Genomic DNA, 72089 nt, shown 5'->3' on the forward strand with positions numbered 1-72089 from the left:
AAATGTGTGTAGCATTATACTTACCTTCACCCAATAGCTTCGGGAGAGGTCTACCAAACGGTTTGCCCAACCGATCATGTATGCGCCTGATGTCATGCTTCGGTCTACCAGTAGTTTCAGGGGAAGTGGTCACTTTGCAGGCTCGAACATGCACATTTTAAGATGCTTCACCCGATCGCTTTGCGCAAAGTGATGAAAATGATTTGCTCAACACACATGTTCACAAAATCTTACTTCACCACTCGCTTTTTGTCATATCACACTTTTCGCTGCATTCTTTAATAAAGTGTTCATTGTCACATAGACATGGGCATGCCATTGTCAGGTCCTCAAGACCAGCTGTACCGCAAGTCCATGGTTCCCAGGCTAGTTTGGAAAGCCAAATATTGGGAAAGTACACCTTCCAGAAAACACCTCTTTGTCAAAAAGAAGGCCTATACCAGATCTGGGAGTGCCACCTATGTATCAGAGGTGAGATGTCCTGTGCAAAACCCCCACGTGTGTCCCCAAGTTCAGGAAGGACACAATGGAGCACATCACTAACCCTTCCTACACAGCATCAGGAGGAAAAGGACTATATTTCCAATTATCCCCTTTACAACTTAAGAAAAGACTGATGAGGTAGTCACATTTGTTGTTTGAGGGCCAGGAAGACAAGAGGGACGATCCCCAGGAGTATTTTGCAGCCCCCAAGTGGGACCTTCATGGGGAAACTGTGCCCTTCCCCAATTCATATTCAGACATGCAGAGAAAAGTGCAACCCCTCTCTGCAGTGCAACCAATATGAAAAATCTCAATGAGAAGCCACACGCAGGAGAAGTGTTTTTAGCAGCACACCCACTCACATGTGGTGTGCATACATTATCCAAATTATCCGGTAAAGCCCGGTGCGTGTTAAGGGCGTTCTGCAATCTGTGGACACTGTTTCGCTGTGCTGCTTGTCACGGGTGCACCCTTTATTCTTCTGTTTGTGCTACGAATGCTGTGAGGCTGGAGTGATGCAAGGGATTGCATAAAACTGGAAATCGAGTGAAGACTCCAACTCCCATAATCACCGGCTCACAAGCCCCTTTCCTCTAAGGAAATTCGAACTGGCTGGCTCCTCCCTACCAGAAGCCGAGTACAAAACTGCAGGACCATCACCCTTGCGGCGTAAAGCCCGGTGCGTGTTAAGGCGGTCTGCAATCTGTGGATACTGTTTCGCTGTGCTGCTTGTCACAGGTGCACCCTTTATTCTTCTGTTTGTGCTACGAGTGCTGTGAGGCTGGAGTGATGCAAGGGATTGCATGAAACTGGAAATCGAGTGAAGACTCCAACTCCCATAATCACCGGCTCACAAACCCCTTTCCGCTACGGAAATTCGAACTGGCTGGCTCCTCCCTACCGGAAGCCGAGTACAAAACTGCAGAACCATCACCCTTGCGGCGTAAAGCCCGGTGCGTGTTAAGGGCGGTCTGCAATCTGTGGACACTGTTTCGATGTGCTGCTTGTCACGGGTGCACCCTTTATTCTTCTGTTTGTGCTACGAATGCTGTGAGGCTGGAGTGATGCAAGGGATTGCATAAAACTGGAAATCGAGTGAAGACTCCAACTCCCATAATCACCGGCTCACAAGCCCCTTTCCGCTACGGAAATTCGAACTGGCTGGCTCCTCCCTACCGGAAGCCGAGTACAAAACTGCAGGACCATCACCCTTGCGGCGTAAAGCCCGGTGCGTGTTAAGGGCGGTCTGCAATCTGTGGACACTGTTTCGCTGTGCTGCTTTTCACGGGTGCACCCTTTATTCTTCTGTTTGTGCTACGAATGCTGTGAGGCTGGAGTGATGCAAGGGATTGCATAAAACTGGAAATCGAGTGAAGACTCCAACTCCCATAATCACCGGCTCACAAGACCCTTTCCTCTAAGGAAATTCAAACTCGCTGGCTCCTCCCTACCGGAAGCCGAGTACAAAACTGCAGGACCATCACCCTTGCAGCGTAAAGCCTGGTGCGTGTTAAGGGCGGTCTGCAATCTGTGGACACTGTTTCGCTGTTTGCTGCTTTGCTGTGCGCCATGCCAAGGTTATATACCCATGGGCCGAACGGGACTTCAGAGCAAAGAAACGTCAGCGACTTCAAGTTAAGGTAAACATAAACACCTTACTACTAATACTCTTTCCGGCAAATATTGACTTTTAAATCTTATTTAGACAATGTCAAGGGTTGTGTTATCGCCCTCTATTGAAATTACAAATGTTACTTCATCACACAAAAACCTATTGCAACCTCATGGCGGCACTACGGACCGACAAGCCACATTCACCCCTGCCGCTAAACACAAATGAAATGTCTGACTCAATTCCTGTTACCCCGCTCGAGCCCCCGTCACTGGAACTTATAGCCGGGGTAGTGGAGCCTAAGGGGGACGATTCTTCACATGGGGAAACGGATGAGGAGGCATTAAAACCAATGGCTAGTCCACTACCAGCTACGCACATCCCCCAAAAGTAAATCCAATCACTAGACCAAGGAGGCCTGCCATCTCTGATGAATGTATCTCAAGCGACACTTTAGATGCTGCCTTGTTACCACAGAACTTATTTACCTTTGGAGCTGACTCACATCTCAAACAGAAAACATCTTGTTACAATGAAACTGCTAAAGGATGGAACCCTCCAGGCCTTACCACCAATCTAGGTCCTTACACTGACATCTTTAGCAAGGGCCATAGTTTAACAACGGTACAAGGCAATGTTGGACCATATCCAATCCAGGATTCACTATCGTTGATTCCCCAACAAAAAAGAGCTGGAGCGGGTCTCAAGGCTCGCCCTGACGTTGTAGACAAACCACCATACCAAAAGCCTGTGCCGCACTGGCCAGGGGGGCCCTCTAGTAGGCCTCCCTATGCGGAAGTACGTCAGCAGGCACCTTTTTCAAGTAAAAAACAACGCTGTCAAGCCCTTCTGTCGGACGAAGATATTTTGTTGGACTAGGCAGCGGCACAGGTCGAAGAGCAGTCTCAAGGAAATGCGCAAATTGATGCTAAAATGATTTCAGCTTTCGCCATCACAATGTCTCCATTCATGAAACTAATTGAGACTCAAATGGAGCAACTTCGTGATCAAACGACGGTTCTTGCCATGCTGCATTCGAAAATGATCTTTGTGGAAGGCTTTATTTCAGCACTCCAGACCAATCTGGACAAAAACACCAACCAAATTACGCAAATTCTCAAGAGCATACTGGATCCAATTATTCTCCAAAAAGAAAAACGGAGAGTTGACAGGTTGAGTTGCAACTCACTGTCACTAAGTGCTCGCGCAGAGTCTCCAGCCTCCTCAATTCTATCAGATTCACCGTCCAAGTGCATCACTAACCCCTTCAGGACTAAGGAAATAGCTAGTTGGAATACTAGGGGTTTTGCACATCTGTTTGGAAAAAGCGAAATAACTCTAACAAGATACGATCTTATTTGCCTCCAGGAGACCTGGTTGAGGGAGACACCTGTGCTGGAGGGCTACGAGGTATACCTAAACCCAGCCACGAAGGGGGTGAAAGGTCTCCCAATGGCAGGCCTTCTAACTGCAATAAAAAGAACGAGTGGTTTAACTGTAATCTCCTCAACAAATATTAACTCTGAAATCCAGTTCACCTTTGTACAAACAACTGTAAGCCATAGGGAAACCAAGAACCAGACGCTGCTAATTTGTAATATCTACTGGAGAAGCAGCGCGGCAAACGAGCAAAGTACCAAAAACATCTTGCTCAGGGAAATCGACGAGGCCAGAACTACTAGGATAAACCTGGCGGTTCTGCTCTGTGGTGACCTCAATATGGAGTGCTTCGACCAGACAGGGAGCAAAATAGAAGTGCTACCTAACGGGGCGTCAGAGAACATAAGAAGGGGACTGGACCTTGAAAAGGAGTTGATCGAGAGAAATATACACATGGCCAATGGCAACTTGCCGGGGGATAAAGCAGCGGCCGCCACATGGAAGAGGGAGGTTCACTCAAGTACTCTCGATTACATCTTTGCCAAAGAAAACGTACTAACAAAATTGACCTCCCTAAAAGTAATACCTACAGAGCTAAGTGATCATAATCTCTTGGAACTTGAATGCACAGATTGGGCCTCCGCAAATCCACCAAGGAGGTACCACCAAGAAGATCAGAATCTCCAGGTCTCTTCGGGAGGTAATCGATTACGGATCAACAAAAGAGACATGTCGATTGTTACATCCTCCTTGTTGGCATTGAACTCGGACCCACTGCGCCAATACGACAGTATACTGCAATACCCAGACTTCTTACAGGCCTTCAGAGAAAAGCAACCCGCCTCTATGAAGCCAACCTTTGTACCGAGGCATGTATTCAACATCCAGATCGCAGAAAGAAAGAGAGTCATCAACAGATTGGGAAGACGAGTGAAAAAATACAAAACAACTGAAAATCTAATTTTGCTCAAAAAAGCCAAAAATACCTTTAAGAACTGGTTATTTCACCACAAACAACAAATTATTCAACAAGATGGTGAAAAAATGCTGCAGCTTGCCACCCGGAAAAACACAGCAGGTGTGTGGAAGCTAATGTATGGCCCTCATTACGACCCAGGCGGTAAGTTACCGCCTGGGTCGTACCCTTACCACCATGGCGTAAACTACGTTTACGCCATGGTGGTTGGCGGATTTACCGCCCCATTCCAAGGTGAGGGCATAATGGGAATGGGGAAAGGCGCTAATTACGCCACCGTAAATTACGGTGGCGTAATCAGCACCAAGGTCCCTTTGCGGCATGGGTTTTAACGCCTGCAAAAAGCAGGCGTTAAAATCACCATCCCGCAAAGGGACCTTGGAATCAGGCGTTAAGGGTCGGCGCCGTTTACGGCGCCGTAAACCCCTTAACGCCTGGGTCCTAATGAGGGCCTATGACTTGAATACCCCTGAGGAATCTAAAATAACAAACTCAGTATCTGCACAAGTGTGGGAGGCGCACTTCAAACGCTTATATGCATCCAAAGCGCCAGAGCCTATCAAGTCATTGACAAAGTCAGAAGCCGCCTGGGACTTCAAATTCGACATTGATGAAATAATCAATCTCATAGAGAAGTCAAATGTGTCGAGAGCAGCAGGCCCAGATGGGCTGACCAACGAGATTCTGAAGAAGGATGCAGTTGGCTGGGCAACATTTATGTTGAAACTATTTACCACAGTGGTGAGAGAAAAGAGTCTGCCACTATCCTGGACCTATTCTATAGTGGTCCCCATCTTCAAGAAGGGGGACAGGTCGGACCCCTGCAACTACAGGCCTATCACCCTTCTTGACGTGGTTGGCAAAATATTTGTGGCAATTATCTTGAGGCACCTAAATGAATGGAGCCTGACGGCCCACCACCAGGACCAGTGGCAGTCCGGCTTCCGAAAGAGGATCGGCACCAGTTTAAATATTTTTATCATCAGTATACTCAAGTGCCTGGTCAATCAGAAAAAGATACGGTCGATTTACATTGCTTTGATCGACTTGGAACAGGCTTTCGACTCTGTGGACCGCAGAATCCTGTGGGACAAACTTAAGAAATGGGGTTGTCCCTTAGCCTTGAGAGAACCCTTGGAAGCCCTTCACTGCGATACCACCTTAAGAATCAGGTTGGACAGGAGGGGGTTATTGTCCAAAGAAATTCTGTCAGAGAATGGGTTAAAGCAGGGTTGTCGCTTGGCCCCAGCGGTCTTTTGCCTATTTATATCACACATGGCTGAGGCTTTCACAAATACGAGATGCTTTCCACCTAAAATCGCTGGCCATCCAGTGGGCAGACTACTATTTTCTGACGACCTGCTACTGCTCGACCAGACGGAAATTGGGCTGCAGAGGCAATTAACTGACTTGTCTCTCTATATTCACAAAAACGGCCTCTGAATAAACGCAAAAAAATCTAAAATCTTGATACTGGGCGACAGTGGCAGGGTCAGTAAGCGGAATAAATGCCGTTGGACACTGAACGGAGAACAAATACCAGTGGTGGCATCGATGATGTATCTGGGGATAACGCTAAATAACAGTTGGGGAGACGTTCCTGGCATCGACCACTTGAGAAGTAAAGTCAACAACCTGGCATCTCAAGCGCTGCTTATTGAAGGGCGCTATTGTACATTTTCCATGATTCCAATTCTGGACTTTTACAAATTTAAAGTTGCGCCTATACTTACGTATGCAGCAGAGGCCAACCTCTTTATGGACCCCAAAAACTGGAACCACTTGGAAGGCCTGTTTTGGAAGTGGGTTTTGGCACTTCCAAAGTCAATACCCATAGAACGGGTTTGTAGGGAACTGGGCCTATCCTCCCTATACTCTCTAATGGAATGGAAGTCTTTATCCTTTCTGAGGAAATGTATTCACCCTCCAGGAGTAAGTGGGTTTTCTATAATCAAGGAGGCCATGGAAGGGAACCAGGTAGAAGTCTTAAAAACCTGGCTTGAGTCCTGTTCTACTATCCTGTTGTCTCTAGCCCTTTCGGGCAAAACACTAACTGAAAACCCAACGAGGGTGAAGCATAAATTACTGGACCTCGACTGGATCCGGACTGAGCAAAAAGTGAAAGGCTACAAACTGTATGTGGATGAACCAGCGGAACACTACAGTAGAGGTACGGTCATACCTTACCTTGATATATTTCCTTCACCGTCTGAGAGCCAAAACTTCCTAAGATTTCGCTTAGACCTCTATCCAACATGGGTGGTCACAGAATGGAGAACAAAGGCCCAGGAAGAGAGAGTACTAAACTGTCGGATGTGCAACAAAAGTCCTGAGTCGCTGAAACATCTTGTGTTAGTGTGTGAGCCCTTGCACTCTACAAGAGCTAAATACCTAGGGAGGTTCCTTGAGGAATCGACCACAAAAACGCTGGACGAATGGTGGGCTCACATCAGATGGGGGGCTCGGCTCTCGCTGTCGTTAGCTGTACTTCAGTTTGTGAGGGCAATCTTCACCACTATGGAGGCTATCGAAAACACACAAGTTGGGTGAAAACAACTTCATAGATTGGGCCTTCTGAGGAGGAAAAATGTTTGCCTTTCGTTTTTATTTTGTTTCCTTTCTTCTTCTTCTTTTTTTGTTCCTTTTCTTTCTTCTCCTTTCTCCGCAAATAGTTTCTTTGCAAATAGTTCCTGTAAATAATGTTTTTTTCTGGAAACAATTTTTATGTATGTATTGATTAATTGGTTGCATCTAAGGTTTAATAAAAACCAGGTGATGTGTGAATAAAAAATAAAAAAAATGATCCAAAACATCCTCCGGGAGGGAGGCCAATATGGAGAGAGCAGCAGCTGCACCCATCCACTGGTGAGGACATTCTGGTCAGAAATCTAAGATTGTAGCTGCTCTTTTTAAATTCATTATCCAGACGGGTAGGACTAAACAGTGTCCCAAGCCACTGAGAATGCCCGTAACCATCAGATGACATCTCCAACCAATCAGAATCAAACCATTCAAGACTAGCTCTATATACAAGTCGGCTACAAGACCACCATCAAAGGGAAATTTAGGTGGTGCAGAGTGTGAGTTTGGAGATAGAGAAGACAAATTGGATGATTCTGGAAGCAAGAGCTGAATGGGCAGAGGCAGGAGGAAGGAAAGACCTTTCCAGAGGGTGTAGGACAGAAGGTTGAATGTGACGAAGAGTAAGGAGCTGGAAGTTAGCAAGGAGGGGGTATGGAGGAACACCAGAGGTTTCAGGAGAGGAAGGAGGAAGGGCTACAGATGAGATTGGCAGTTGCAGCGAGGGAGAGGTGTATTAAGAAGCAGGTTGGAAATGACATCAAGGGAAAGCAGTACAAGTGTGGTCAGGAGGAAGTTGGACGTGACAACATAGGTGAAGAGGCTAGTGTGTAAATGGGTTTCAAGGCACAGGTTGCAAAGAGACATGAGGAGGTGTATATACACGAGGTAGCTATAACAAGCTTCAGAGCAGAGACAGATGAGTGTTTTAAAGAGGGGTTTGGAAGAAGAGTGCAGTTCGGGGATACGATAAAGAGAGAGTACGTATATGGTGGAGAAAAGGTGAGCAGAGAGAATTCTACTCTGACTCAAGGAGGCATGACAGGGTGTAGTAGGGTTATGAGTAGGTTGCAGATCATAGGGGAGGTGTAAAGGAGAAAGAGAGGAGAATCGAGGAGTTGAAAAATAGGTCCTTAATTGTGCCAGGCCATTATGAATCATTGAGGAGGTAGTCAAGGATGGGCTGTTGAGGTCTTGAGCCCAAACCCTAAAACATGGAGGTGGCAAGGCAAAGCAAATTTAGCCTATAAACCAGTTTAGGTGAACAGCATTGTTGCGTCAAATGCAGATATGCTGTCTTCTACTATTGCCAAGGCCTATCATGTAAGTGCACAAAGGGCCCTGCACCCAGGCTGAGGTGGTCTCCCAAGACACAAAAACGAGGCACAGCGATGCTGAATATACAATCAAGTAGCAAGGAAGGCTGGGGAGAGTGAATTACAGAGATTGTGGACTATACAGGGAAGGATTACCTAGATTGTTTTAACCCAAGAGGCTTTTTGTTTGAGCCCCAGAGGCTTTTGGTTGGAACCAAGAGAATTTTGTTGGACCTGTTGACTTTTGATGCTTTCAATAGGCATCTATTGGAACCCAGATCCTTTTTATGAAGCCTCAGACTTTGACATTTATCCAAGGAGAAGCCATTATTTACAGTGTTGAGCAAGTCCCTTAAAATTCCATCCATCCACCTCTTTAAGGAACCTTAAACAACCTTAAACATATCTGCTATAGAAAAAAAATGCAAATAACAATAAAGATTGGAATGTCATTGTAAGCAGACATAGGGCCTCATCACGAGTTGGGCGGTAACGCTGGCGCTAATAGCACTGGCGCTATCTGCCCCACCGCCAAACCCACCAGCGCTATTAGCGCCTGATCACGGGTTTGGCGGATTTGGAAATCCCCATTCCCCATTGAGCCCATTCGGGAATGCCCCATTCCCCATTGGGCTCAATGGGGAAATTTCGCGCTCATACCGCCGGCGGATTTCCTGCTACCCTTATATCTGGGTTTCTTAGCCATTTTATATAAGATGTATGTTTAAGCAAGTGCCATGTACATTTTAACAGATAAGAATTACAGGCTTTTTTTCAAACAGTAGTTCTTTTATTCTTGATGCACCACATATTTTTTCATTATTTATTAAGAATATTTATAAAAATGTGAACCCGCCAAATGATTGTGTGGAATTTAGTAATAAAACAAAGTTTAAAAGGGAACAAATGCTTAGGCCACTGAATATTTATAAAATGTGGACCCAGCCAAATGTCAATGGAAAATCTTTGCCTGAGCCCCTTTATAGCAACCCTTTTTTCTTTGAAAACATTTCACAAAATACCAGCTTTTGTGAGACCACCATTATTGTAAAACACTATTTTACTTTAAGAATGTAAATTATTCAGGTTTAGCATGATGCAGGTTTACCCCTCAACATTCCTTTGTTCTCCATGAATTGGAAAAAGTTAAATGTAAGCTAAAATTCACTCCCCAATGTCCATAGCTGTATGTCTCCTCACAAAACTGTTTTATATACCGCAGATCCTGGGCCATGGAAAACACTTAGCAATCCGTCTCATGCATATAAGTTGTTACACCGGACTAACACAGGAATTGTTTTTGATTATTTTAAGGAGGCACTTGGCAAAAAGATGGCCTTGTTTGATCTACTGGCCGCATTTTGTATTTTTAACTAGACAGCACCATTTATAAGAGAGAGAGAGAAAGAGAGAGAGTGAGAGAGAGAGAGAGAGAGAGAGAGAGAGAGAGAGAGATAGAGAGAGAGAGAGAGTGCGTGTGTGTGTGTGTGTGTGTGTCACACTTTACATGTCCCAGATGGTAAACAGCTATTTTTGGGGGTGGAGGGGTGGTATTTTCTGAAACAGTGTGATAGCATGTAATAGCTTTTTGAAAATACAGCTAAAACTTCAGAATCGTCTTTCCCACAATATTGACAATGCTGACAATGTGAAGTTTCAGCCATCTTTGTCAATTGGCGCTGCAATTTATTTTGTACAAACTGCCGGCATGACAGATTTGTTAATGGTAATTGAAGCAAAAATATTGTGTGCTAGCAATTTAAATTAGTTTTTATCTTTCGCTATGTTTCTTAGAATATTGACAAAGCTAACAATGTGAATTTTTAGTTTGGGGGGGCCAGGCACGACAGGTTTTGAGTATGTGTCAGAAATCACATATTTGGTAAAAGTGGGATAACCGAGATTCCTTTACATAAACAGATTGAAATTTCAATTTCTTAGGGATTCTGTGCTTGTTTGCTGCCTTGGAAATAGACTGTGATAGGTGTCTTTGCAACATGTGGTGTGCTGCTACAGTTCGAATATTTTTGATGAATATTGTAACACGCTGATGCTCATTGTTTAAAAGATGTTCTATTCTGGGTTTATATTTTTCTTGTATATTTATTGAGACCATGTACTCCAACAAGTGGATGGCACTGCGGTCAGAACCTGAGAAATGGCCTGTCGAGCCCAGCACCAGGCGCTTGTTGGATCTATGGAGATTAGTGCATATGATTCAACAAATCCCAGATGATTTGAGGGCCCAAAGATGGGCTTGCATGTTTTTGCCGGATCAGTAAAGGGCAGCGAGGGGCTGTAGCCTATTGCAAGGCCCGACAGAATGGCTCAGGGTCCAATGCAGCAAGAGTTGTTCTTCAGATATGGCAGTGTGCACAGGTGTAATACAGCCCCCGCAAGGACCGATTAAATGTTTGAGTACCCCAACCAGTGACAAAGGAGTGACTGAAACCCAGCTGGGGTATTATAGTTTCTGTGCTGTCCCCACATTGGATCGTGGCAACCAATGTCTTGGAAATGGTCTGACAAATGAACACCTAACCGGGGGCCTGGTGGGGCAAACCACCCCCATATGTTTTATCAGTTCAAAGACTTGTGCAATGGGGCTAGCACATTTAACACATCACCAGCCCTGCAGGGCTATAGGGAGAGGCCTGGTTTCAAACCCTATCCATGAAGCTGATCCCTTACCACCGATGCACTTGGTGGCTCTGGCGGATATCACAGGGCAATTAAACACACAAACCTCTTTTACCAGGCAGACATGGTGGCCCTGATATTATCAGCATCTTCAGGCACACCTACCGCTAGTTTGGGGGTGCAATCATGCTTTATAAGTATACAGCTGCAGGCCAGACTGGTGCTGATGCGGGAGCAGGGATGTGGTGATGTACATTTTGGATGTACCAAGCAGCAAAAGTCACAGCAAAACGTTGAGAGGGATTCCGATGTCCTAAGACAGCCACAGTGTTGTGGGTCCCGACTTCGGCTCAGGAGAAATGGGACCAAGAACAAGACACAGGGTGTTACACCTGAGAAGGAGGGGGGATAACTACAAATAGATGTGTACAGCAAAGGGCTGGTATGAGCGGTGTGGTTGTAATTAGTGAGGACGACGAAGGCGGTGCACCAATAACAGATTTTGAGAATGTAACTGTTGATAGTTTTGAAGGCGAGAGTAGTAGCGCCAGCTCAGTCATTGTAAATATTTTAGATAACATAGCTAATGCACCAGTAAACCCTGTTGGCAACTTATATGGCCATTCTCCATTTATTCACCAGGGTGAGCTTACACAGCCTCTGCAGGAAGATAGTCGGGTGGTGGCGAATCAGGGGGTTGTGGGGTGGGTGTTATACCTGTTACCCATAGTGACACAATGAACAAGCTAGATGCGTTTATGACCGCGTTGCAGGGCAGTGGGGTACAATGTAGTACCAGGCAACCACCCCTGGAGTTTTCAGACACTACGCCTAGCTATTATATATCCCTTGAGGCGCTTCTTAAAGATGCTGGCATTGTTAAAATTGTCAGTGAAACAGGTGCATATATCTATACTGCTCACACTCAAGATTCTAGCGTCATTAATATTGTTTCTGTTGATGCTCAAGAGGGAGGTGTGAATACAATGGGAAGAGGTACAATGCTGGGTCATTAATATTGTCCCTGTTGATGCACAAGCCGGAGGTATGCACAAGTATAGGGAAGGTTGCAATGCTGGTGTTATTAATATTGCTTCTGTTGCTGCTCCAGAGGAGGGTATGCACAGGGATGGGGAGGGCTACAATGGTGGTGTTATTAATATTGCTTATGTTGCTACTCAAGAGGGGGGTGTAAATGACCTGTGCAGCCTTGTGCTGCAAATGTAACCTACCTATCATGACCTGATGGACCCTGTACACCTGATGTAGCACCTTGTACCATGAGGTGTGGCTTTGTCAGACTCTGCACCTACCTGATTGGCCCTCTATATCTGTTGTAGCCCCCGTCCCATGAGGCGTGGCTTTGCCAGTCTATGCACCTACCTGATTGACCTTGTATATCTGTTGTAGCCCCCGTTCCATGAGGCGTGGATGTGTGAATGTATTCTTCACAAGAACTACGGGTATGCTGCAACCTGTATGCTTGGGCTTTCACATTGAAGAATATTTCCCTTTGCACTTACTGTAACTAGCGCCCTGATGCCTGAGGGTTTGGTGCACTGCTAAAACATTTAAAAACAAATAAATAAATAAATAAATAAATAAATAATAATGGAGAGAGGTACAATGGTAATGTTATTAATATTGCAAATGACCAAGCTCTCTGAGCTTGCATCAACAACATGCACTAGTAGCAACACAGCTGTTGAAACACCTTCTAGCAAACCCCCACCAACGCTGGCTAGTGATACTGTTGGTACAACTGAAGAGCGGGATTATGTTACAGTGCCTGTATTTGATGTTCAAGAGCCGGGGCTAGTAATATGGAAAGTGAAAAAGGTGTATGTTTGATTGTCAATGCAAACACTTAGAATGGCTGTGGTCATGATGTGGGGACGGGTCACAATGTTGATGTCATTAACATTTCAAACGCTGTCAGTGTGAGGAATTCAACCATCCGCATGGTGTGTGCACGTTTGCCTGGATTTTTCAAATTTGAAAAGAAATTGAATGATGGTAGATGAACCTCCAGTAAAATGTGTGGGGCTAATCTGCACACATTTTCCTATGTTCACTGCACAACATAGACATACACCTGTGTACTCTGGGTGGACACAGCCTACAGGCGCCGTCCCCCCTGTCATATTTAGTTGTGATATGACAGACAAGAGTATATTACAGCATCTCAGAAGTGGGAGGGCAAAACCTTTCTCTTGCCATGGCCAGCCTAATTAGCTAACACAGGCTGCATGGATCTGCCATGTCCTTTGTTAGCTCTACTAGTGGCAGCTTTGCATACTAATCAGAGTTAATTCAAACAGGCCCACATGGGGCCTGGCTGTAGGACTAACAAAGGAGACAGGCAAACCCAAAAACCTTTGATATGCACTGTGTCAACCTGAAGCCAGATCCTGCCCTCATATCAATGGACAGTGAAAGATTAGTTGTGGGATTGCGTGTTTACAGTAGTCTTCCCCTTCAGGGGGACCTCATTCAGAAGGTACCAGTACGTGATTTGATGGAGACAGAATGTCTGTTCTTTCTGCAGCCTTAAGGGAGACCTGCCACTTTAATCAGGAACCACAGAGAGCTTCATTAACTAGAGAGACCCTTATATCCACAACAGGCAGGAAGATGGGTAGGACTTAGTATTACATGTTTTCACCCCTTTACCTTTTCTGTTGTAAGGCACTCTGGTAATGACCTCAAGCATACAGGAATTTGTTGGTGGGGCCCCAGGTTTCTTTCATTAAGGTAGGTGTAGCCTGCACCAATCACTGTGGCCCATTTGGCTTTAAAAGAGGGCTGGTACCCTCTTTTGGGAAGATCGTTGCAAGGAGTAGCAAGAAGAACTCAGCTTTGGACCCTGGCTGAAGGTACAGTCTGCCTTACATCTTCCACCAGTGAAGGGAGGACAGGACTTCCAAGAGGGACGCAAGATCCCTCCCCTAAACATCTCCCAGGAAACAGAGGGAGAAACTGAATCCAGAGGACCCTCCAGTAGCTCCAGAACCGTTACCCAGCCAGCACACTTCGTGCCCTCCTAGGCTCTGCAGCAAGCTTCCTAGGAGGGAAGAGCCACATAGTCTCTGAACCAAACCAAGGACAAGGCAGCTAGTTCAACACTCTCTTTAGCTTTGTATTTGTATTTTGTTTATTTGTATAGCGCGCCTGGCCCAAAGGCATCTGGGCGTATTTATTGAGGTTACATTGACATAGTATGCAATGGACATATATCAAACAAAACATTCAGCGATACTTACACAATATTTACAAGATATTTACAAAGGAGTTAGTCAAAATGGCAAGGCTTAGGAGGGCCAAGCATCAGACAAGCAGTGATTATTTTTTATGGTCAGTGAGACAAATGGCGGCTTTGACAGTCCTGCGCTAAGAGCCACATTTTATCTTTACTCTTGAATGAGTGAAAGGAGGATTAGGTAGCGAGTTCCACAGTTTAGTGGCGAGAACCGGGAAGCTGGCCCGTCCTGCTTTCTGAAGCTTAAACCTCAGGATTGAAAGAGAGTGAGCTTGGGCAGCTCTCTGTGGGCGTGTGGAGGTGTGTGATGTGAAGCGGTTCGCCAGATACTTTGGAGCCTGGTTGGCCAAGCATTTATGTGTGAGAGTTAGAGTTTTGAGGGAGATTCTTTGGAAGATCGAGAGCCAATGTAGGCTGTGTCTGGTGTCAGAGATATGCTGGCTCCTAGGGATATTTAGTGCAGCCCTGATGGTGTTGTTTTGGGTAACCTGTAACTTGCTTAAGTTCTGTTGACTAGTCCCTAGATAAAGCGGATTGCAGTAGTCGAGTTTCGACATAATGAGGGTTCTGGCAAGGATAGTGCAATTGGCTGTGGTAAGGAATGGGCGACATGCTGTGATAAGTTTACATGTGTAAGATAAAGATGAGATTATGGCATTTATTTGTTTTGTGAGAGAAAGGGTCAAATCAAGATAGATGCCTAATGTTTTTTTGTGTCATTAGATACCTTAATGGTATTACTGTCAATATTGAGTCTGTGGTGGGAACCAAGGATGAGTAGCTCTGTCTTATCATCATTAAGACAGAGCCTGTGTTCTTCCATCCATACCTGGATGACCAGGTAGACATTGTTCATGGCTTTTGTGTCAGCTGTGTGGTCACCAGTAATAGGGATGGGTATTTGGGTGTCATCTGCGTAGTTAGTGTAGGTCACCCAAATAGTCAAGAATATCAAAAGGCGGCTTAGTGAACACGTTATAGAGTGTAGGTGAAATGTACAATCCTTGAGGGACCCCGCATAGGTCTGGCGAGGGTTCAGCGGAAGCCAAGGGGAGAAAACCCTCATGGATCTGTTGGCCAGGAAGGATCTAATCCATGTAGTAGCTTTGTCGGAAAAATGGGCTGCAGATTTGAGGTTTCGGCCGTCCGCCTTAAAGGACATCATGAACACAGGGAAGAAGCTCGGAGGAAAGCATCTCTAATGTACGCATTAAAGGGCATTTTCAAACCAGTCAAGCCCTTCGAGCTGCAACTGACTGCACCGCTGACTGTTGTTACACTGCAATTGCTAACGCCACCTGAGACACCTCGACGAGTGCTTCAGACCCGCCGACAACAATTCCTGACCCTCAGCAGCCGGATAGACAGAGCCTGCAGCCGCCTGTCCAGCCTCGCTCGCCAAACTGCCTGACGCCTGATACCCACAGCTTTCTCCCAGCTCGAACTCTGTCACAGAATCTGCCAATCGCCCTGAAACTGACTTGACTCCGTCCAGAACCAGGAACATCTACAGTACAAGGTACATTGTGGTTCTGTCCCCCTGGTCCTTCTCCAAAGGCTCCTAGTCACATTTTACGTCTCATTGCTCCCTTTGTGTTGAAATCAAGTATCCTTGAACTATTGAGATTAATTACTTTACCGACTACCCTCCTGTCAGTATCCAGAGTGCAACCCTTTTCCTTCTTTGAACTTGTCTGTCCTCTGAATTCCCTTACAGGTTGGAGTTGTATGTTGTAGTATGCTAGAACTGTCTGATGTGACAATAATGAAGTAGATATTTTTATACAACCTTGACTGGACAGTTCCTTTTATCATTTGTTAATAATTGTATTTTCTCTGTGTTGTAACTAACCAACAATCCACAACCTTTTGGAGATAAGCCACGTTACAAAAATTGGCAAGGAGGTTTATAATTCTCTTGTGTTTCCAATCTGTTTGGATCCCTCCTGGTGTACAAGAGGTGTGGGCTGATTGATGGTTTAGAAATCAATATTCATCCCGGACCACTGGTGCCCTCGGAAGTTGAGTCATCACAGTGAGCCAAAATAGAAATTACTGCGGTTACATTGCGTGCATCGGTTATTCAAAAGACCCCACTTCAAAACAAACTTTTAAGAAAATTCTGGCCATTGTCAAAGGTGTAAAACTGTCCTGCAAGAAGAAGGAGTTTATGCATTTGGTGGTTCGAGGTGCTTTTGAAGACACAGAAGGAAGGGCTTTTACACTACTAAAGCAGTGAGTACCACCGGCTTATTGGCGGAGACTCATGAGTCAGCCATAGGGGTTCAGACCGTATTGTGATAGCCAACGAGGCAGTTGTCGAGCCTAACACGCCAGTCACAGGGGTGTCCTGTAATGCATCTTGAGAGACATTCACAGGTCGCAGCCTGACACTGCACTTATAAGTCTCCACCGGTTGAAAACAGCACACTAAACCCCGAGCCACACAAAGATAACAAAAATCACACCACAACCAACATCCAACAGAGACCTGTTGTTTCTAGTACAGCCACATCCCTGTCAATAGCCTCCCTGGGCCTGACCCTATTATCAAACATACCAGGCGAGGGCAGACCTGTGACTAGTAACTAATGACCCACCACAAACCAGTGTTATTAGAAAATGGAAAACAAATCAAGAACAAGCACACATCCCGCTGTACCCCAGGGATGCTGGTGAAATTAAAAACTGGTATTGTCACAGATGAGGTGAGTGTCCAGAGCGGGGGCCAGTGTTCGCTTCAGTGGTGCCTCTTGAAATGGAGCAGCGCATGAGCTCTGAGCCATTGGATATTTAAAATCTTTTTAAAAGCCCACTTGGTTCCAGACACACTCAGCCTAGCACACCACAGGCACCAACCCCCAGGACAACGGATGCTCTTGTTTATTTGGAAAGGGTGCAGACTTATCAAAGGAGTTTAGATTTTGAACCTGGACCACTTGCGCTCATTGGGGGACGGACTAACAGTAATAACGGATGCTTTGGAAACACTGGTCCATCAAATATTGTAAAATGTCAGCCCCAATGATTTGTTCAAATAAGAGTGGAGACTGAAGGTTTAAACAGACCCTTGTTTACAAGGCAATCCCCTTGTGATAAGTTCTGTGTTTTGCAGTTTTTGGAAAATGTACCGTGGCTTCTGCAGAGTAAGACCGAGATCCTGTGTTTTGCGCCGCCATGAATCGTGGCGCTAGTTGCCAGGCTACACTCCGGCGGTGCTTATGAACCTTTAACCAAAATTCTGTACAACCACATCATAAAATCCAAAGGCAGATTGTTGTTAAATTTCAATCACAGACCCTTAAACCTCTGCCTGGTGTCTAGTCTCATAGGTTTTATTGATCCGCAGAGCATAACAGACACCAATATATGTGCAAAAACTTTGCAGTTACACAATAAGCTACGGCTTCCGATGGACACTTTGGTAGGGTATGGACAGCTGGATCTCTTTGATAAGTATTTTGATAGACCCATTAAGATACTCTACTTTAAAAATGGAGTGTGGCAGTATTTTCTGCTAACGGCTAAAACAGCCAGAAACACTTTGTGTGTTTTACACCACGACAACCATTTCTATGGTAAAATCAATCTAAAAGGTTTTCTGGGGGCTAAGAATCTCTGTCAGCACTGCCATCCAATTGCCAATAACAAACATCAACACAGTTGTCAGTATCACTGTCGCTTGTGTTTAAGAAAAGAATGTCAAACTCTAAAGGAAAAACCTGCAAAATATCCTCTGTGTCACGCGTTCATGAGGTCTCGGTCCTGTCTTGACACGCACACTCAGCAAGTGGCATTGGGAGCTGTCATGTATGAACTGCGTATTGACCGCCCCACCTCCAAAAAATGTCTTCTCTTCTCAAGAGTCATAACTGTAACCGAATAATCTGTAAGGTGTGCAAAGTTTCCATTGTCAACACGGCTGAACACATGTGTTACATGATGTCCGGTAGACCTCAAAATGAAATGGAAGACTACATAGTGTATGACATGGATGCCCACAGAGGGAATGTAACCCACCAACCAAACTATATCTATGCCAGACATCTAACAGGTGACAACTATTGGGAACTTACAGATAACTTGTGTGTGGCTGCCTTTGTCAGCACCTTTGCAACAAGCAAATTCAAGGGCTACACCTTTCTACCACATAATTCCAAAGCCTGTGATGGATACTTTGTACTGCGACAATTGGTTCTGGAGAGAATTAAAGTGAAACTTATCACTCATGGTGCTAAGCTTATGGCGGTTTTTGCACTACCTCTACAGATACGATTTTTTGACTCCTTGAACTTTTTACTCATGAAACTCAGCAAGATCCCAAGAGCTTTTAGTTTCCCATGTTCAAAGGTCTTCTTTCTACATCTTTTTAACACAGCGGCTAACCAGAACTACATAGGGCCAATTAAAGCCTTGGACCAATACGGCATTCAGTACCTAATGCCTAGTCAGAAAGATCAGTTCATGGCATGGTACAAGGTGAATGAACATACTGTGTTTGACTTTTGCCAAGAGTTAAATGCTTACTGCCAAGAAGATTTCAATATTTTAAGACAAGCTTGTAATTTGTTCAGGAATGGACTCACTGTGAAACACCTATATAGGGTGGGCTACATGTCTCATACGTTGATCCTTTTTAAAGTATCACATTGTCTAGTTGTTGCATGCAGATCTACAGACAACTATGGGCCACATCATGAGTTGGGCAGAGCGGGAAAATGCAGTGGTAACACTATTACCGCCACATTTACCGCTCTGCCCAATCCCAAGTATGGCCCTACCACAACGCATTCACCTCCAGGTATCTGGTGGAGGTGAATGCGCTGACGGTATTGGCATTTCCGGTGCTGTTACTGCCGGTGGTAATTGCGCCACGCATCCCTGTTGGGTCTGATGGGAAATGGGGATTTACCACTTTACCATTTCTTGCGCCTTACCACTACTCGTGATGCGATGCAAATTGCGCTGGACTGAGGAGCAGTGACATGCTGCTTCCCCAAGATTCATACCATGTGCAGCAAAAACATTATTCTATGCCATCTATTCAGTGGCTCTTATACGTTTTAGAGATTGAGAACATCTCTATAAAGCATGCCCTAACCGGTGCATGTGAAAAACTCTGCAGACAGTTTTGGGTGGACAGCTTTGCAGTGGTTCAGGGAGGGAAACAGCCTACAAATTCAATGGCTGCTTTTGCCACAAATGCCCCGATTGCTACACCGCCGGGGCTTTCAAAACTTTGACCGACATTACCTACGAACCTCTGTATAAACTCCCCTTGTTAAAGCAGACATTCCTAGTCAGTCAGGGTTTCGCGTCATCAGTACATGGGAACACAAGTGGCACACGATGGTGCAGAAAAATTCTGATGTGTGCCGTTTTCTTAAAGAGAGAAATCTGCCCGATCCCCTAACCCCCTGCAATGCGCTGTACAGTGCCCACACAAATGGTTTAAAGTTACATCATCACATTTCAGAGAGTGAACAAATACACTACCTAGATTTTACCAGTCTATACCCCTCTGCAAATAATGACAAACCCTATCCTGCGGCACATCCAGAGATCATCTGTAATAATTTTGGCGATATAGTGCAGTATTTCGGTCTAATCAGGTGCAAAGACTATCCACCCAGCGGTCTTTACATACCTGTGCTACTCTAAAGATGTTACAGTAAACTAATGTTTTTGCTCTGCCGCACATGCGTCAAAATAAAACTGCAGCATTGTGGTCACACAGATGAAGAGCGACAGTTGTCAGGTACTTGGTGTACAATTGAGCTGTGGGTGGTTTTAAGACAGAGATATCGCCTGGGGCACATACATGAAATACAGCATTTTATACAGAATTACCCTCAAGCTCTTCTGTGATTATATTTGCATGTTCTTCAGGCAGAAGCAGAAAGCATTAAAGAATGTAGGATGCATGTGCTTTGCCTCATAAAAGCATTACGCTGGGCCCCAGACCAGGACACTGCAGGTAATTCCTGTACTGGTATCCCTGGGGCAACTGGTACAATCAAGAGGGCTCTGGGGGAATTCCTCCACACCCACCTTCACCTATGTTTTTTTTTTTAAATGTAGGGTTTTTGACACATGCAAGGAGCAGTTTGGAGGAGATCTGGTGGTAATAGATACGAATAGTGAGCGACAAGAGACAGAAAAGGGTTGGGATGCACAGAGCTTTCCCCCAAACTGATTTTATTTTCTCGCATCATCAACCAAAAAGATTACATTTGCATGCACAAGGAAGAGAGCAAGCACAGCTCTTTTGAGAGAAATGTGGAACGCATCAAGGCAGTATATTTAGGTACTGTTGCAGTTTATTAGACGGTCACACTCAGTTCCTTTCCCCCCTAAGCAAGGTGGCTTGCACCCAAAAGCACTTGCACAGATTCAACTGTGGTGAGGGCTCCTACCCATCTCGCACCAACCCCAACAAATACCCTATGTCACCAATGGACTAGGAACCAGGCCAGTGTATAGTAAGAATATATATATATATATATATTTATTTAAGGTTTGACAAAGAAGAATAGCAACCAACCTCAACCACCAATTCTGTGGCACTACATAATATCACAACTCCAAATTACTTTCCGTTATTAGAACAACACAGGTAAAATTTTGAAATATGCAGTCACAATTTAAATCAGATTTAATTGCAAATTAATCAATAGAAAACATTCACAATACAATGGAAAAATAGTTTTAGCTTGATTTTTAGAAAGGCAATGTTTGAGAAAGAAACTGGATGGGTAAATCGTTTTTTAGGCTTTTATTTGAAAGGAAAGTTTAGGAAAAGGGAATAAATGGGGAATTTCATTTTTGCAACACACATAAAATTGAGATGTAATGCTTGGGAATTCTGGTTTGAGATGCAAGGGAATACATGTGGAATATCGTTTTGTGTACTCTACATTCACTTGAATAGCAGCGTTTTAGGGTTACTTATTTTGGAATGATGGACACCCCCTTCATTACAGAAGACAGAGGTTTTAGAAATGTAGACTCACCCAAGTACGTTATTGTCTATACCTGCTCAAACACTGGGAATTAACTTTGTTAGTTTTGAATTCTAACAACACACATCCTGTGATTTTCTATATGGCAATTCATTGATTTAACTTCAATTCAAGCGCTAAGGATCTACACAGCTGACCCCCTTTGGACAATTTAATGGGAAGTATTAAGGCGGGATGTTCCCAACACAATTCAATTTAAATGTATAGGGTGATTTTCTATAATGGAATTTATTTTAATTGGATTCAGTAAAATGTGCCAATGGCCTACCCAGTTTCACCTCCATACCCACTAATGGAAAGGGATAAATTCAGGTAGGTCCCCACACAATTGTTGATCGCTATTGGATTAGTCTACTTACATGGGATGATTGGGTCAGGGAAAAACAGCAGGGCTCCTCTGCGGACAGAACAGAGCTGGTGAAGGGCTTCAATCAAGTATTTTCTCCTGCACCCAGAGTTCCTCAGCTCTTCTAAGGGGGTCCAAGCTAGCCTCTAGATTTCCCTGTCACTGTCTCCAATGCAAAGATTGAGGCCTCTCTGCTAGTTGTTTCTCGCAAGAGTCTGGCAGCAGGCTCCCTCCCGGAATAATGTGACAAGCCCTGTTCTGATGCAAAATTGACCTCTTATAGGGCTGATGACACTCCTACATTATCATAATTCCAAAAGTAAGGATTGGCTAGCACTCTACCTTCACCTCCCATTGAGATGCCCACTGGCTGTTGATAGGACCAGGAGTTGGGAGATGTGTATGATGTAGGCTGAGGTAGGAGAAAGATTTGTCATCTCAAAATGACAAGTGGGTTTTACCTTTTTGGTTTCTGAAAATCTAACATCATGGCAGCTATGCTAATTGTACAGATAACTACATGTATCTATATATTTTTGGATTCTACATTTTATGGCTTGTTGGAAAATAATCATTTTATTTCAGCACAGTCTTCATGGGCGTAGCCACTGTTTTTTGCAGTTTCTTGCAGCTTTCCTGAAATAACTAAAAATGGGAAACTTCCCAATTCAAACATTAATTTCACAATCTAAAACCTCACCAATTTTCCAGTTCCTCAGACTTATAAAAATGCCAGAACCATAATTTTGATCATAACTTAAGTTATGTACATCACAAATGCTCTTTTTAGGAAAATGTGTTCAATGTTAAACATATAACAATGTATTATATGAGAGGTAGTTTTGTTTCTGATCACCCCAAGCAGTTTCGTTTCTGGGGTCATAGATACCTCTCAATACATTAGGATCCTTTCTCATGATCATGCATTGTTTACACTTGTGACATCACTAGTGTCACTACGCAATGACATCACACATGCTCATAGCCACATTGCATGGTCATGTCATCATGTTCCCAGTGACGTCCTAGATATTTGGTGGCCATCTTTGACACTTCTCCAAGTGGCGTTCCAGATTGACGGAAACTATACACATATTCTCTCACAGAAGACCTTTTGAGGTAAGCCAGAAATGCTAAAACCTGAAGGTGACGTTAGAACAAATTTTAACATACTGGATGCTAGCTGATCTCAGTGTGTCCACTGTAGGTACGCATTGGGTCTATTCTTATTAGATCAGGACGCACTCACTTTCACGGACAACAGAGGCTATGTTGAGTAAGTTAGCCACTTCTTATAACAAACCTTGCAATTTTCCTACTATGAAATAGAATTAGAACTACTCATTACTCCTATCTACAGATACCAAAGGATCAATCAACCATTAGAGAAGACCATTTGTCTAGTCGACATACCTGATTCAGCTCCATACTACCCATTAATAGGGTGAGTCATTTTACCTTCAGAATCTTATCAACATAGCTTACACAATGACACTTAATGAAATGTCTATTTCACAAGAACCTAAGAAGCAGTCAACATGGGCGACATGTATACATTCACATAAGAATCATTATGGAATGCTAAGGTATGAATTGTATGTAGTAGATGCGTGGCATTTTTAGAAATAGAGAATGTTTCCACTCAATTTCAACATATCAGTTGATTTTTGTCATCCAGAATTCTATTCGAATGGTCCAGCTATGATAGATTTAGATCATCATCATTATTTGGGTTACATTATCCGTACCCTATTGTGGACAAATATGTAGCAAATGTGTAACAACTATTCAGGGACATCAAGTGATGACATTATTCCAATTTATGTGTTGAACCTACATTCAATCACTAAGGCAATATGAGTGGAACCATTAATTATCATATATTATATATTACCTTATTTGGAAAATACTTATCTTAAAGCAATGAGTCTATACTTTTTTGTGTATTAATTTATTTGTAGAAATATTATATAAATGAAGAGAGATTATTCTCGAAATGTGTTGGCACACATCAATAAAGATGTTTTGTTATATACCTAATTGCCACTGTGATACATATCTTGAATTGGAATTTGTTATAATAGATTGGCAGACTGCACAAGAATTCATCCACTAATCAACAATTGAATGTTTGGCTGAATTATCTTGGCCTTTGACAGTGTGCAGGGGACGGGAGTTCCCCTATCCTAGGGAACTTTATTTTCGTTCTCTTGACTACTCCTGCCCATGTGTCAGGGCAGGCTTTCTATCCCCTGCAACTAAAGAATATAAACCTTATCCCCGAAATTGTCACATCTACTTTACACTACATAGACTTACCAGGAGTGCATTGTATACATTCTAAGGTATCTCCTTGATAAACCCAGCCCAAATGAATGGGGGTCACAGTTCCCAGTTCAGTTACATGCACAATTCTGAGAAATAGCATTTAAATGTAAGAAATATATTTACACATGACATTTTGTATTGCATCCAGGCTTGCTGGCAAGAATAAACTCTTTCTTTACAGAATGCTTGAACAGAAATAAGTCCACTCTTGGTATTATTTACACAGATAGGTCATAGTTAATAAGAAACCGGTGTTCACTACTACAAAAACAAAATAGGCCTTTCCCTATAAATGTTGTCATTTTATGTGCTGAAATTATTCCTGAAAACACAGTCTGTCATTCAACTTTATTTCTTTAATGTAAGGCACTACTCCTCTGTTTTAGCTTCCAAATGCACAGTATTTCAAATGTATTTATATCCTTCCATCTGCACTTCTGAAGCCTTAAATCTGTCACATGTTCCTTTAAACAAAGTCAGTAACTGCAGTGCCACATGTTTTTTTTTGGAATCCATTGGATACAGTTAACAATATTCCAGTTATCGCACTTTTGTTCAGCTGAATGCCTGTACATTCTAACAAAATGGAAGGAGGCCCATTCATGCTCATTCACTAGGCTGTATGTTAAAATCACTGTTTTGTAATGGCTTTTATATTTCAATGGAATTGCACACTTAGCCAGCTTCACTCTTACGATGGGGCCTAATATGGCCTCTCCATCTCTGTTGCTCTTAGGCTGTCTTTTTAGCCCACAGTATGTGAGAATGTGAATTTAATTGAGGACTACTCATGTCTAGTATAGCGTAGTGAGGGTTGTCCGGGAAGTTGATCGGGTTGCTGCTCAGCCAAGGAGTTAATGGATTTGCGAATGTGATATTACCAGTTGAGATACCTAGTCAGAATAACTCCTCCACAATTAGTAAGCTCTTACTTGGTACAGGAACGTTGAGCTACTGGAACCGAGATGTCAAGCAATGCTATTATCCAGAGTCTATAAGCTTCTATTTCCCCACCTTTTAGGGCTTGACCCATCAAGCGAAAAAGATCGGCAGGCTCTTATTTGGCCGCATACTATGGTTTCACCCATCAAGCAAACCTGAACCAATGTATTAGTTAGGTAACAAATATTGAACTAGTGGTTGCCCTGGGCAGGATGCTGGATGAATGTAGGAGACCAGGAATGGGGAATTCACCCCAGACATGTAAAGGTCCCCTGGTGTTCCTTTAGGTGGACATTATCTTGGCAGCATATGAAAACAGGAACACTCTTCTAATGGGGGCCTTACCCCTATTAATTTTACCTTCTACGAGTAATAGTAATGGGGTTGTTGCTGTGTATTTTAAATTCTAGCCAAGTTGTAGTGTCTTTCTTGGCTTACAAGTCCAACTCATTTTGTGTTTCAATTTCTGTGTGTGCAGACTCACTGTGCGTAAATGTGCCTTGCCAACACCCTCCACAATGCCCCTGTACTGAAGAAGTGGTGAGGTCGACTTGGAGTAGACATCTGTTGGCTTTGTGGATTGATCACATCTACATTTCTAGTCATCTGTACACATTGTTAGGGATGCTTGCTATCCACAAGCTGGGCTTCAGTGACCATTCCATTTTAGAGTTCAATATGGGCTTGGTCTTGAGTGAACACACTGTTTTACCTGTCTTGGCTCCACTTTCTGCAGCCAGGGTGTTGTATACCTCCTTTATACAACTATAATCAACATGTCTCAATTAATGATGACAGGAGACGGCCTGCATGTCTGTATTTCTTTATTACCATATCTTAACTGACCCCTTCTCCCTTCCACATTCCATTCCATCCCCAAGTTCTACTCAGGCTATATTCTGCATTAAATTCAGCCACAACACAGGTGTGGGTTAACAGTGTAGAGGAATTACATCAACTGTTATTTCTGTCAATCCAGACAAAGGCAATGAGACTGCTGGATCAACAGGGTGGTAATAGTGGACCGTCTTCAAAAATGACAGGTTTAATACCACAGTATCACACCACGTAAAACTGTTAAGGGACTAGGTCAAGCTGCGAGGTCTAAAGCCCTCTTGCCATGTTTTTGACAGTCACATTGCACAGGCAAAAAAATAAGACATGACAACTGAGGGAACTACAAAAGGCCCACTTGACGATAGAGACCTACACTTTATGAAAGAGATGTATTACACAAAGTCACAAGAACACTGTGACTAATCTAAAAATGCAATTATACATTATCGACACTCAGACCATCCTGGAGATGCTGAAATAACCGAATATTGCAGAATTCTGAGCTATGATTACGTCTACGTGAGGTACAGCCAAATTCAATATGATCTGCACAATAGCAGAAAGTACCTGGCTGGACTACTACTCAACCAAGTTTGTACCACCTGTAAGGGTGGTTACAGAGGATCGGCGGCTGATGGGCCCCATTGTGTTGCCAACTTATCCTTGAGTACATGATGACATACTTATGGCTATCTTGAAGGGTAAGGCGTCCAGGGCTCCTGGGCCAGATGGCCTGATGCCAAACTTGCTGAAGACTAACCCTCATGCCTGAGTTGGTCCAGTTGGGTTTCCATTCTCATTTATCTTCTCTACTCACAACTTTCCTCCTTCTTGGCACGAGTCTCTTATCGTTCCCATCCATAAAAAGGGTGCCACCACCAACCCTAACTATAGGCCAACAATGCAGCAAACAAAGTAATTCCTACTTTGCTTCTTTGTGATCTCAATTACCCATTGCATCATCCGGGAGTGCTTAATCGTTTTCATGTGGGCTTCATATCAGGTATGGGAACGGGTTACATGGCTATTTCGGTGTCTAACTTTCTGATAGAGCCAAGTACTCTGCCAGTACACTACATCCCAGGCTATCCTATTTAAAAAGCGGATAACTCATAAGGATGTATGCTGGTGATTTCTGCCAGAGGGCCTAAAATGTTGCATTTACTTGTGATTGCATGGATTCTCATAATTGTGTACACCCCCTTAGAAAATACACATATCTGTATGTAGATGGTCACAGACTGTGACTAAATAACTACCACTCCGTAAGAGTATATGTATGAGTAGTGGCTAAACCACCTACTCAGTCTCACACTACTACAAGACCAGCAGTGGTTCCAATCATAAAAGTGAAACAAGCACAGCCCAAGAGCTATACCTCCTTCACCTTGTGTGGTAATGTGGGCCAAAGGGCAGGATCAGTATGGGTGTGAGGTGAAAACAGTAGAAACCCAAGCAGCAACAGGGCAAAGGTCATAACCAAAAGAATGTATAATCAGAGTTCTATGAAAATAAATATACATTAATTAAACAATCAAAAAAATGAAATCAACTAAATGAAATCACTAACTAAAGCCCACCCCTGTGGAAAGAACATAGAAAATGCAGAAATGATATAGAATAGCATTCTGGGTACTTAAGCAGAGGTGATCAGGTAAGCAATTGCAGCACTATCACTATTCAAAAGATGTTGTTCAAGAAAAGGATTGAAAAGTGGGCTTACAAGTCAGTATGGTACCAGAAGGTGGGTCTGGGGGACTCTTTGAACAGTACCTTATTCATGGTCTTGGGCAGTTTGATGCTGTCCAACTGGGCTTCTCTGTGCTTGCCTTGTGATCAAACGGGACTTGAGATGTTGCTCGTCCCAATGATTCTTGAGGAGAGTCGGCTTCAAGTAGGCATCAAGATAGGGCTCAGTTCGAGCCAGTGTCCGAGGCGATGCGGTTCCAATGGTCCAACAGGTATGGATCGGCAATCAAGTTGGTTTAAATTGATGCTTCAAATGGGTCAGGTCAGCGCATGACACAATGGCTTCTAATTGTTTTCAATTTGGGTCAAGATGGAGTCTGGTTGGCTCGATGGGGTGCTTGAAGATGCTGCGAGTCAAAGGCGATCAAGGTAATGAGCAAGTGTTTGATGTTGAGGAGGTGATGAATGCTACTGGTGCAATGCAGCATTGAAACAACTAAAGAGGACTGAGTTTTTTTTCGGAGTTATCCCAGAACTGGAAACCCAATGTAGGACAACACAATATACAAATTCCACAATTATGTTATAGTGAGTACTGAAATTATAACCTCACACAATACTATATAAATGATTCTTTATTTCATAAATTCATTAATAAAACACAAATAAGTTTTCTATAAGTTATTGTGTATAACAAAATGTATAGAAATACACAGCTGGTGCTCAATAACCGGATACACACAATTATCAGAAATAACTATAGTGAAAACACCAATGAAAAGGACTGAAGTCGTACACAGATGACACTCAAAAATGCTAGCACTCAATGATTTGAAACATCCATGTGTCTAGCATCAGACAATTCATATCATTAACAGATTACTTAATTGCAAATCTTTAATAGACTTCAAATGCTCTGTTCTAACTGTCTAAGCAATCAAATAGTACATCATCCTGGGCACTGCATCTCATTTTACCAGACTTGCCCTGATTACTCATCCTTTATCATTGACAGGAACTCTATTAAGGTTGCCAAAGAACTAAAAACTTTTAAGTTTTTACTTAGACTCAACTTTAACATTCACTAAACAGGTAAATACCCTAGCCTCATCTACAGCATACACATGCAAATTAATCAGAGCTGGTAAACAATTCCTCTCATCCAACAGTTGCATGATCTTAGCTAGAGCTCTTATTTTATCCAAACTCGATTACTGCAACGCCCTATACATCGGTGCTAACAAATACATTATCAATAAAATACGGATAATCCAAAACAATGCCCTTAGAGCTACTCTCAGCATTTCAAGGAAAGAACACATTTCTGAAACAAGAAGGAAATATAAATGGCTATCCACATATGAGAAAATCCGACTAAAAACAGCATCCCTTATCCATAAATGTCTAAACAATAAGGCACCTCGCTATCTGATAGAAAGAATTTCTAGAAAAACTTCAATCAGACCCATGAGACTAGCCAACTCCAACTGCCTTCAGGTGCCCCGTTTTAAATTATCCACTATTGGTGGCACTAGCATCCCAGTCATATCTTCACAACTGTGGAACTCATTCCCTACTTCACTGAGAATGGACCAAACTGTCACCAAATTTAGGCAGAATTTGATCAAATGGCTCCTAAAGAACAATAAAACTCCTCAGACTGGGGCTACAATTGTAAATAACCTCCCTGCGCCACACATTTACATGTATCCTATTGTACCATATATTGTAGGTATATTCTTTATTCTATGCTTCATTGTATTTTCTCTGTATATCCTATGCTTTGTAGATTAGATGTCATTTTATACCATTGTAACCAATGTAACGTGTAACCAAGCTGTATGACTTCTTACCCCCTGCGCCCTGATACCCTCGGGTCTGGCGTGCATAATAAATAAACAAACAATCAAACAAACATAGTCCCAACATGTTTCATTCCCATTTTAATTAATGAATGGTGTAGGGTAATTCATCAGGAGAAAAAAAGAAACAGTTTGCGTGTCATGAAACATTGATTTACGATGTCCACCATTCCAACACTGGGTTCACAATCTTGAGTAATCTTCAGGCGTGTGTTTTGTTTTGTAATTAAACAGTGACCTAGGAAAATAGAACAAAACAGCTATAAATCATGCTGTTACTTCATTAAATTATCAGCTACCCAACCATAACAAATTCATAATTATGGTGAGACATACCACAAAAAAATGTCCAATCACTTATGTATGTAGCAAGTAGAAATTTCTTACAATTACAAACCAGATCTAGGAAATAGAGAAGAACGGAGTCCACTCAGTATAAACTTGAGGAGTGACATTCATACATTTAAAGAGATACAAATAAACAAATATGTGCAGCACTGCAAACAAATGTATTTTAAAAATGGCTGTTAAAAAGGAAATTGTATCCCGTTTATTTCAACAAGTAAACAAGGGATGACGCCCACCCAGTACCTGAACATGAAATCCAATTACATGGTGCTAAAAAGCATTTAACCACTACTCTGTATTTAATTCTCTTAGCGTTGGAATTACAAGCAGTTTTCGAACTTGTGTCAACTTTCTGTCAATCTATCTTGCATCATATACTAATGCAGTCATTGGTAAGTAACTACAATAAACTCTCTAACGTATCTCAAAAGTCTTTCAACTGTACACGTTTCATGTGTGCCAAATAATGACACTAAACTCACCCGCTTCAAATTACACTCTTGTTACGGTTGATATTTACACCGCATTATTTGCGCATATATTGCCGTAATACTTCTTCTTCGTTGAAGCACTGTAAAACACATAAATCACTGTGTTACTAAGCTAACCAACGTGATTTGTACCGAAGCTTATTTAATACAATAACGTGTACAACCATCTCTTACATACTCATTTACATCTAGTCCCAAAGCTAATTTGTTAACACAATGCTATGGCTACGTGTGTCCTGAAAACGATTAAAACACGTGGAAAGCCATTACCTTTTCATAGTTGATCCCAATGTATATAACTTCCAGCTTAATTCTATTTCCGTGTATTGAAAACACTCGCGCATGCGCATTCTGCCGTTCTCTTTTTAAATGAATAAACAAGAAGACGTAGCATTGTAAAAACCAACTTGTGCTCAGCCACTAGTATGCTACCGATCGTTAACGATTTTGACATTGTGTGCTGCGCATTCATTTTGGGAAGGTAGTTACACTTGCCGGATTTAAACACGCTACACGATCTTCCATTCCCTTCTTAGAAAAACAAACAGGGAGGCACGGCATCATGAGAACCACCATGTACTCTACCACTAGTATGTTACTGATCGTTAAGGATTGAAATATTGTGTGTGCATCCATTTTAGAAAGGTATTACACTTGCAGGATTTAATCTGCTTTCTGTATCCCATAAATATTATTTCTTCATTGTGGGCAGGTTTAAGCTTGTTATACACAAAAATCCTGAAAGTTAATATCCAGTAACTCAGCATCATAACCTGGTTAGTATTATTTAGTTTCCTCTTTAACACCATCTTCCAAAACAGATTGACATTATACATTCAACCAATCAATCATCTCGTTGGGACCATCCTCAACGCTGTTGCACAAAAGGATTAGTTGTTGTTCTTTATTGTATAATCTTTTTTAATTTAATGAGGTGTTATCCAACGGTAGCACCTGTGTCAATATTGCCCATGTGAAATTATGTGGGGCATGCCCCATTGTCAGGAAATGGCCGACCAAAGGTGCAGTAAGTACTGAATTCTTAATGTAACTTCTATGCTCTATAATTCTCGTTTTTACTTTTCTCTCGGTCATTCCGATATATATTGAATTGTTGTTGTATTCAAGGTTTCTTTAGACCTAGGTCAACTTCCTTTTACATCTTAGTAGCCACACAACAGCTACACATGCCAAATGGGGTACGTTTTACGGGCCTAGAAAAACCCCATGATTCAGTAAGTGTAATTTGTGAACCTTGTTGTTTCGACACATCATTTTGTGTGACCAGATCTTTTAGGTTAGCTCCACGTTTAAAAGCACAAAGTGGTTGTCCAAGAGGGCACTCACCTCCATTGAAAATATGCCAATTTCTTTTGACAATTCCATTTACTTTGTTTGACATAGAATTAAAGGTACTCACAAATACAGTTCTATCCGTAGTCTTTGTCTTACCTCTGTATTCCAGCAGAGCCTCCCTATTGTTATTCTTCGCCCTTTTGTGGGCTTTCTTCACAATGGAATTGGGATAGCCCCTCATTCTCAGTTTAGAACACAGAGCAATTGCTTATTTCTCAAAAATCTCTTTCTCAGGATTATTACATCTGAGACGGAGAAACTGTCCTACGGGAAGGTTTTCCCTAGTACATCTAGGATGACAGCTATTGAATTGTAACAAAGAGTTCTTATCCATCAGTTTATGACATGGTCTCACTTTAAGCACCTCCTCATGTGTTTCGGCCCAAATTGTAATGTCTAGGAAAATAACTTCCACTGGACTGCTCACTGCTGTGAACTTAAAAAATGTATTTTTTTCGTTAATCCAGTGTAGAAATTCAGCAAATTTAGTGGCATTACCATCCCAAAAGACTAAAATGTCATTTATGAACCGTCTCCATAAATGGAGATTACGTAAATATGGGTTGGACTCATTGTAAATTACAACCACTTCAAAAGATTCTACATATAAGTTTGCCGCTGACGGGGCTACAGAAGAGCCCATTGCAGTCCCGTGAACCTGATGAAAAAGTTTGTTGTTGAAACTAAAGTAATTCTGTGACAAGGCCATTTCGGCACACCATAATATAAAACTCTTTGGTGTGACCCCATTCTGTCTCTCTGGTCAGGAGTACCTCTTCAATTACTGATAACGTGATGTTCTGAGGAATGCATGTGTACAAAGAAACTATATCCAAACTTACAAGTAATTGATTCTTGCCATTGAAAGGAAATTCTCAATCAAGTTAATGACCTTGGTTGTATCTTGAATGTATGAATACATTTCTAACACATAAGGTTTCAAATAACGATGTTCAAACTTTGAAATGGGTTCTAACAGAGATCCTGTACCCAACACTATCGGTCTACCTGGTGGATTGGTCAATGATTTATGGATCTTTAGAAGAATATAAAACTTTGGAATGTTTGGTTTCACAGGCAGCAAACATTTGTATTCTTGTTTGCATATCCAACTGCATTGAAACGCTTTATTCAGTTTAATGTTGATTACAGATTGTAAACGTGTAGTAAGATCTTCTTGGATTTTCTCATAAAAGGTAGTATCGTCCAATTGGCTATCACATTCTGCAATATAAGAATCCTGATTGAGCATAACTATTGCGCCACCCTTATCTGCTTTACGCAATACTATTTGCTTGTTATTGTTCAAGCTTTTCACAGCTAAAGGTTCAAGTATATTGAGATCCTGAAATTGGATATCGGTATTAGTTTTCTCCAACAATGTCAATCCAGATAACACTCTTTTTTCAAATACCACAGCTTCAGGTGTGTGACTAGCGGCAGAAGGGCAAAAAAATGATCGATTCCTCAAACCACTATTGTTCTCTTGTTCGTCGTAAGGCTTCTCATGAAAAAATTGCCTCTGGTGTATTTTACTGAACAACTGTTGGATTTCGGTTCTTGTGCTAAACCTATCATGGTTTAGTGTAGGGACAAAACCTAGGCCTTTGTTCAATAGATTTCCTTCAATCTGTTTAGGTACATATGTAGATAGATTGACTAATAGGTCTGGTTGCTCCTGGTATGGCGAGGGCCATAATCCCAATCCTCGTCATTGGGATGGTGGACCTTGCCTCCCACAATTCGATCTATTGGGATTTCTTCTATTACCCCCATTTGATCTACCCTCCCTTGAAACTGATTGGTCCTGCTGCTGTTGGATTGTCCTCTTGTGTTAGTTGTACTATCCTCACTTGAGGTCCCTGATGAATAAGAAGTGTTACCGAAGCGTACCTTCCGTTTTTGTTGTAATGGTCCTGACTGATTCTTAAAGGGGTCATACCCATCTTGGGTGTATCTAAACGCCTTTTCTGTCAAAATCCTTTTTCATTCATTTAATTCTTTCTTCAGTAGTAAACTCCTTTGAATTCATCCATTTCTTTCAATATATCGTCCAATCTCTGTATCTAATGGTACAACTTTTTCTCTGCCTCCTTTGCTAGATGGTCTCCTGTTATTTTAATTTACATCTCCTTAGCTGTGTCAACGATGAGTATAATCGAGTCTCTTCCACACTTGTTACCAATGTAACTCAATTTTATAACAAACTCTTTGTTATCTAAGAACAAGCGTGGTTCGTTACAAACTACCAAACCTTGTGAGAGCATTGAGCCAGTTTGAAGATGCGAGTGAGCTGTTCGAAGCTGAGACATGTCAAAAGCAGCTTTGGGTCCTTTGTGGATTTGAAGGGCATTGAACACGGTTTAAAAACAATTTGAAGTTGTGGACACAGGATTGCAGCTGCTCTTGGTTTTTCTCGTTGCTGGGAGTCCCAATCTAGAGTGCCCAAGGACAAAGTGAGTCCTTCTGTTGCACTCTAACCACAGGGAGCTTGACTGGCACCTGCATGGGGTCCTTCATCTCTAGTGACAGGGTCCTGGCTCCAGTTCAGCCAGCAACTGATGCCTAGATCTAACAGCAGTTCCCCACCAATGTGCACTGGTTAGGGAGCATAATTTCCCCCTGCATTGGATATCTCCTGTCTTCAACTCTGTGGCAAAGTACCCTATAAGGGGTCGCACTCCCAACAGTGATCTAAAGGTATTCTTCTTGGTGTTCAAAGGTGAATCAAGGAAGGAATGGGAGATACCGTCCCTATAAAGGCAAAATGTCACAAGGGATTGGGCAAAATCAAACCTGCTGTAAGGGGTTTAATCCCTGTTGCTGTAACTAGTGATTCTTGCCATCTGACATCAACGCAGAGTGTCTTGCCCTGCAGTAAATGAAGGGGACACAAGAAAGTGAGTCCTAGAAGAAAAAGAAGATGGTGAAACCCCATCTCAGACAACCACTTCTCTCTGTTGTTTTAAAAATTATTTTTATTAGGGTATTTAGTGGGGGCAGACGTAGCCCAGAAGGCCTTCCAAAAGGGCTTTGCCATCAGCCAGGTGGCAGAGGCCCTAGGCTTGGACAGCTGATCTGACGTTGTGTTCTGGGATGAGGGGCTTAATTTTCCACAGGAGAGCAGGTTGATACCAAACTGTTTGTGTCTTCCACGCTATGTGCTGTTTGAAGGAGAGAAGTCTGATGATGTCAAAGCCATTGGACTTGGTACAGGTGGCCAGCTGGGTGTGAAGCCCTCGAGGTGCATAACAGAGTGCCAGATCTGGATGTCCAGGTGTTGGTTGTTGTTGGCCAGTAATAAGATGGAGATGTTGAGCTTCAGGTAAGCACAGAACATCTACAACTGGATCAATGAGTGGCGGGCCACGTGCCTGTGAATGTCTTCGATGGAGGATATCTTGAGGTAGAGCTGCATGTCATCTGCGTATTGGTGGATGTGGATGTTGTTTGGAGTGAGGTGGATTCCATGTGGTTCCATGTAAAGATTGAAGATGATAGGGGAGAGGGTGTATCTTTGCGGGACTCCACAAGAGATAGGTAGAGTTGGTGATCTGGAGGAACCCATTTGTACAAAAAGATGGCAATTAGCAAAGTCACTCTAACACCACCCCTTTCCAATGCCTGCTGACTACAAAAGCACTTTGGTGTGCACCAGCTTAGTTTGAGGTTGGCCTTTGGCATGTGTATGCCCTCTTTCATCAAGATTCCCAGGAGAGATACATGTGAGAGCTCCCATGCCCTCAGGGGAGGTGTTACATTTCTCCCAGGGAATCCAAGGAACATAGCATCCAGGCTAGTATTCCACTTGGTGCAGTGGCAACAGCCAGTTTAGCCATGACTATACATCGCCATGACATTAGTGACCTGGGCTCACAAGGTTGACACTTACATGAAATCAAATTGGAGTGGCTTTAATAATAGTGTGGGTTTATCAGTCCCCACATCATAACCAGGTATGACATTTTCTTAGCGATTACACTGCCATTAGACTGATAAGTCAACAATTATCATATTTTAGTTTGTGAGACAAAGGTTTAAATGCTACCTCTGGCTGCAGGGTCTTCGAGTCCCTGCAGCTGTCAGTAGTGCACATGTAATCTTTGAACTTGTCCTTTGCCACTGGAGAGCAGGGCCTGCAGACTGGTGCAGCAAAGGTACAAGGGTGCACTATACTTTTTTTCTGGATTTATGCAAGGTGGGGTCTGTTTAACAGCCCTCCCTTTCAGAAACAGAATTGCGTGCATCAATTTACTTATTTCTAAAAATCAAAAAGGCTATGGTTTTTACACCCATGCCAGATGGCATTGTGTCACACAGTCAACTAAGCCTTATTGGCTGTGGTTCCCCATGCAATTACCCGCACATTTAAAATGAGCCCTGTAGCATACACCATCATTGTAGGTGGAGGATTGGCCTGACCCTGGGCCTCCTAAATATCTCGGCAATGGACACGACGGACATTTTCTGTGTGACCCTGATAGAGTTCGTGCCGCACCCGGAATTATGAGGGGTTTAAGAAGGCAAAAGTGAGTAGCCAGCGGCAGACTCCCTGCACTAGGGCCAACACTCATTGGGAGGGCGAGAGCCTTTAAAAGTCAGCGGCCGCCAGGGGCTGGAAGCACATGGCAGCTGAGCACAAATAATAATCCAAGAGGGAAGCTGAGGTGTGAGACGTCGCTCTGCGGTACTGACTGCTTGCTTCCCTTGCGTCACATCCGCTGTACTGCCTGAGCCCAAGCCCTTCCCACCTAACTAGGGTGACCAGATTTTCAAAACAAAAAACCGGGACGGCCAACAACATAAAAGAGGGACTACCCCATCGCAGCCCACCAATTACCGCCCCTCTCCCAACACGCCCCCACAACGACCCCCCAACCATATTTCCAGCACTTCTCCTTTCTATAAACTGATTTACAACTCATTTGTGCAGTTTTGTCTGTGAATCGTAGCATGTTAATTGAAAACGAGCGTTAGCTCTAATTGATATCACATGGCTTGCTGTACAGTTATTTCCAAGCAGTCTCTGTGGCACAGTCAGTAAGTGTTCTGACTGGTACCTGAGAGGTTGGGGGTGCGAGCCAAACCTCCAAGTAAAAAATTCCGTTATTTTTGTGAAAAATAATTACGGTTTCAATTATCGTAGCCCTCCAAACATGCAAACCCCGGACGCGGTTTCAAAAATGAAAAAACTTTCGGGACCCCGGGACGGAGGGTGATTTCCCCGGACTGTCCCGGGAAAACCCGGACGTCTGGTCACCCTACACCTAACGACTTGGACAACCAGCACAGGCTGCTTCACTAACCAACACACAGGGTTCCCGATGACTTGCCACAAACCTTCACACTATCAGCTTGGAACACACGGTGGCCTCACCTGTGATGAATCTGCTCTTTTTATATGCTACCCCAATATATTTTATTTAGCCCACCAAAGGATTTTGTTACTGTGCTTTAGACGCACGTTCCCCGTGTGGAGGGAAACTTGCACAAATATTGAGATTATCCTTTGAACTGTTGGAAGGCAAATCTCAGAAAATCCACAGAACCCTGCTGCATGGCGCCACACCCCACCTCCTTCCTATCGTTTTACATCTGCTGAGGCTTCCCACGCAGCAAGTCCTCAGATACCCTCCCCATCTGCCCCCTCCACGTGCACACACTCCACCTGTCTGTTTATTCACATACTGGGACTTGTAATGTTTCGCATTTTAAATGCGGGACTACACATTTCGGAAATGCAAAGAAAAGGATCGGATATTGGCTTGATGAATGTTGTCACGCACGCCATTCCAGCATCCATGTCTTTTAACTGCCTCGTGGGGACCTCGAGGGTGGCGTCTCGAAGGCCTGTAATGATCTTCTCTGCCAGCTCTGCAGTACCAACGTTCCTGTTAAGGCTAAAGCGGCCCTCGGGGTTACTGTGCACATGGAAACGCCGTGCCGCCTCTCTCCTCCGAGGCTGGGATTACCACGCAGCTTGTTGCTATGGGAACTTCCAGCTGCTCAGGACGCTGCTGCTAGTGCTGTATTTACATCACAGATGGCGGTTTAGTGGCAGCATCTGTGCCCGCTTAAACAAGTGGGCACCGCCAGGGTGGCGTGTGGAAGGGAAAGCATAGTGGAATTACAGGGTGATTTGAGAAATCCATCCGAATCGAGATCTGCACAATGACAAGTGGAAACGTCACCACACCTGTCCACGTTTCAAAATCAAAAAGGCCGAGATTTCTGCAGCCCGCGATGCACAGGGTAGTCTATATATGTGAGGTAGCTTTCTTTATGCTGTTTATATTTTCATAGTGACCTTTGAAGCTTGTATTTTCGTGCACGTTGAGGGTGTTGGATGTACTCCCCAACAATACAAAGGGCCTGATTTTTAAAGAAAGTGTTTTTCAATGGAAAAAATGCTTTGTATACCAGGCCCAAAGGGTTTACATTGTTTCTGTTGTCGTGGGGGTCATAGGTTATTTTCACTGCCAAACACTAATTGTGGGAATGGGGTAAAAAGGCATGGCCCTCATTACAAGCCAGGCGGTAAGTGTTTAACGGCGCCGTAAAGAGCGTCGGCGCCGTTAAACACTTACCGCCTAATTACAAGGGGCCTCATTACACGGAGGCGGTAAGGGTTAACGGTCACCGTTAATGGCAACGGTGACCGTTTACCCTTACCGCCGTACTACGAGGTCCCTTAGCGGGTTGGTGCTCTAACGCCTGCTTTTTGCAGGCGTTAAAAACCAACCCGCTAAGGGACCTCGGAGCTAATTACGGCACCGCAAAATTGCGGTGCCGTAATTAGCGCCTTCCCCATTCCCATAGAGCCCTATGGGGCAGAAATGGGAATGGGGAAGGGCAATGGCGGAAGGGGGATTTACCGCCCCACCGACCTTGGGATGGGGCGGTAAATCCCCTTACCGCCAAGGCGGTGCCGGTAATTTACCGGCATGGTCCAGGGTGCTAATAGCACCCTGGATCACCGCCTTCCGTGTAATGAGGCCCAAGGTCCCTTAGCGGGATGGTGACTTTAACGCCTGCTTTTTGCAGGCGTTAAAAACCAACCTGCTAAGGGACCTTTTCGATAATTACGGCAACCGTAATTTACGGTGCCGTAATTATCGCCTTCCCCATTCCCATCATGCCCTATGTGGCAAAAATGGGAATGGGGAAGGGGCCATTGGTGAATGGGGAATTACCGCCCCACTCACCTTGTAATGGGGCGGTAATTCCGCCATCCACCATGGCGGAATCGTAACCTTAACGGCATGGACCATGGTGCTAATAGCACCATGGTCCTCCGCCAAGGTTGTAATGAGGGCCATAGTGTTACTTTATTTTTTTAAAACATTGAGCGTGACCTTTAATGCTCTACTGAGGAATAATTGCATCTAGATGGAACTAATGTACTTTGAGAAAGTTAGGCCCCCTTTATAAAGATGAACGATGTTTTAATCTTTGCTATGTGTAAACAAGTAACAATGAAAATCGTATTTGCTTCAGGTACATTCTGCACCCATTGAATGTGCAGTCGTTGCATTCAATGTTTTCCTCTCACACACACCTCCAGTAATTGAAAGCCTCTCTCTAAAGCTGCAACTGGATTCCTCACTTCGGGTTGGAGACACACATTGGTGCCTTTTCTGTTGTTAATTGGGCACCTGCACTGAGGTTGCCCTTGTTAAAGTGAGACTCTGTCAGCTGCTACCCTATGAATGGCAGAGGTATGGGCCACAACTTGGGAAACGCTAATAGATCAGATGCAACCTTCTTGAAATGTGAGATACTTGCCCCAGTATTCTGGACATTCCAGAGAACTGGCTTAGTCAATGTCACATTTACACCATTAGCAAAAACGAAATAACACTCTTCTAATGAGGTCCAATGAGAGAGAACTCCATGTAATCAGGGTTTTTTAATACCTTTTTCGACTACCTCTAGTGTTAAAACGGTGCATTATAGAGCACACTTTCTGAGAAAAAATGGGTAAAAGGCCAGACAGTTTGCAATTGGTTTTGTAGGATAACTCATGAAAAAATACAATAGATGCAAGTCACCAAAAGTGCACAGGCACATTTCCCAATGCATTTTCATGCTTCCCCCTGCAATACATGGCAGTATAAAAAACATTTCAAGCTGACTGTGCCCATAAATTTCCATGCTGGCTCCACAAACATATGCCAGTGTACAGTGTAGACACGTAATAACAATATAGTAAAGTTTGCCAGGCCACATTTAGACATATCTAGACTGGTTGCACCAAAATGCCAGTCGAAGCAATAACACTCATCAAGAGGAGAACACACATTCAAGCCTGTGTCTCTGTGGCCTCTAACAACACAGCCAAACTCTTTAAAATCTGAAAAGAACTGGTCAATCCTGTTGCGGTCTTTACCTCTCCTGTTCCCTCCCAGGCCCTCTGTATGGCTTTGTCATCTCATTTCTCTGCTAAAACTCAGGACATCCTGTCCTCCATCTCCTTTTCATCTACCTCTTCCTCTCTCAGCCCGCCTTTGGCCATCTCTACCTCTCTTCCTCCTTTCTCTCTGACAACACCTGATAAGGTTTCTAGACAAGTCTGATCTATGAAAGTGTCATCCAAACAGGTGCTCTCCTGCTCAACCAGAACCATCAAGAACCATATTGACACCCTCGCTCTAGCCTTGACCGATTTCTGTAATCACTCTTTTGCCACTGGAACGTTCCCCTCTCCCGTCAAGCACTCCCTTATGCACCCACTCCTCAAGAAGCCTTCCGCTGATCCTGCCTTCCCGGCAAACTATCGCCCAATCTCCATCACCCCTTTCCTGGGCAAACTGTTGGAAAAGCTGGCTATCTCCCAGCTTACTCTCCACACGGAATCTGTTGGTTGTCTCCATGACCATCCGTCTGGCTTCAGAGCTGCCAGAGGCATGGAAATTGCTGTCCTGCACACCTGTGAAGATCTGCTATCTAACCTTGATTCCAGCATTCCTTCTGTCCTCATCCTCCTTGATCTTTCCTTTGCTTTCAACACGGTCAACCATGCCATCCTGATCAATCCTGATCAATCGACTCCATGAGAACCTGGCATCACAGATCAGGCCCTTGAGTGGCTGAACTCCTTCCTCTTGGACTGCCCCTCCCAGGTCCAATTTGGTCCCTTTATCTCTGCTCCATCCTCTTACTCTGGTTTTTCAACCTCTATGTGTCCCCTTTGGCCCACCTAATTTCTAACTTCTCCTCTTTCTTTCAGTGTTATGCGGATGACACTCTGCTTTCCTTCAGGCTCCCCTCAGACTTCTCTCCTCTCTCGCTCATTACTGACTGTCTATACACAATTCAGGTGGGTTGGTGTGCCTCCAACGATCTCTGCCTTAATGTCAGTAAGATGGAGATCCTTCTCATTTGGACTCCTGCCCCTACTTGCCCTCTCTCACTCTGGCTGCCCATCTTGGGGCCTCTTCCTTTGCCTTCCTGTGAGGCAAACAACACTGGTGTCATCTTTTACTCCACTCTCTCTTTCTCTCCTCACATCTCGGACGTCGCAAAGAAGTTGCACTACCAGCTGCTCCTCCTCAAAGGGACTCTTCCATTTCTCACTTTCCCCTAGAAGCTCACTGTCTCCAGAGCCCTGGTTCTCTCTAGGCTGGACTACTGCAACAGCCTCTTTCTCAATCTGCCTTCCTCTACTCACCAGCCTCTGCAACTAATCCAGAACAGGACTGCGAGATTTATCCTTGGCCTCACGCCCTGGGATCGATTCTCTCCAGTCCTGAAATCTCTCCACTGGCTCCCAGTTGCTGCAAGTATCAAGATCAAGACCCTTTGCATTGTCCACAAGGCTTTCTTGGCCCGGGGCCAGCATTACATCCAATGCTCTCTTCCAAAATATCTTCCTTCTCGATCCCTTCGCTCAGCTTCCTACAACTCTCTAAAGGTTAGACGCTTATCCAGGCAGAGAGTGGGTGGTAGATCTCTCTCCTCTGCAGGTGCCTCCCTCTGGCATAGCCTCCCTGCCCCTCTCAAACTTGAGCCGGACCACCTGAAGTTCCAGAAGCAGCTCAAAACGTTCCTCATCTCCTCTGCTTTCTCTTTCTCCCTCCCCTGCTGGCCTACCTGACCTACCTGTCTGCTGAACCGACTTGCTGCTTGGCTACCCTCTGTGTCTCACTGAGTCTAGACTCTTTCTTGATCAGTCACCCTTGCACTGCCTCTGGGCCTACCATGCCCTTAGGGGCTGTAACTGTAACCCTACAGTCCCTTGTTCTCCTTGCACTACCAAGATCCATGCTGCCCTTGATGCACTTACTCAGAGCATTGCTGCCCGGTTTTTCCCTTCCCTCTCCCTTGCACTTCTCCCCTCCCTTTCCCCTTGCACTTCTCGTTCTCGCACCTGCACGATCTGAATGACACAAGGCCTAGAAAGATTGTTTGTCTTATCCTCCCTCTATCTTCCCTCCCTTGTCTTGTTGCGCGTAGAAACACTTGTGTGCAGGCGCATTATAAATGACTTATATCATATCATTTGATCACAGATGCCCAGAAAAATATACCATGCCGCAGTAAGAAATGGCTAGTCTGGCAGCACCCAAATGGCAGTCTAGCCAGGTCATTCACTTAGCAGGACTGCTTTATCAGAAAGGCCCAGTTAAAAAAAGTCATACCAAACTGAGGAATGACTAGACTGGCTGCACCAAAATGCCTCTCTAGCCACTAATACCACATATCATGCCTGCTTAGCCTGGACATGGACAGCCATTATGATTTGTCGTACAATCCTGCGCCCCCACACATCCCCTCTCCCTCCCACCCCGACCTTCAAAATCAGCTTGTTGGCCCAGAATTACCTCCACGTCCCTCTTCCTTGTCTCAGAGCTTACTGTTGAGGCTCCTTGCCTCATAGGTAAGTATTGGGATGCGGAAGAGTGGGACTAGGGGTAATGAAGATTACAGGTAGCTAAATCAAGCATTACCTCCATGTACCTCTACCTCATGCCAGTACTTGTGTATGAGGCAGAGTGCCTTATACACAAGTACTGTCTCATACACACTGGGACGAGGAAGAATAGGGCTAGGAGTAATGAAGATTATCAATCATTAATCCAGGCATTAAACACAAGTATTGATGCAACACCATTGAGTTGAATGGGATTCAGCACTCCCCCCCCTGAAATGTTGGGCTATGTTTACTTGACCTGGTTTACCTTCAGAGCAGTTGCCAGACAGAACAGGACACGTATGTTAAACAGCACCTGGGTTTCGCTGTTCACAAGAACCCTGCAATTACTAACAGAAATCATTTCACTGTTAGTACCTGCATTCAAATGCCAAATCTTTTATGCAATAGAAATCGTGATGTGGGTTTAATATTTGGATGCCAGGGGAGTGATTTGAAGGGTAGAGAGGGAACAGGAGACCACTCATTCTCACAGCAGTCTATAAGTGGTTGCTTTAAACCTTAAAGGAGAGAGTTAACTGCTTGTAACATTGAAGCTGCACTAGTATAGTCTCATTAAAATGCATAAAGAAATTAGATGCCCCAAACAAATAAGTTTGCCCCTGCCCCACCGCCCATGAAGTTAGTGCCTCTCCCAACATTTGAAGGGTTAGCCCCCGAAATGTAGGTTTTGTTGTGCTCCTGAACGCAAGCATACACACCATTCACCATATACACACACGCACACCCAGCCATCCATACATTTAAGTGTGCACCCTTTCACCATACACTCACATAGGCAGCCACCTATGCATTTAAGTGTGCACCCTTTCACCATACAGGCACACCCAGACAGCCACCCGTATATTAAAGTGTGCACCCTTTCACCGTACACTCACACAGGCAGCCACCTATACATTTAAGTGTGCACCCTTTCAACACACACTCACACACGCACACGTCATGGGGTTGAGGGGAGCCCTAACACTTCAAAAAGAAATTCTTTTTGAAGTCACTCTGACTTCATAAAGAAATTATTTCTGTTAAGGACCAAACCATAACGGAAATAATTTCTTTGTGAAGGCAGAGTGACTTCAGAAATAAACTATTTCTTTTTGAAGTCATAGGGCTTCACCCCACTCCATGACATGGAGGCCTCCAGCTTAGGGTCTTCCATGCCATGGGGAGGGCACAGCCCTCGGACTTCAAAAAGAAAGTATCTTTTTTTAGTCACTCTGTCTTCATAAAGAAATTATTTCTGTTAGAGAAATAATTTTTTTATGAATGCAGTGAATTCAAGTGGGGCTACCTCACAGGACACGTGCTGGTGGGACTCCCCCCCCCCCACCCTCCCGGACTGCGGGGGCTGTGGGGGCCACTGTTACACCAGTGCACAGATGTGTAATTATGAGAACATCATCTATTCAGGGAAAATCGGAGCTTGCACATTTTTTATTAAAAATCTGTATGTAAGGCACAGTGAGAAAAAATGATTTGCCCAGGATCGCACTTTTGGTAAGTCGTAAAGCTGGGATTAAAGACAAGTCTGCAATTTAAGCACTTGAGTGCATATTTCCTCAAATGTAGTTTCTAGGAGTATGAGTTAATGTTTGGCTTTTACGAATACTCTGTTTCATCAAAAAATGACCTGAGCAGTACAGAAATCCTAATAAAATAGCTTGACAAATATATAAATCCTTAAATATATATTGTAAGCACAGTATAATTGTAGCTTTCTCCACTTCCTGCCTCTTCTTCAATAGAGGAAGACAATTGTCACTATGCAAAGTAATGCAAACCTAAAACATGACCTTTAGGTTTTGCAAAGGTACTCTCAACACTTAAAGCCACATAACAGAAGATAGTGTGATATGTTCATCTGCTTATTCCTTAACTTGCTATGTTGTGTTAAGATAATGATGTTACATTTAAATGTTTATTGTCAAGAAATAAAGAACAGACTTGGATATTTATTTGGCGGTTTACTTGGGCTTTGTGATGCAGAATAGCTAACACCCCTCTAATTTCCTATCCCTGAAAATGTATAAAATGGTAGTGTTTAAACGCCCCAGAGGGAGCCCTGTGGACTTTGCTTCCAGAGCCACGATAGGTGCCTTGTCCCTACCTTGTCCTTCATTGCTGTACTCTGATCAATGCTGAGGGGAGACAGCCACTCATTTTATTGCAGGCCTTGACAATTCCCGAGGTAAAAGAGCATGAAAACACTGCAGCACTGGGACGATTCCGGAGGTTTCATGCTCTTCCCCGGAGACCCGGAGAAGGACATGAAAACACTGAAGCTCGGGGGCAATCCAGAAGGTTAGGCAGGTCTGTAAACGTCATCACCAATGAAAAAATAGAGTACCCCGCCAGCCTGAGAACGCAACGTGTGAGAGGGCGGGCCCCTACTGTGCAGCATTGCCATGTAAATGATGGCACCAGAAGAGTCCTGTGACAGCTCACGCCACACAGTAATGTTGTGTGAGTAGAACCCATATTGACAGTGTGGCATGAAAGGGTGACAATAAAGCAATCACCCCTCCAGCTGGGGCACACCAGGCTCCAGTCTGAACCTAGGCCCAGTACGCACCCTACGCACCCTGAAAAGGAGTGATAGCTATTTGTACCCCAGTGCTCCGTCTATGGTGTGAATATATATATATATATATTACACAACCTGCGGTAGCGGCCGTGTTGTTATGGTTAAGGTGCTCAACCCATAGGAAGAGCACTTTTTGGGCAGCTTATAACTTTGCCCCTCCTGGACAAATCCTCATGAAACTTTGCAAACTAAGTATATGGCCCCGTCAGATTGATCCTGCAAAGTTTGGTGAGGTTTCGTATCGGCGGGGCAAAATGTGTGGTTTTTCACATAGACGCAATGAAAATAAAATGTGCTCACGCCTACAGCCCTAACCATTGGACGGATGTTCACCAAATCTGTGGCAGGAGCGACGGCTTGGTCCCGCAAGCGTGCTTTTGAAAATTTGATGTAAATCCATTAAGTAATTATTTTAAAAAAGGCCTAAAAGTAGGTACAAAAAAAGTGTGATATCTGGGTTTGGTCTGCGGACTCACTTCCCTGTTCGCTCTGCAGAAGGGCCTCCGATTGGCCCAGAGGGCGACGTGAGGTCCACGGACATTGGGCGTACCGGCTGATTGGATGGTGAAAAGCATGAGGTGCATCAGATTTTCTACAACGTCCGCCAAGTTGGGTCCGCGGATAGCCGCTGGAGTCCGAGGACAGCGCGCTGGGGAAAAAGTCTGGAAAACCCATTTTGGGTTATTTGGTGGTGGAAAGAGGGGCTGGGGGAGAGGAAAAGGGATTCTATGGGGCTATTTTTGTAGGTGGAAAAAGGTTCTGGGAGGTGTGTAGTAGCTGTCTGCAGACACCACAGTAGTTCCAGGACAGCGCCGTGAACAGACGGCTAGGAAAAGAACTTTAGGGATATTTGATGGCTGAAAGCGGGTGTAGAAATGTCAGGGAAGTGGAATGAAGGTAATGTGGAGCTGTTTTTATAGGTGAAAAAAGGGTTTGGAAATGCTGCTGGGTCCACGGTTAATTTAGGTTTCTACAGGCCTCATTTTGATTGCAGGGGGGTCAGAGTGAATTGTATTACTTGTTGGTGTAAGGTACATACTTCGTACATAGTTAATTGTATTGTGGTTGAGGCCAGTTGCCAGATTATGCCCCAAGAATATGTCCACTGGTCACAGCCGCCACAGTAGTAATATGTGTATAGTAATTATAGGTAATGTGGTAGGAGTATGGCCAATAGCACCATAGTAGTAATATGTGTATAGTAATCATAGGTAATGTAGTGGGAGTAGTGGGAGTACATAGTGTTTGTGTATCGAGGAATGATCTAATTGAAATGTATTATGAAGCTGGAATCTCTGGTTTATTTTCTGAGGCAAAAAACAGTACAGTTTGATAAGCAGCATAGTTTAACAGCTGTAGTTGTATACAATTTTACATATATATTTCTTATGACCCTCATAAACAGTACATTGTAAGTGCTATGTTTGGTACAACATTAGTATATGGCACACTGCTGTTATTTCGACATTAAAAAATCATTGGGTCATTGGGAAAACAAATCCGTACTGGATTTAAAAAAAGATTGCAGTTACGTGAGTGTAAGGGTGATAGTATGTTTGATTGAAGTATGTTGTTGTGCTTGAAGTAGTAAGATACCTGTTGGCGTATTCTAACTACATTAGAGGTTAGAAGATGTTTTGTTGTATGAGAATTGAGATGGCATATTTGAAGTATTTTGGAATAAAGGGTATTTTTCAAGTAGTTAGATACCTGTTGGCATAGTCTAACTAGATTTACTTTGAAATATACTATTGTAGTATTATGGATGTAGTTGGATACCTGCTGGCATATTCTAACTGTTAATTGTGCTATAGGCCAGTGTCTAAATTTGAGTTGAAGGAATATTAAGAAGGCATTTGTCAAATGTGCTGATAACCTGTTTTGGAGTAACAGAGGTATCATTACATTGAAACCAAGCACTTATTTTTTTAACATATGAAGTGTAGTGCCCTGAAGTGGTTGTGGCACCAGTGTGGCATACTATACCTACTTTTGTGAAGGTTTTCTTTCCAAGAGATACTTGGCTGTGTGTGAAGCCTATAAGCTTACAGTTATTTTGGTACCATCTGCATCGTACCTTAAAAGCATTAGTATGACATATTGGCTATGTGAGTTTATTTGCATGGTGGAAAGATTCTCTAATATGCCATGATTTGCATTCTGCAGAAGCTGGTGAAATGGAATGGATTCAGACTTTGGTATGGATACATATACAAATCGTTCATGGATGTGGTCTTGTAAAACATGGTTGTAGAGAGTGCATGTATGTTTCCACGTGTATGCAATCTGGAAGAAGTCATTAATAGGGGTGGTTTTGGTTTCCAGTACTTTTAGTAAGTACCTTTGGAATTCTTGTGGAGATTCCTGTGTGTTTCTGGTAAATTTGACCATTCCTGCACAGAAGGCCAATGTTTTCCTTATACCTGAGACACCTAAGTGTTGTCAGTATTATTTGTGGCATTTCTGTGAAGGGCGAGCATTTGCAAACACAACTGGTCCAAAACAATTGGTAGCAATTGAAAGAGAAGATGAATTATCACAGTAGCATAACAATTTACTCCAGTTGTGTTGCTGAATTTAAATGGACCAGAGAGTTATGTTTGTGGATTGTTTGTTGGGCCTGCAGATCTTTCTGGAGAAGAGCCATTTGTTTCTATCTTTTCATGCAGTTGACTTTATACTAGACAGTTTTGTGGTTGTATTGTTTGATGCAGAATGAGTTGGTTGTTGTTTATTTAGTGGTATTGTTGGGGGATCTGCTATAGCATTTGTTTGTATTACTTGTCTTTTTAAAGGTTTGTTTTTTTGAGGTATAGGGTACATATCTAAATGGGATGTATAGTGCGCATAGTCTGTTGTATTCTAGGATGCAAGGAATATCAGCGTTGACTTTGCTTGCATCAAAGTTAACTAGTAATATATAATTGAGTGTACACAGACATTAAACTGCTATGCAACTCATACCTTGTTTAAAGACTATGCTGCCAATGTCAATCAATGCTTGATCTTGGGTTAGAACTTGTGATTTGTGAATAGTGACAGCATATGCAAGAGATAAAGAAAATTGCTGTCTGCATACATATAAGTCTTTGAAAAGAAGGAAAGATGCTTTTGTCCAGACAATTTCTTTAACTTTTGAAAGTTTGTCAAAGTGGATGTTGACAAACTAAATGTTGTTGTCATGTGGATATGTTTGGAAACCAAAAACTGTACCAATTGCTCCATTAATTAAACTTTGTTCTGCGTCATGGTTACATTTTAGAATTACTCTGCAGTTTAGACACAAAGTCAATAATTTCGCCAATCCAGCTGTGTTGGTGATATATTTTTCTAAGATATTTTGTAGTGCTGTTGCTTGTTGACAAATAGGAAGTGTCATGCAGTGCACTTCTAGTTTGTCTGTGGAGCTGATATGCAGTATGGGTTGCATTTCTTAGTTCAACATTGTCTTGTTGAATTTACTACAGCTTACAAGGTTGTAAGGACATACATTTTAGATTTTGTTGAATTCATTGTTACATGATATCAAGAGCAGATTTCTTTTGTCCATATAGCTCATTGATTAGTCTACTATTTAAGATGGATTTTGCATATTTAGTAAGCAGACCAGTTCTAATGCTTTTTAAAATATTAGCATAGGTGAGTTCTGCAAACTGGCGTATATTTAGATTTAATTCTCTGTAGTGAAAATGTTGCCAGAGATTTACATTTCCAATGCTGCCGAGGTTTTTGCAGCATTGTATGTGTCCTAATGTTTTGAAAATAGGTTGACCTTTCACTGGTGTTAACTGTAGGAGGTCTCCAAAAACAATAACAGGTTTTCCTCTTTGTAGTTGGATTTTAGGACTTCTTGCATTCTGAGATGAATTAAAGCCAACATGAGGTTGGAAACCATGTTTACTTCATCTATTAGGAGCACTTTCATTTATGTTAGAATTCTGTGTACTTCAGTAGCAGCTTCTGCTGATAATTTGTAGTATTCTCATTTGTTTTGGTGTTCTACAGGGAGGAGCAGTAGTTGGTGTAAAGTTACACCTCCTATGCTGTAGGCAGCTAAACCTATGGGGCTGTTACTACAGCTGAAAGGCTGTTTTGTTTGTTGAGTTTTGTAGACATGTTCTGATTATTTTAATCAATCATGTTTTACCAGAACCAACTTTAAAACTTACATACAGGAGCAAAGGTTTATCATTTTTACAGCTGCAGATTTTAGTTTCATGTTTGAAACCATGTTAATTTCTGGAGTGACTTCTAGATAAATGGTGAGTTGTTCATCAGTTAGCTGTGATTCCAGCACTGACAAGTCTTCCTGAGATTGCCTATATTGAAACATGGAGGGTCATTACGACCCAGGCGCCAATTGCGCCAACATTACCACCATGGTGTAAACTATGTCTACACCATGGTGGATGGCGGATTTACTGCCCCATTCCAAGGTGAGTGGGGCGGTAAATCCCCATTTCCCATTTTCCCTTCCTCATTCCCATTTTTGCCCCATAGGGCATAATGGGAGTGGGGAAGGCGCTAATTACGCCACCGTAAATTACGGTGGCGTAATTAGCATCATGGCAGGTTAGCGCCATGGATTTTAACGGCTGCTAAAAGCAGCCGTTAAAATCAGAATCAGGCGTTAAGAGTTAACGACGGCGTTAACCCTTAACGCCTGGGTCGTAATGAGGCCCATGGTATTTTGTACCTCAGTCATGTCTATTTCTGCTTCATTTAGAATAAGTGGTTCTCAAAGTGGTTCTTGGCTTACTGTAAGGGAAGGTTGACTGCCCTCAGGAGTGTTTTTATCTAGTTGAGCTCTAATGTCTTCCTCTGTTGGCGTTCTTTGTCCATTCTTTGTTCTTTGTCCTTTGTATTGTTTGAAATTGTAATTTGTTATACTGCTTCTATTTGCTTTCAATGCAGCTTCAAATGAATCATGGTCACCTAATCATTCTTTTTCTTTTCTCCAAGGGTTAAATAGTTGGATTTAGATGATAACTTCATATGATTAATTAGACTGAGTTTGCTGAGTTTCACTAGGTTTCGTTCACAAGTTGAGACTGAATAGGTGGCAGTTGTGTCATTTGGTGTGACATTGTTTTTGTAGATGTAGTTTTGTGAAATGTTATACAGACACATGTTTTCCAAAGCAGTGCTCCTGTTTAGGTAGTATGTGTCAATTAAATGGCTTTGTAAAATGTCCTGGCTGTTGGGATCATTTGTGGTTATGTTTTCTATCTCTTGGTAGGAATGTAGTACTCTTTTTTTCGGGATGAAGCTGGTCCAAGGTTTATATGTTCAGATTTGCCATATAAGGCTGTAACTGTTAAATGGTCTTCAACTTCGTAGCACCCGCATTCTCTATGGGAGAGCATTTTTATGCAATTGTTGTGATAGTGGTTTGTCAGAGGTCTTTTAGCTCTGTTTTCTCAGCTTTGGTGACATAGGCAGAGACATATCTTGCAACTCCAGTGGAATTGCCTGCAATGTATTATATGTCTAGGTTTGAATTCCACAAGAGGGCAATTATTGTGTAATCTTTGATGTACTGGGATGCTTTGTCCCTTTTAATGTTGTGTGCATTTGTAGGGGATTTGCCTTTTACAGTGTGTCTAATAGACAACATCAAGATATTTACTTGTCAATTTTTGTGAACTGGTCAAGGGAAGCCAAAGCAACATTTGATACATTATTTGTCTTTGTTTTTATATCTACATCAGCAGTTTTTGCCACACTTATGTTTTTGGAAGCATAAGACTTGTGTATGTAGGTCACTATCTGTGGTTTCTGAAGGGATGTCACAGGTAATGTATTTTTCAATAAACTGTAAAACAGTGGTGTCACTATCATGGCCACATTTAGGAGCATCTTTTATCCACAAAAGCATGCAGATTTGTGGTGCTCCTCTGGATTGATATTCTTTTCTCCAAAAGAAGTGTTGCACTTCTCCGAGCGGAGGGGTAGTTTTATTCCAGATAAAATGCAGCACGACAATGGTGTAAGTACCTTCATACAGGTGACAGGGTCAAGAGAACAGAGTTCTCCTGGTGTTTTGCTATCTATTCCGTCTTTATTTTGGTTTGGCCTGTGTAAGAAGTTGTGCAAGTCATCCAATGCATACTCTGCAACTTAAAGTAACAAACCATGTGGGTGGGCCTAGGCTCCTTACCATACAGCATACAGCAGCATGACATCGGAACCAGTATTCTTTTGTACCACACATGTTTGCCAAGAGATTTGTGATACTTGACTGCAAAACTTCATCTTTGTCTTTTATATTTTGAAGCAGTTGGGTAGCGGATATGTTTAAAAAGTTAGAGCCTGTTTGTAATGTGTGTGCAACTCCATAACGTAGAGTTGCTAGTTCCTTTCGAAGAGCAGATGGTAAATGTATTCAACATTTTGTCTGAATCTGGAGTCTTCAGAATACATTCATAAAGAGTGATATTCTGATGCACCAATTTGTGCGGACCTTTCATCATATCTTCCTCCTTTTCCTGTAGGAAAGAGTAGAGAAACAAGAACGTGTTTCTACACTTTTTCCTATATGCTCATTGGGGATCCTTTGGCTTGATGCATTTGATATGTTTCTAATGCATCATCAATGGTGTCTTTGGAGTGTAGTGGGTGAATTGTATACTGGTCTAAAATGTTAGCTGCAGTAACAGGATCTGCATGTTCAAATTGGCCAGTTGCTGGTGAGTCTTGAATAATTTGGGAGGTTTCTCTTAAGTTTTCCTCTATGTTTATATTTTTGTAGTATTCTTTGTTTTCTTTTAGATATTGTAGGGCTTGTCTAACTTTGTTTAAGTTGACTAGTTGTTGCCAAATATTTTTGTCTTTTGGTGGCACACCATTAACTAGTACCATCAAAGATTGATCTATTGTTCGTTGTACTCCTAGAGTTTGTTCATTTTCTTTTAGATCTAATGGCAAATATACTACTTCGCCACATACAAGTTAAGCTGTTGAAGAGCGTGGCTGGCCACTGGACAGGAGTTAATGGTTTGTAATCCTTTTGTTTAACTTTTGTCTTTTAGTTTCACATAGTGATTGAGGAATTGTCGCAAAGATTTAAAGAATTGTTGTCTTTCATTACACATTGAGCTGCATTTCCATTTGTATACTGGACGTTTGTTTGGGTGAAAGGAGAATTTGGTTCAAAGTTTGTTGGGGACTTTTTTTCTATAAGGGTTTCTTTTGCCATAATGGTGTGTTACACCATTTCATACCCAGGGCCATTATTGTCTATGGCAATTGTTTTTGTTGTTCTTGCTTATATGCTTCTTCAGTGAAATATGGTTGTGTGCTGCTGGTGTGAATCCATTCACCATTACAGAAGTTTGAAAAGGTTTATATGTGCACATGTTTAGAAGTAGTTTTTGTAATTTATTGATTGATTTAGTTAGTGGTTTCATTCTGTTTAAAATCAATAAAAACAACTTTCTCTTTAAAAGAAAAGCGCTGTCAATTATAGCTTGCAGGATTAGTCTCCTGTGGTAGTTTTTAAGAGTAGATCGTGAATTTTCAGCTGTTTTTCTAAGATTGCGAAGAACTCAACTGTTGAACATTTTCTGTAATATACATTTTTTGGATTGCTTTACCGTGACTAGGTTAACACTTGTAGATAGAGGGTTAGGTTCGTTAGTAGGTCTGCTTTTCGTTGTACAGAAAAAAGAGGGGCCTTACCTTTTATAGTCGTGGCTGGTTCAGTTTTGTTGAGTGAGGTTACTAGCTCTTTTGTTTTAATGTTTTCTATAAATTGTTCTAGAGGTGGATGGCTATATGGTGTTGTTTTATTTGTGCTTTAATTTTTTCTTTCTTTTCTACAGAATTTCCATTTAGTAGGCATTTTGTTGTGTCTGTTGGGAAAAGAGAAAGTTTGTGATGGAAAGTTGTGCAATGTATATGCATGTATGGTGCATGGGATTGTGGGTGTGATTGCAGGGATGAATAGAGTGTTGTTTGAATGTGAGGTGGTATATTAGGTGTGGTTGGGAAGGTTATGGAGTAAGAGTCTGCAGAGGTTTGATGGTGTTGGGTTAGTGAGTATGGGAGTGGAGGTGTGATGGAGTCTGTAGGGTGATTGTGCTGTTTTGAGCAACATCGTGGGTGTTGCAATGGTGGTGTGTAGATGGGACTAGTAAGAGTGTGAATGGTGGAATATAATGAGATAAAGTGAAAGAAATGTTGTTTTGAAAAGAGTGGTCTGGGGTAATTCATAGTGGAACTGTGCTGCTGTAGTTACATACATGTACATGGTACATTAATGTATTTACTTTGTTGGATGAGAAGGGTTTCCATTTTTCAGGTGTTGTCTTCAGTAATGTACTTCTTTCCTCTAATTGTAAAAGAAAGTTATTGGTGATATGCGGTAAAGGAGAAGTACTTTTACAAAGCAAGTTTTATATTTATGAAGGAAGGAGAAGTGGTGAGGAGAAAGAGTTAATACAATTGGTGATGGTTAAAAATGGTTGCTTTTAGGAGTATTTTCATGAAAGTTAAGAAATGCATGTTCATTTGTAGAAACTCTATAAGATTTTGTAAAAGAGAAAAAAAGTTGTTTGGAAAAGATTTGTAGTACAATTTTAAATGGCAGCTGGTGTGTGGAAGTTAGGAGTATATGCATGCTTGCCAACATGATGCATTCTAATCTGTAGGTATTTATGCAGTCCTAGATATTTTGTTTGCATTCTGGGACTTGTAGTTCCACTTTTCCCATTGTAAAAGGTGGAGTAAAAGTCTGAGAATGTAGAGAAAAACGTATGACTGCATAAGTAGCTGAAGATTGGAATGGGTTGTGTTAGAAAGTATACACATATTAAACTGGCACACACTGAGTGCCAATTACAATGGTGTACACATTTATTTGATCTGCTTTACCTTTGTTTTATGAAAACGTGACACATTGCTGTTGTAAATGCAGATATGGTTTTTTTTACTATCTTCAACATGCTTCCAAAACAAAATATTTTCAAAGGCACAGCATTTTATATGCTTATTTGATATACATGTCACAATTTCGAATCTTGAAGTTCAGTCATGTTTTTTTCTTTGCATTCTAGGACTTGTAGTTTGAGTTTTATATTGGGCGAAGTGGAATTAGATGTGACAGAATGCAACGGAAAAACTAAAGACTTAATAAGCACCTACAGATTGGAATTGGTGATGTTGGGATGTATGCATGTGCTGCCAACATATTAAACTGGCAGACACTAAGTGGCACTTAAAAAATATCTACAGATCTATTTTATTTGCTTTTACTTTCTTTTATGAACAAGTGACACAGTGCTGCTCTACATGCACACACACATGTTTTAACTTTTATCACAATGATTGCAAATAGAAAAATGTTGAAGTGCAGAGCATTGTAATTGTTTGCTGCTTAATGTGAGCATGTGATCAATGCTGCAATGCATGGCATTTGCTAGAGTTGCTAAAAGGAAAATATGCTTATTGAGAAGCTTATTACAGGGTAAGTAGCAGGAACCCTATAAATATACACATATATATATATATATATATATATTACACAGCCACAGTAGTGGCTGTGTAGTTATGATTAAGTTGCTGTTTCCATAGGAAGAGCACTTTTTGGGCGGCTTATAACTTCGCTCCCCCTGGACGAATCCTCACCAAACTTTGCAAAGAAAAGTATATGGCCCACTCTGACTTTTTTTGCAAAGTTTGGTGAGAATTCGTCCAGGGGGGGAAAAGTTATAGGGGGGTCCCAAAACTTTTTTTTTCCCATAGACTGAATGGGAAAAAACTTTGCGCACGGCTACAGCCCGAACCGCTGGACGGATTTACACCAAATTTGTGGCAGGAGCGGCGTCCTGGTCCCGAAAGCGTGCTTTTGGAAATTTGGTGTAAATTCGTCCAGTAGTTTTTTTAAAAATGACCAAAATGTAAGGCAAAATAATTAGTGATATCTGTGTTCGCTTCGCGGACGGACTTCCCTGTTCGCTCCGCGGACAGCACCCCGATTGGCCCATGGCCTTGCGTCATGTCCGCGGACATGCGACGTGTTCGCTGATTGGACGGCGAGGGGCGTGGAGCGCGTCAGATTTTCTGTGGCGCCTGCCATCTAGTATTCGCCGTCGACCGCTTACAGCGCAGTGAAACGTGGATAAAAAATTGTATTTAGTGCCGTGTGTTGGTGTGTAAGAGTGTTTGGGGAGGGTGGGGGAGTGTGAGATAGGTTCAATGTTTTGTTTTTTTATGTGCTAGACGTTTTTGTTGCGTTCGATTTGTCCGCGGAGAACACGGCTGTTCTGACATTTTGTAAATAAACTAAATGGTGGGGTGTTTAGAGGACGGAGTATGTGTCATTTTTGTTCGCAAGGAAGGTAAAAATGAGCTATGAACACTTGCGGTGTACTTAATTGTTCGTAAATACACAAACTGGGGGTGTCCTCAGGACGCTGTCCGTATTGCAATCTGTCTATTTGAATGTGTTCTAAGAACACACGCGGTGTCCCGAAATGGTTGCAATTACACAAAATGGGGGTGTTCTGAGTATGTTGTTTGTATTGTTCGTTGTCAGGGTGAAAGTGTTTTAACACCACTCCTTTTGTCCGCTAATAGTACAATTTCCTATAGGCGTCAACCGACTTTTTGTCCACTAAAGAAACGATAAATCCGGCTGGAGTGCGCCGACATTATGTGATAATCCTATGACTGGCGCTATTGACCTGGCTGACTTGCTTTTGCAACACTAAATCATATCTCCCGCCCCTAAGCCTGATATTATCAAAGCATTCATATTCCCCGCCTCTCTCTGTGACGTTACAGGGTGCGTCATCAAACGCGCCCAATTCTCTGCAGTCCTAAGTGACTTTACACAGAACCCGGAAGACAACACATATTATGTCACAACACAGCGCGCCACAATTCGGAATATGAAACAGTGATTTAAAAGCAAACAGCAAAATTGTAAATTTTGTAAAGTACATTTATTTGACATCAAATGTTTAGAGAATATTCAGCAATTTGTTGTCGATCCGTAAAAGTTCATGTTGAGGCACGCGATGTTCCTTTGCGGTACAGAGGCTGTTAGATCAGCTTACAACTCAGTGCGCCACAATTCGGAATATGAAACTGTGGTTTAAAAGTAAACAGCAGGATTGTACATTTGGTAAAGTACATTTATTTCACATGAAATGTTTAGTGATTATTCAGCGATTTGCTATTGTCTCTGCTGTCGATCAGCAAAAGTTTATTTGGAGCCACACGTTGTTCCTTTGCGGTAGATAGGCTGTTGGTTTATGATAAAAGCAGTAAATGGTCGCTCTGATAATCGGAAGGTTGCTCCAACAACGAGTCATTAGACCACCCTATTGGTTGGTATGTTGTTTGTAGCCGCTAGTACTGCGTAAGGGCATATTGGTCCTTGCGATTGTCCCATAAAATGGTGAGGGTCATGAAGTTGCATATTTGGACCTGCACCTGGCAGTTGAAGACCCCATCCGCTGGAGTCTGTAAATTGTGACATAGGCAAAATGGGGCCACATACCTGTTTTAAAAAACATAAATTAGTCTCACCAGCCGATCTTCATTAAAAATCATCATTTTATTTATTAGGGCGTGAAACTATTTGCTATCGGAGTATGTTAATAATAAAATAATAATATTCCCCCATTCATATAGCACTAAGAACCGTGAGGTATCTAAGCGGTGCTTATTATTAACCACGGTGTGTGGTGCTCATTTATCGACCACGGAAGGATGAAAGGCTGAGTTTGGCCTGGCCGGGATTTGAACCTGCGTTAGCAAGCTGTGCACGGATGTCAAAGCGAGCGTTGTACTCGCTGTGCCACTTGACAGGCTACAGTGAAGTGGCACAGCCAGTAGAGCGCTTGACCGCCTATAGACCGGTTAAATTATTTCTATTAACCCACCCTGTGTCGTCTGCCTTTTTCAGAGCCCTCTAAACGACAGGGGATCAATTCGGCGGTGATAGATCGTGGTAGAAAACATTATGCCACTTTCAACGAAAAAGTTCAACTTGAGCAGTCTTTAATGCTACGCTATTGTAATTATATTTGGTATAAAATAATCTAAAGGGTTACTTACAGTACAATCGCAATTTCCATTGTCTACGAGTGGTGCAGTCCCAAAATACGACTCTGCGTGTGCGAACGATCTTTCGCATAGTGATATAATATATAAAAGTGGTTTCATTTCAGAAATTTCATCTTTATCTTCACTTACGTTTTAGCAACACTCCTTCAAGAGAAGTCTTTCATCACAATCTCTGTCTGTCAAGGTCAAAACACAATACAACCTTATAGTCCGCTTCGTGAGCCTCTCCGGGGCCCAAGAAAAAAATGGAAGCAGCTGACCTTCACTGTGAACGAGCATAAATTCTTACTTTGCAACATTCTGTGTAAAGCCATCTGTAAAAGGTGGTTTTTGCACGCCATGTTTGTATATTGTTTGCGGGATATTAAAAAAAGTTTGTTTAAGGGACGTTATGGTTCCAAGTACAGCCGAAAGACCCCTGAAAATCGCAAGTTATGGTAAGCTATGAAAAATAACTCGCGCCACCACCGTGCACTGCTAAGACTAACACCCAGGACATCAAAGATGACATCGCAAATGTCATTGATGAAATCACTGATGACATCACATGTGTATGCACTTTTCATGGAATTTGTGTACTAGGGATTTTTATTATAATGTTGCGAAAAAAGTGTCAAGGATATTGCAATAAATATCATACCGTTATTAGTGCTTTGAACGATGCATTGATATAAATAACATTGTATTATGGGATTCTATCTAATATACTGAGCTACTAATGGAGAAACATAGCATTGTGTGCAGAGTACAAGATGAAAGTATAATATTTGTAATGTTAATATGTTGAATAATGAAATGATAATTGTCCTGAAATGTTCGAAAATTCACAAAATGGCGGTGTTCTGAGGACGTTATTCGTATTGTGTGATTGCTTAGCTGTATGCAATGAGGGAATGGCACAGAGAGTAAAGTGGACGCCGTCCGCGGACACCGCGGCTGTTCGTGGACAGGGCGTGCTACATCCGGGTTTTTCCAGGAAATCCAACATGGAAAGAAGACTGTACGGATCAGTCAATCAGATGTCGAGGTTGTGGATTTGTGTTGAAAGAGACTGTGTGTAGTGAAGATGGCAGAAGTGGAGAAAGTCACGGTGTTGGTGCTCGGAGATATGTTTGTGCATGGTTTACAGCAGTACGCTGAATGCAGGTATGTTGCAAAGAACTTTGATGTGAACGGAGTGGAGGTGGTGTGGAGCACTGTGCCTGATTGCAATGTACAGGGAATTGTATAAGCTTGTGAGGATATGGCCACGATGAACAGTCCGCATGTGGTAGTTTTGTACTATGGTGCTTTCCATTTGGGCAACGTCAGTGCCCCTACTTTGTTGGCTGATTTGGAACGCTTGGTTCAAGCCGTAATGAAGATCCTTCCAAATGCGAAAGTAATTTTTTCTGGATTACTACCTAGGGCAATATGGCACAATAGTTCCGTTTTTTGTCCTCAGCAAAACATTGCTAGGTGTGTCATCAACCGAGGCATGTGTGCCTTCATGCTTAGAGCTGGTATGTTCTTCTGTAACAATGAGAATATTGATGCCAGTAATGCTGTTAATTTTAAAGAAGATGGCATTTCTTTATCTTTTACGGGAAATGCCTTTCTATTTTGGAAAGTAAGGGTTGCTTTGGAGAAGGTTATGTGAAGATTTTAGGAGTAAAGTAAGAAAAAAAACAAAACAAAAAATACAAAATAACAGGTGTCTGTCAAGCATCTGTAAAAAAAAAAAAACGACTCTTTTCAGAGCCAACTTCAAAGGGGAAATGGGGCACACTATTTAAAATTACATTCACCACGCTGAGATTTTCGATATGTCCGCGGACATGGCGGTAGTCCGCGGACATGAAAATCACTACGAGGGGGTTAGTATGTTCTATGTTACATGTATATGAAGTCAGGGATATTATGGTTAAGTTGTGCTACTAAAAACCTATGAAATTCAGTGAAAAAACTTTGTTAAAGGGACGTCATGGTTCAAAGTAAAACCGAAAACCCCCTGAAATTCGGCAGTTATGATAACATAAGCAACCATAACTCACGCCACCGTGCACTGCTAACACTAACACCCAGTAGCACAACTTAACCATAACGTCCCTTTAACAAAGTTTTTTTACTGAATATATATGTATATATACATATATATATATATGTATATATATGTATATACATATATATATATATGTATATATATATTTGTGAAAGAGCTGAAGGTTTCTTTTAAATATAAGAATACCTCTACTATGTTTTGTTAGATGCAGATCTTGTTGAATCTGGAAATATAAATCTTAGACATTTGCACAGTAGTCTTTCTTGCAGATGACTTTCATTAGCAGGAGTTATCTACTCTGGGAGTTCAAGTGTACATCTGAAGTGTTGAAGTGAGATAACCGGGTTAGGTATAGAGGTTTAGGATGTGATTGGTGGATGGATGTGTGACTCTTTGAAAGCAGCCAATGAGGGAGTGTTGATAACATGGAAGTGGAAAGGGTAAAAGGGCTGCCCCTGTGTTACGGGGTCCACAGACATTCTGGTAGTCCGTGGACAGCACGTGCCACATTCAGGTCTTTTGTGGATGCCTGGCATGGAAGGGGACTGTGGGGTATGCCAATCACGTTTGCCAGGTGTGGTGTACAGGAAGAGAGGGTTGCAGGAGTTTTGTTTTCAGGAGTTGTGAGAGCTCAGAAAATGGCTATGGCTATGTGTTTGAGAAGGCAGACTGTGTGGTTTCTGGGGGTCATATCAAACCAGACATTGAAGGTGCATGCTGAAAATCATGGCATCCTTAGAATTACTTGATTGGGAGAAGTAGAGGTTTGTGGCATGAAGTTTGTGGCTAAAACTGGGCAAGCTTCTTTTCATTCTGTGAGAGTATGCCTCACTTTAAATGTCCAGAAATTGTGATTGTGCATTGTGGAGGGGACAGTTTGGGGTTTGTGACACCAGTGTCTTTGCAGATTGCCCTGAAGTATTGCTTTAAAAGCCTAATGCAACTTTTTCCTGCTGCTATGATTCGTTTATTTCTGAAATAAATCAGAGACAAACATGGAGCTGTCCAACAAACTTTTTCAATTTATAAATTTAAGAATCAAGGCAGCTTGTCAATAAAGCTGTATCTGTTTTTTGATATGTTGCAGGAATGTAATCTTTTGAGAATGACAATATAAGTTCTGATGTGATTTTTTTTTGTAAAGATGGAGTTCTCAGATGTTGGAAATGCAATTTTCCTTTGCAATGTTAGGAATGCTTGAAAAAGGTTCCTGTTAGAAAATGTTAAAGGAAGAAGTAGAGTCTACGGTTCTATCGAGATGAAAGCAAAACAAGGAAAGAAAGGTATTTGTTAACAACCCCCCCCAAAAAGGTTCTTTTCAGAGCCACCACTAAAGATTAAATTACTTAAATTGTGTTTAATTTTCTCACCCACCCTTTGAGTGGCTGAGGCGACCGCAGACACCGTGGTAGCCTGCGGAGGGCAGGTGCAAAATCCGGGTCTTTTAAGGTTTCCTGCCATGGAAAGGGGACTGTGGAGACTTCGGACAGTTGTGGGTGTCTGCGGACATTAGAGGATCAGCCAATCAGGTTTCCTGGGTGTGGTGTAGAGGAAGAGAAGGTGCAGGAGTTTTGATAATAGGAGTTGTGAGATGATTGAAGGCGGCCATGGCAATGTCTTTCAGCAGGCAGAGTTTTTTTATTTTGGGGGACTCTTGGGTTCATTGGTATGCTGTGGAATAGGTACAAATCTTGGATTACCTGAATTGGAAGTGTTCTAGTATGTAGTGTGAGGCATGAAGTGAGTGGACTTGCTCCCATTTTGTGCAAATATGGTTGAATTGAAAAATCCAGAAATTATTATTGTTCATTGTGTAGGGAACAGTTTGGAGAACGTGACTGTAGCTTCATTGCTGTTTGCAAAGAAGGAGACATTGGGAAGGTTTAAGGAAATGTTGCCTAATTCAAAAATAATTTTTCACGCATTGCCCTGAGACAGATGTGGATGCGTTTCAGTTCATTTGTCCGCAAATAGGAAAAAGCGAGGCACAACGTCAATAAAGCTGTGTGTGCTTTTGTTTGAGATGTTGGCATGACATCGTTTCATAATGAGAACATAAAATTTGATAGGGCCAACATTTTGCCGCGAGATGGGGTCCATCTAACTGATGTGGGTAATCAGATTTTTGTGACAAACATTTAAAATGCTTTGAAGCAGTTTTTGTGATAGTGAGAAGAAATAGTTAAATTCAGTGAAATGTTTTCTTCGTTCAGTTTGTACAACCAAAAATGTATAAAAAATGTAAAAGCTAAAAACACAAAAAAAGTTATTTTAAGAGCCACCCTGTTTGAACACAAAAACAATCAAAATTATTTCAATTCTCCTACCCCACGCTTAGAATTTATTTACATGTCTGTGGACTACTGCATTGTCCGCAAACTGTGCAGGCTGCACAGGGGCCTGTGACTTTCTTTCTCACTTCTACTTTTTAACTGAAAGATGGCTCCTAAAGCAACCTTTTCTTTTGTGTTTTGTTCAATTTTGTATTTTTTTGTGATTTTTTTAAGGAGAGGCAATGGTTCAAAGGAAGGGAGGGAAGGTGGAGGGAAGGGAGGGAAGTAGACATCCTCATAGCTAAACAGGAGACGTATGATAACAGAAAATCACAATCCAAATCTAGTATCAAAGAACTGTTCATTATTCTAAAAGAATTGGAAACACCCATCATACCGCAAGAAAACTGCACCAAAGATAAAAAGTGGTGCTCCAGCAGGCCCTAACTAACAAAGTGTCCAACCTACAAACTAAAATTGCCCATAGGAAAGCCTCTCTAGCTCCTCAAACCCCTCGCAGCACGGTGAACATGAAACTCGCTTCAGCTTCTCTACAGTTTCTGTCATTGCGGTGGAGAAGGCCATACTGGGACTCAAACCGTCCAATTGCAAGGGCAACCAATGCCCACCACAACTTATCAAGGATGTTGCGAGAGAACTACCGCCCTTCATAACCAAACTTATCAACTCCTCATTCACAACTGGTACTGTCCCAAACAATTTAAAAGAATCCTGGGTACTACCACTACTCAAAAAGCAAACCCTGGAACCTGCTATACCCACCAACTTTAGACCCATCACGACTGTGCCATTTCTCTAAAAAATCTTAGATAAAGTGGCCTACATCCAAATACAGAACTTCCTGGAATCTAACCTACTAGTAGGCTCTCTCCAATCCAGATTCCGTCCCCAACATGGTACGGAGGCATCTCTAATTGATTTTAAGACTCAAATAGGTGAGCTCAGGGATAAGGGCCAATCAGCCCTACTCCACCTACTAGACCTCCCGGCTGCATTCGACCTGGTTGACCATAAAGTCTTATGCAGCCACTTAGACTCTGCAGTTCACTTCTCTAAGGAGGCCATAACATGGATTGAGTCGTTCTTGAGCAACAGGACCATGAGAGTCTTTTCACCATCGGCACCAGCAGACCCTATCCCGATAACCTGCGGTGTACCTCAGGGATCCTGTGTGTCATCAACACTCTACAATGTATTCACCAAGCCCCTCTTCGACGAAATGGACCATTTGAGTATTGCCTACACAAACTATGCAGACGATACCCAAATCCTCCTACCTCTTACTGGAGATTACGTCGAGGATTTGGCTCTGGTGAATAGAATTCATGGCATCGTTCAGTCATGGATGGCCACCCATGGACTATGTCTGAACGATGACAAAACTGAGCTTATTATCCTAGGCACTCCGACCCACCTATCTAAACTAAGCCAAAATTATGCCAGTTTCACCATTGATGGAAATGACATAAAAGTAGCTAAGGAAGTGAAGACCCTAGGCTTCTATCTGGACGCTACCATGAACTCACTAAACAAGTCAACTCCCTAGCCTCTGCTACCGCATACACGTGCAAACTTAGCAGAGCTAGCAAACAATTCCTCTCCACTGACAGCTGCCTTACTTTCGGAAGAGGCCTCATACTCTCTAAATTGGATTACTGTAACGCGCTCTACATTGGTGCGAACAAACAGATTATCCAAAAAATACAGGTACTCCAGAACAATGCCTTGAGAGCAGTACTTAAGATCAACAGAAATGAACACATTTCTTCCACGAGAAGAAAATACAAATGGTTATCTACCTTTGATAAAATCCAACTTAAAATTGCCTCCCTCGCATACAAGTGCCTCAATAATAGAGCATCGCCATACCTCACTGACAAAATCAGTAGGAAAACCTCTCTCAGACCGACCAGAGCAGCTAACTCTAATTGCCTCAAAGTACCACGCTTTAAACTCTCCACTATTGGGGGACACAGCTTCCCAGTTAAGGCTGCGCAATCATGGAACTCCCTACCCCCTGGCCTTAGAGAATACCAATCCTTTTCTAAATTCAGACAGAACTTGACAGATGGCTAAAAGTAAATGATAAATAACTTGCTGACTAACACTCATTCGACTATCCACTTGCTCCATCACCGCATATCCTTCTGCACATTGAGTCACCTATTATGTGTTAGTCCCTTCTGGACACCCTCTCTATGCTGTGTTATACTGCGATAACTCTGTATCCAGCCACTCATGCAATGCACATTGTATTTCTACCTTTGTATCTTGTGCACCTATCTATGACTTTGTATTTCATGTACCTATGTAACCAAGCTGAATGTATCTATATTGCCTGCGCTCTGATGCCACTGGGTCTGGAGCGCATTATAAATAAAATAAACAAACAAAATAAACAAACAAACAAACCAGACGAAGGGGCAAGTGGAGAGAGGAAGATGTTGGGCGGACCTTAATAAGGTAGGTGGCAGTGTTTCTCATGCTCCTTGACTGCAGCCTTGAAAGCACTCCAAAACTGCTCCTTCACAGTACATACATAGCACTGTGACCCTCAAAAGGGAAGGGTCATCAGCATTCTGCATGGCCTGTGAAGCCGCCACTGGGATCCTCTGCCCCAAAGGAGTATCCTTTGTGGTGAAAGGAGAAGATGAAGATGATGGGGTGGAGGAAGTCAACCTGTTCTTTCATGATAGGTATAGCAATCGCGTAGGTTGATTTGGTGTGGCGCCTCATGGAAGTAGTCCTGTAGGAATAGAAGCCAGGTTTCCTGCGACTGAGTACAACTTTGTACCATGATCTCCAAGAACAAGTTATGCAAAATAAATGTGCCCAGCAGTGAAACAGGTGCTCTCTCCTGGATAGCCAAATTGAGAATGAGGAAAAGTAATGGATGGGTCTCTTACTGTCCGTGGACTACTGAGTTGAAAATAGGGCTTGAAAAGTTGTAAAAAGTTGCCAGATGAACATAGAATGGGCTTGGGAGCTGTGTAGGGGTAATGTTTCTGCTTGAAACACCCTAGATTGGCTGGAAAAACACTTTTGAACTGTCTGCGGCCATAGACAGTGTTCATGGACACGCCAGCATGCTTTACGGGTGCTGTCAGATTATGACACCCAGGGAAGTCTTCAGCTCTGGCGGCCATCCGCAGACACCCTTCGGGTGGGAATTGCAGGGCGCATGTGCTGGATGTCCGTAGAACAGGTGCAGTGTCCGAACATCACACCTGGTCGGGGGCACCTCCATTTTGAGTGTGTCCACCCCAGACAGTCATACTGTCTGCGGACTCATAATGGGAGTTTTAAAAAAAAATAGGTAAAATCACACAATAAACAAAACATTTATGGTACAAAAAATATGTTTATTCAAGAAAGGGATGGGGTATTGGAATGGGAAACATAAATGGGAAAATCAGGAACTTTTGTATAATAATTATGAGGAGAGGAAGGGATTGAGGTTTCATCGTAGCGTCTTTGATTAAGATGTTCAGAATTTCCCAGGGGGTGATTGCCGGGGACAACAGGGACAGGTGCAAGAAGGTCAGTGATAGGGAACATTTTTAATTACATGATTTTTGACATACTGTAAAAGTGCTTTGAAATCATGACTAAGTTCATCAAATTTGTTGGCAAGTTTATGATTTGATTATTTACAGTTGGGGAATGGGCTTCTGTTTGTGATTCTGGGGATTGGGTATAATTAAATGGGGCATAGTTTCCTCATGAAAACTATGTACTGTAAGAAAAATTGAAATTATTATTTTAGTATGGTGTGTACAAAAATCACATGTGTTTACATTAAAATATCCATTGGAGATGTTATCGTTGCTCATTTCTTATTTTGGGAAGTTCTCCTCTAACCACTCAAGTGTGCTTGCCATTTCTGTGAGAAAAAAAGGGCTTCTGTTTTATAACACATGTTTACATAATTAAAGCTAATAATAGAGAAATAAATACAATGCACTTACTATTTAGTGAGAATTTGTTGTCCAATAAGCACCTGGTGTTTCTCAATCTGTATGCAGAGTTGTAGTGAGGAGTTTATGTGAAGTGTGCAGTTATGGTTTGTGATGGTTCATTCCATTGTAATGTGTGCTAAATAAAAATAATATGTATTATAATTTGTATTATACTTGCATGTTGTAACCATTAGTTGTGATTTTATATAAATCTGTTTATTGGTTGATGGGTACATCTTTTTTGGATCTCCCCTATGATTCTGAGCCTTGTAAATGCTGCCCAATGTCTGCAGACTACCGCGCTGTGCGCGGACTCCATATTTGACATATTGGACACAGTGGGTATGATATAAGGAAGTGTAGCAGATTAAAGGGGTACTAGTAAAAAAACCTATAAAATTCACTGAAAAAACTTTGTTAAATTGACATTATGGTTCCGTTGCACTAAGAAAAACCCATGAAATTCATTGAAAAAACTTTGTTAAAGGGACATTACGGTTACGGTAAAACCAAAAAACCCTTGAAATTTGCAAGTTATGGTACGCTAAGCAACGCCACCTCCTTGCACTGCTAAGACTAACACCCAGGACATCAAGGATGGCATCATCGTCCCGGGAGGATAGCACAGCGGCAGCGTGCGCGTCTTGGAAGCAAGACGACACAAAGCAACAACTGGTTCGATCCCCGGGTCCGCGCTTAGAAACCTCCGAGTGTTTAAGCGCGTTATAAATACGTAACTAAGACAAAGAAAAAACCTAATCTTAATCTGTGTTTCCTCTGTAACAGCGCCTCGATGCCTCATGGGCTGCAAGTGCGCTTAACAAATGCAAATAAATAAAATAAAAAATCATAAATGTCATTGATGACATCACCGATGACATCACATATGAAATTAATTGTGATAAAAAGTCTCTAAAAGGGGTTGTGTTTCTAATGTTAGTAACACGATGTCAGGGGTGATCAAGAGATCTATCATGAACTACTTAATGTATTAAACAATGTACTCATTTTAACAAAACATATTATTGGAGTGTTGTTGTTAATACAGGAACCTAATCATACATAAACATAGGCAATCGCTGCAGAATGCACTATAGAAGTACAATATTTTTAATCTGGTAATTTTGGATAGTAAAATAATGAATGGTACCTTATTAAAGTGTTCAGTAATGATAAACATGGAATAAATAGCTAATAGCCAATAATTGATGACTTACTACATACTTGTGTTAGTACAAACAATACCAAGGAAGACCCACAATGCTTACAAATCTGAGGCACATACAGGAAACTTCAGTAAATAGGAAAGAAACAACACCACCAAAGAATGTCAGTTACATTAGACTTCATTATCAAGTACATAAATGAATTGTGTGTTTGAGGATTTGTTATTTCCCCATGTGTGTGTAGCATGAACTGAGGCCAAATCCTAAAGAAAGTACCTTAACAGCATACAACAAGGTTAACGTCTACATATTTAACACCTTTTGATTTTTAAGATTTTCTCAATCAGTGAACAAAACCATGTGTCCTAGATATGTCAGTGAACAAAAAGAATGGCCCAGATCGGTGATGTCATCAATGACATTTGTGATGTCATCTTTGATGTCCTCTGTTGTTAGTCTTAGCAGTGCACAGATATGGGACGAGTTATGGTTGTTTAATGTCCCTTAAACAATGTTTTTTCTGTGAATTTCAGGGGCTTTTGTTAGTGCAACTTAACCATAACATCCCTTTAACAAAGTTTTTTCAGTGACTATATATATATATATGAACAACAAATATGCCAAGATAGTGCTCATCCTGCATGTAGCTGGTGCTAGGGAAAGAAATCTTGGCCAGTTTTCTAAATATGTAAAACACACATGTGTTGAGGAAGGTTGTAGCACTTTAAAAAAAAAACCAACAACAACATGTAACACAATAATCCCTGCACACACGACCAAACCGCTTTCTCAAAAAAGCATTTTATTTAATTACAAAAAATCTCGTGCAACCAACACTGCCTAATGGCTTTAAAAGGGTAGGCATCCCTCCCACACCTCCCTTGCTGACACGCAGGTTGTAAAAACACTCACCCCACCAGGGTGGAAACCGCCACGCGTTCCGCTTGTATTCCAAGCTTCCTCAGGCTTTTTTTCTTCCCATATATGTGAAAACACCTTCATTTATAAAAACAGGAAACGGACCGGCATTGGTATTAGGCTCCTCTCCTTAGCTTTCGTTTTTCTGATCACATGATCGCAAAGGGCTATTCACGCTAGCGCGCAAAGCCGCGGCCATCTATAAATGAATTCAAGATACCCAAGATCGAAGTTAATACTCTCCCCTTCGCTGCTCAATTCAGTGTTGGAGAATTAAAGAGGCGCAGGGGAGAAGCTGCCTACCAAATGCCAGATCCTGCAACCTGTCACCATGTTTAAAATTATATATGCGCGAGTGCGCAAAATTCATTGCATGGTTCAGTTTCATCCTACATGATGAAAGGGCCAACCATATCACCCCATGGCTCGGAGTGTTTTTAAAAAAAGCCAGAGTTAAGCGCAGCACATCTCCCTTCTTAGGGATATCATCACATGGCCTTCCTTTGTACATGATGTGCCTTAAAGGAGCCTCTTCCTATTTTCTACAGGAAAAAGGCAGATCTCACTAATCTACATAAATCTCATCACATCATACTTTGACAAAATTGTCCAATAATTGTCCTTTTCCCCCCACGCCCCGCTCATGCCCCGTGTTTCCCTCGTGTACACCCCCACCCCCTGCTCATGCCCCATGTCTCCCTCGTGTACCCCCCCAACCCCGCTCATGCCCCGTGTCTCCCTCTTGTCCTCCCCACCCCCGCTCATGCCCCGTGTCTCTTTCCTGTTCCCCCCACCCTCCGCTCATGCCCCGTGTCTTCCTCCTGTTCCCCCCCGCCCAAGCCCCGTGTCTTCCTCCTGTTCCCCCCCGCCCAAGCCCCGTGTCTTCCTCCTGTTCCCCCCCGCCCAAGCCCCATGTCTTCCTCTTATCCCCCCTCCTATGATGCCCCTTGTTGACCTCTTATTCCCCACACCCCCCGCTGATGCCCTGTTGTGTTCTCTTTATACACTCCGCCTTCCCTTTCCATGGTGGCCATCTTGGTAAAAGATTTTCCTTCCTACACCGGGATGCTGCAGGCGTCCCGGTTTGGGAAGAAAAATCCTTTTTTTACCGCCCGGGGTTCCCACTTTGAGGACCTAGGATGCTAGTGGTCTTCATCGATTGAAAAGGACGTCATGGCTACGTTGCACTAACAAAAACCTATGAAATTCAGTAAAAAAAAAATGTGTTAAAGGGACATTATGGTTAAGTTGCACTAATAAAAACCTATAAAATTCAATGAAAACACTTTGTTAAAGGGACGTTATGGTTAAGTTGCACTAATAAAAACCTATGAAATTCAATGAAAAAACTTTGTTAAAGGGACATTATGGTTAAGTTGCGCTACTGAAAACCTATGAAATTCAGTGAAAAAACTTTGTTAAAGGGACGTTATGGTTCCAAGTAAAACCAAAAAACCCTTGAAATTCGGCAGTTATGGTAAGCTAAGCAACCATAACTCGCCTCGCGCCACCACCGTGCACTGCTAAGACTAACACCCAGGACATCAAAGATGACATTGCAAATATCATTGATGACATCACTGATGACATCACATGTCTAGCCCCTTCTTTTTTGTTCACTGCCATATCTAGGCCAGGTGGGTTTATTTACTAACAGTTAGAAACTTAACTTTCTAAAGATATTACATTTATAGATATTGCTATTCTCACATGTTCTTACACTACTTTCCTTAGAATTTATTTGCATCTTATGATGTACATATATAGGGGTAGAAGCAGACCTGAAACACACCAATCTTTTTTGTGCGTGAATACAATCATGTAAATTATACACATTTGGTAATGGTACTGCCTCTTGTTTGCTTACTTTACTCTCCATATATAAGCCCCATATTTGTATGCATTGTAGTCTATTTATGTTTTTTGTGTATTAGTAGAAATATGTAGTAAGTGATGCATTATTAGCTATTTAGTACATGTTTCACAGTACGGAAAAGTCTGATACAGAAGCATTAACTGTTTTATTTTATAATTTTGGAAAATTACAAATATAGCACCTCTGTGGTGTACGCTGCAGCCAATACCTACATTTCTGTATGAGTTGGTTACTGTACTAGAAAGAACACGGCAATGGAATGTTCTTTAGAACGCTACATTGCGTGATGAAGTATGTAATTTATTACACATCTCCCCATAATCACTGATACTTTTTTGCCAACATTACATTCACAACCCCTTGTATGAAAAATAAATGCACATGTGATGTCATCAGTGATGTCATCAATGATATTTGTGATGTCATCTTTGATGTCCTGGGTGTTAGTCTTGGTAGTGCATGTCCCTTTAACAAAGTTTTTTCACTGAATATATATATATATATATTAAATGTATATATATATGTATATATATATATATATATATATATATATATATATATATATATATATATATATATATATATATAAATAATATTTGGCTGCTGCCATATACAACAGGAAAGGGACACAGTCCCTTTTCTCTTTCTATTATGGTGACCAGATGGGAAGGAACGGAGGTGCCAGGAGCTCCAGCATGTATGTGTGGTGTGGATGGCTGCGTGGTGGTTGATGGATGGCATGGGATGTAGTGGGAGGGTTAGAGCAGTGGTGTGGTAGGGGGCATGAGGAGGAGGGACCAAAGAAAATAGCACCATCCTGGGAAGGGACTCCGGTGGCTGGCAAATCGCAGCCGATAAACTGTGGCGCTATGTACTTGTTCCACAGGCAACACCTGTGGAACAAGTTTTCGGCCCACGGCCCCAGTTAATGTACATAAGGCTATTAGCACCCCGGGTTACCAAAGCCTTAACCCGGGGTGCTAAAAAAAGATTTTCCTTCCTACAACAGGCTGCTGCGCTTGAAACATTGTAGGAAGAAAAATCCTTTACCAACATGGCCGCCATGGAAAGAGAAGGTGAGGGCGGCCGCAGCTGAAATAAGGTAAGTGGGGGGTGGGCGTGGGGGCGTTAATAAAGAGAAAAAAACAGGGATGGAGGGTGGGGGAAGATGGCGACGGTGAAACCGGCCGTCAGGCGGCTTGGAACGCGGGTTTATACCAGCAGTTTAAGCCTGCATTCCTAGCCACCTGATTCACTGGCTCCCCCACCATTGGTGCTAATGGCAGTTCTACCGCATTTATCAGCCACCTAATTGACTGAGCGCCCTTCCCTGAGTACAAATACTCTAGAACCTTACTGTGTGATTGGGGGCACCAGAGCAGTGCTGTGGTAGTTCATAGTCACATTAGAGTCTGGTGTGGCCTGAGGACACACAATCAGTGCTGTTGAAGTAGAAGGCAAACGTGGTGTTGTTTTAGGCAACCTTCTATGACAGTGCTGTCTCAAGAGATGGGAACCGAAAGGTGTAGTGTTTGCTAGTGAGCGCTGAGAGAAAAAGGATTACTGCGTTAGCTAATGGTAGCTAACGAGTGCGGTGTAACTTGAGGCTAGCCGAGCAGTGCGTGCAGAGGGCAGTGTTGTGTGAATGAGGGCAATAGAACAGCAGGGTCAGTCAAGTGAGCGAGAGCAATGAGGTGTAAGAATAAGGCACACATATACAGGGTAATTCATAGAATTTCGCACAAAAGTGGCGCACGCGGCTGGCGCACAGTGTGCGCCTGCGAATGTCTGCGCCAGCCGCGTGCGCTAAAATCGATTTCCACGCACAGCGTATTCATGGATTTTAGCCTCCAAAGCCAGCAGTGGCACAGAGTGGCGCAGCGACCCTGCAGCAGCACCAGTTACGCCCCCAAGAACGCCCTCGCGCAAGGAAAAGCCATCAAAATTTCCAATTCTGCGCTAACCCTGGACCAGTTTACAGGGCTGCCAAACAGCAAACGCCAAGTGGGGAACGTGTATTAATGGGGTGTGTGTGAAGTTTCACACGCGAAAGGGCCTGTGCGAGTGGGGTACGTGTATTACTGGGGTTCGCGGGAAGTTTCACACACAATTTCAGCAGGGACGTGTATTATGGGGTTCGCGGGAACTTTCACACGTGAAAGGGCCTGTGCGAATGGGGTACGTGTATTACGGGGGTGCGCGGGAAGTTTCACATGTGATTGGCCTGGGTACGTGTATTTCAGGGGTGCGTGGGAAGTTTCACACGCGATTGGCCTGAGTACGTGTATTTCAGGGGTGCGCAGCAAGTTTCACACGCGAAAGGGCCTGTCTGAGTGGGGTACGTGTATTACGGGGGTGCACAGGAAATTTCACACACGATTGGGCTGGGTACGAGTATTACTGGGGTTCGCAGGAAGTTTCACTCGTGATTTCAGCAGGGTACGTGTATTACGGGGTTCGCAGGAACTTTCACACGCAAAAGGGCCTGTGCGAGTGGGGTAAGTGTATTACGGGGGTGTGCGGGAAGTTTCACATGCGATTGGCCTGGGTACGTGTATTTCAGGGGTGCGCGGGAAGTTTCACACGCGATTGGCCTGGGTACGTGTATTTCAGGGGTGCGCGGCAAGATTCACACACGATTGGCCTGGGTATGTGTATTTCGTGGGTGCGCGTGAAGTTTCACACGCGATTTGGCTGGATACGTGTGTTTCAGGGGTGCGCGGGAAGTGTCACACACGATTGGCCTGGGTACGTGTATTTCAGGGGTGCGCGGGAAGTT

This window comes from Ambystoma mexicanum, chromosome 3q (assembly GCF_040938575.1).
Source record: "Ambystoma mexicanum isolate Mex_15411 chromosome 3q, UKY_AmexF1_1, whole genome shotgun sequence".
Taxonomy (NCBI): domain Eukaryota; kingdom Metazoa; phylum Chordata; class Amphibia; order Caudata; family Ambystomatidae; genus Ambystoma; species Ambystoma mexicanum.